The following is a 72,089-nucleotide window of genomic DNA, read 5'->3' on the forward strand; positions in this document are numbered from 1 at the left end:
GCTAAATAGGGCCCGAAGTATTGAAGAAGAAGATAGAAGATTTTTCCTCATTAATTTGCTGACTAGAGGCAACTAGGTACGCACCCAAGACCCTTCATAGATTAGAGACCTCCCTCATTGTAGCCATCCCTATCAAAGTAGTATCATCCACAAATTGCAAGTGAGTTTGTGAAGGTAAGGCTCCACCCCTCTTCCAACCCTGAATAAGACCAAATTCCACATTTTGTTTAATCCATCTCCCCAAGCCTTCAACCAAAAGAATAAACAAATAAGGGGAGAGAGGCTCTCCTTGACGAAGCCCCCTCGAAGCCCCAAAAAGCTCAGAATGATTCCCATTGATAAGCACTGAGAAAGAAACTAAAGTAACACAACTCCAAACCCATTGAATCCAATCTTCCACAAAGCCAAAAGCACTAAGAACCTGTTAGCAATAAGTTTAGAAATAATTTTATAGATAACATTGCATAAAGAGATGGGTCAAAATTGGCTCAACCTATCAACCCTCTCCATCTTGGGGATAAGAGCAAGAAAAGTAGCATTTAGAGCCCTTAACATTTGCTTATTGTGTTGAGACTCATGAACCAAGAGATCAAATTTGACGATATCCCAAAATTCTTGAAAAAATTCAATCAAGAAACCATCCAGACCTGGTGCCTTCCCCTTCTTCATATTAAACACAATCCCTTCAAGCTCTTTAAGCGAGATATCTCTCATGAGCTGCTGATTCATGTCTTCAAAAACACGAGAAGGGATACAAGAAAGAATTTGTGCTTCCTCAAGAGACCCCCCTTGCGAATCCTCTCAAAAGAGAGACTTAAAGTACTGCACTGGCTCACTAGAGATTTTTGGGAAGGAAGAAAGATGGTCTCCCCTATCATTTACCAATCTAGAAATATAATTGTCGTGTTGTCTAGCTTTCATAGAGTTGAAGAAAAAAATAGTATTTTGTCCCCTTCCTAGAACCACTCAATCTAAGCCTTTTTGTTTCCAATACAATTCCTCCCTCAGTTCCCATTCTTCTAGCATTTTCATAGTCCAAGCCTCATCCTGAAGTAATTCAGCTGTGATCCCATCCTCCCTTATTCTCCTTGTAATGCCATCCAGATCTGCCTAGGCCAACACCTTTTCCTGGAAGACATTCCCAAAACATAGACGATTCCATCATTTGAGCTCAAATTTAACATATTTAATAAGTTTAGCAAAGACATACATTGATGTGTTGTAGGGTGGTCTCCCCTTCCTTCACCAATCAGAAACCAAATCATTCAATGATGGGTCCCATAATCACAAGAGTTAGAACCTAAAAGAAGGCTTACAAAGTGCTTGAGTTGACTCCGTAATCAGCTTGATAGGCCAATGGTCTGATCCTCTCCAATCCAAGATCTCAGAGCAAGATGTCCATATCGCTCCAACTGAATAATAAGAAACTAGAAACCGATCTAACCTTTTTGCAATACAAAACTCACCAACCCGATGGTTGTTCCAAGTGAACTGGCCATTGTTTGGTTTGATATCAACAAGATTCAATGTATCGATATTGTCTGTAAGCAGCAATGCAGAGGGCTCCAACCTTCTCGTACCATTGCGCTTCTCAGCCAACTCACAAATAGCATTGAAATCTTCAACCAAAATCCAAGGATAGAAAGGCATCATGCTACGAACCAATCTAATGTGAGACCACAAACCTTGTTTTCCCTGGAAATAAGTAGGAGCATAAATATTGGAAAATAATATTATGTCACCTGTCTCAAGGCTAGTAGCAATCATAGACATAGAGGATTTAGAGGAAATCCACCAAAGAGGTTGGACTCTTCGAGGATTCCATAAACAAGCCAGACCCCCAAAAGCTCCATGAGCTCCAATGTACTAGCTCTCCCCATTTCTCCACAACTTAGGCGTCAAACCTTGCATACTCTCAATAGATAACTTAGTTTCCTATAAAAAGATGATATCAGGACCTTGCCTTCTGATTAACTCATGAACCATTTTTTGTCTAGGGCTACTGTTCAAGCCCCTAACATTCCATGATAGAACAATCATTTCAAGGGGCTTGAAAAAATAGAATCCAAAGGCTTAACTGCCCTTGACTCTACCAAATTCTCTCCAGCTAGTTTAATCTTTTCCATATCCTTTTTTCTGCTAGGTTTAACAAATTTCTCTGCCCCACCCTTCCTAATGTCTTTCTGCAAAATGCCCAATTTGCGTGGAGGCTTAGGCTTCACTGCCAAGTCTAAACCATTGTTCCACCTAATAGACAAAGAATCCACTCCTGCTGTAGTAACAATGGCCAAGGGTTCTTGCATCTTAGAAATTCCCCTTTGTTGATCTATTCCCAAGTGCTGAAAATCATCCCCTTGTGGGTCCATAAAAGCATCAAGAATAGAGTCCTCCTAGACTAAGTCCACAAGCCCGTGATTGAAGTGGATCAAACCCAGGTTCACTTCCTATTGGCTGAGCTCATCCAAAACCTCAAACTTGTTGAATGTACCATCAACATGCTTTTCATTGAAAGGCCTCTTTTGACCCCTATTCTGATTTCAAGTCTTGACCGGTACAAAACCATCAAAAGCCCCTACCTCATCCAAAGAAATACTCTTCGCCTTATCTATTTCAGGAAGATTACTCACAAGCTGTGAAGGTTGGGTCTCCCTAGACTTGTACCTTGGGCATCTTCATTGCAAATGGCCATATTCTCGACAAAGTCAACATTGAAAAGGAAGAGTTTCATAGTACAATTGCTACACCTAAGAATAAGAACCTGCACACATCTCTATTGCATCGGGTAAAGGCATACTTAGATCAATTTCAACACAAATGCATGCAAAAGTCATTACCTTTTTGCCCAAGGTCTACAATGACGTCCCTATAGGGTTACCAAGCACAGAGGCCAAAAGGTGCAACACATCCTCTTGACAGTATTCCATTGGAAGCCGTGGTAAATGAACCCACACTGGGACACGATTTGGAAGCTCCTCTACAGGGTTAAATCCAACATGCCATGGCTTGACAAACAACCCTACCTTATTATGGAAATAAGACCCCCCCTCAAATACCCGATTGTGATCAGCAGTACAATTAAAGGTAACCATGAAATAATTGTTTGCCAGTAACATAATCTCCATTTCCCCTTTTGGCTCCCAAGTCCTCTAGGCCCAAACCTCCAAAAATTGCAAGGAAACCCTAATCCCCAAAAACTTACAGTATAAGGAGTGATGCGAAAAATACTCAACATCTTTAGCAATCATCGCAATTGGAATAACTAGTTTTGGCCTCTCCTTGCACCTCTCGAGACATCCATTAGTCTTCATAATTCTTGAGCTATTAGATGGCCCCAAATTAGCATTCCTGAAATTCAGTGCAAACAAATTGTTATCAAAGGTCTTCATCCCTTGATTCAAAGATTTTGGGCCTGTTGTTGCCTGAAAATCCAAGTGAGTGCTCCTCACTGACGTCTCATCCTTAGAATCTGCCATTATGCCAGGACAAAAGACAAGCTCCAAAAAGATGGAGAGGGAATCCTCCCCTCACCCTTAGTCGAACCCCACCAAATCCCTCACCTTCAATCCTCCCTCCCCACGCAACAGAGAAGACACCAAGGCCGCGGATATACATGCCACTAGTAGCTGAACCAACTATCACCCAATACGCATCAACAAATATAGCACAAGGAGCAGGCCACACCCCGTGCACAACCCAAAAACTCACCCTCTAGCAGCTCAGCCAGAACCCAAGCACAGGAGAACAAGCCGACCCAACACCCATCCCCGTGGACACCAAACTCCCACCAACGTAGTGCCAAGGAGATCAAAGAACAGATGGAGCTAGGGCACAGATGCCCTAGCTTGGGATGTAGAGCTTTGCCATAGTGTTCCAATTGCATACAATTGTTTTTTTATGAATAATCCCTTCCTATTAATAAAATATTAAAGTTACATATTCATTAAAAAAGGGCCAGGGATACAAGATCACCCCTCAACAACTATTCATAAAAACAAACAAACATTAAAACTACCCTTAGGTTGCTGAAGTATTGCAAGCCGAGAGAGGTGGATCATGTCCATCATGAAAACCCATGCATTAGTTTTCAAAGCATAAATTAATTGAAAATAAAACAAGAAAACTATGAATTGCACCTATCAATAGACAAAACTAAAAAGTCAATTTGTAAAAATTACACTAAATGAATGTATTAATTACCTCCTTAGACAAGAACTAATAATTATTATAGAATACTTATATTAAAACAATTCAGTTTAAATAGTTCAAATTCCTATAAAATAACTATTTCCAATGCATGCTAATTTTCTACAAAAATAATTTATTAATTGAGCTAAAACTATTTCGGGCTCTTTGTTGCCTCTCTCATGTAAAGCATCGTTATTAGTCCCTCCCTTATTTATAAGGTAGGGAACTAATGTTCCCATTAGCACCCCCCACCCGCCCGCGCCCACACACCCCCCCCCCCCCCCTCATCAATTTGTATTAATTTATTTAGGAAAAGACCAATGTCATATTGTAAAGTTTCTAAGGTTCAATTTTAAAAAAATAATTATGTTCTCTTAATTCTATTTTTCTATTGGTCCATGGGTATTTTCCTAGGGTTTATTGGTATTTTTGTAAGTAGAAAATACAAAAATTAAAAGTCAGTGCCCTTATTCTTTCAGAGCGAATTTTCCAGAGCATCCTTGATTCCATTTAATACATATCTAGCATCGAAAGAAAGAATAGTGAAGGACATTTAGGCCGAGATCTCATAGTTAGAATTAAACGTTACACACAAAGAGTTTGTGTTTGTTGATAGAAATTCAATGGCGATTGATGTAGATCTTGAATTTGCCTCACATTTCCTTTTAGCCCTCCCTTTTCTTCTTCTTCTTGTTTTTCATATTTGTGTTCCTCAATGAACAAAATGATCCATTTATAGTCGCTCATCTAAAGAATTCCGTCTATAATATGTATGATTTCAGTTGGATGTTGCCAAGGTGGAGGAAAACATATTTCAAATACGGATCTACTGCAAGAAAGGGCCAAGCGTACTTATTTACCTGATGAAAGTTGTTTATCCCTTGATCTAGATTTTCAAAATGCCAATCTCACATCATTTGATGGCTAGATCATTAAAACAACCATCATTAAGGTACTGGAAAAATTGAGGGCTCTTGTATGTTGTTTAATTTGAGGCATTATTTGTGAGTTTCTCACAGATTGGATTTTTTACATTGTGTAGATGAAGAAATTTGGGGTGTAAATGGAAAGCGAATCGCTGTAGCAAATTATGTATTTGAAGTAGTAGTAAATACGGGTTGTTAAAAAGTTCATGGATTCTATTTGATTTAGAGATCGAGAGGGAAAACAATTTGTATTAGATAATAATTTGTAATCAGATAATATTTCAATAGATTTTCATAGGCAATTAGAATTTTCACAGCTTTTGCCCAATTGGGTATTGGTATTGGCAGGCAGGGCCATCTGGACTTGGAAGTGAAAGCCCTCTCTTACAGGCCTGAACTAGCTATGTTTGCAAGAGGGCGTGCAAGATTCCAAGTCCCCTTCATTTTGTAGCCCTACCATGTGTCATTTTTGGAATAAGCGAGGCATAGAATTGTTTGTCCAACTAGGTAAAGTGACCACTTGGCCTAAGGCAGTTGGACATCAAAAGGAATTGTTTACATGCAAGCGAGATTCATGCCCATTGGCTTTGCTCTGTGAATGCCTCAACACAATCTCCCAACATTTGGTAGTTCTTTGCATTATCCCCATTTTGATTCAAAATATTAAAAACCCAATTGCACGACTCTTGTAGTAGTAAATTTTCCCGTTAGCCCCATGAGCATTAGTTCATTTGAAAAAAAACAAATATTACATTCTAGTTGTAATTTTGGAAGTATAAAATTAAAGAAAATAAAGATGCGCTGCTCATAGGGAATTAAGTAGCACCTTTATAGGTTTATTTTTTCTCGAACCTTCTGTCACTACTGTAATTTTTAATAAATAAAATATTTTTTTAACAAATCTCATATGCACAAATACATCTATCTAATATGAAACTTTTACATATTTAGTTTCTAGTCATATTATTATCTTTGTAATTTTTCTTTATCATTTGAACTAACGTAAATTTGTAGTGAGTTTCAATGAAAATATATGTAGGTAAGTGTTTGGCTACGAACATGATGTCTTACTCATGCGATGAATGCTTCTTTCTAAAATTCCATTCATGATAGTGTAAAGAAAGCATGATTGGTAGACCAATATTGCATCATATCTATCCTTAAAGATTCCTCCATTCACTTCCATATCATGTGTTGGAACACGTAAGAAGAACACCAACAAAGATCATCGAGTTTAGCTTTAAACCATGTGCATTTATGTAAGACAATTTGAGGGACTTTCAAAATTTTCATGCAATATTTGCACTCTAGATTTGTCTCTATCATGTTTTGAAACAACTCCATATCCTCATCAACATATTGCTAGGAGCCAGTGCTTCACGAAATAGTCTCACTTTGAAGAATCTCCCCAAAGACCTTTGGAGCATCTTTTAAGACTTTATTTGTAGATATTCTCAAATTTTTGGGACCTACTGCACCTTACATTCTTGCATGCACAAACTAATTAAAATAAAAGCAGAGTATGATGTTTAAATGTAGTACCCATTGAATTTAACTATCAATTTAATAAAATTTGAGTATTAAAGAAAATATGTAGATAATATTTTTTTGATAAAATTATATTTAAATGTTTTATCTGTGGATAACTCCAAAGTAACCGTATAATTAGTTAGTTATTCATTTCTCTTTTGTGAAAAATACACTTGCTTAGATCTTTGTTGCTAACATTTCTAATTATCCTCTTAAGTACTTATTCTTTAATTGAGGTAAAATATATTCCTATTTTTAGAAAAGGCAGGGACTCTAGTTCCACGGAACTGTAAAGTTCTGTTATATGCAGGTAAAATATGTTCTTGTATTTAATTTTATACGCAGGTAAAATATCTGTTATTTTTAGAAAACGCAGGGACTCTAGCTCCCCTTCCATCAGAGCTCATATTGAGTTCTGTATTTAATTTTATAGGATTAAGTTTTATGCTGCATGTACTGAGTTGATCGCTGTTTCCTCTTTAGCGGCTCGGCAGCCATTATTGAGTTCTGGATCTTTGATTTAATTAGGTATGGAAGATGATAGCATAACGGAGGAGCTTAAGGAGGAGCTTAAGTCTGAAAGCAAATTGGAAACGGAAAAAACAGTTCCACAGGCTGAAGTTCACCTTTATGTGAGAGGACAAGGACCACTTCATGTATTGCAATGTCCGCTCGGGGGGTGGGACGAAGACAAGCTCGATCTGTTACAGATAATGGATGACTATGGCCTCAAGGCTCTCTATGCTTTCAATCCCTCATCGGGCAGAGGCTTGCCTATCAGGTACAATCCTAGAAACGGACTCTCCATGTTGTCATACAGAGGAAAGCAGGTCTGCATTGATGGCGAACCTAAGGTATGCACACATTTCAGCTTTCAATTTGCATGATCAGAGCTAAATTGGGTTCTTGCGTCTACCCTACATGTATTATAAAATAATGGACTATGTGGGGTTCTGTATGTCTTTGGGTTCGTGGTTTTTTGTAGTTTGTAGCCAAAAATTAGGTTATGTGGGTTTCATGTTTTCTGATGAATTGGATTTCATAGTTATTTGAAGTGTTAAATTAAGTAAATGGGTCATTTAGGCGCCGATGGATAGAGACAATTCCGGTTTTGACTTTTTTGAAGTATTGATTACAATTTGTTGGGTTTGTGATTGCAGAATATTTAGGTTTTTTGATATTTCAAGTTTCTAATCAATGCGTGGATTAGGTGATTTTTTTTTTCGGTGAACTATAGTTGTATTATACTTAGCGTGCGTGTGCTTGTAGATTAATTGGGTATTTGGAATTTCCATGTATATGGTAATTATGTGGAATTAAAGGTCAGGGCAACTCTTATGAACTGGGTTTCTGGATTTTTTTCTTCGTTGCAGGATTCGTTGATAAAACCCATTACAAAAATGTTTTTGGTGTTTGCACTTGTGTCATTACTGGTAGCTATAGCAATGCGGGAGGAACTTCCAGAGTGGGTCAATAAGTTCAAGTTTTTGGGAGGGAGTTCCTTTACTTGGACTGTCGCCATTGTTGTCTTCGTGTTCTCTCGTTCTCGGAAGAAGTTACAAGATTTATTAAGGAGTTATGGATGGTTGTAATGCGAGCGGAATGGGGGCTTGCATTTTCCTTTTCAAATTCCTCAGGATTTTCAGGCACTTGAAGTATGCAAGAGTTTTCGTCTTGTGGAGCATTTTGAATGTAAGAAATTGTTGTCTTATATTTTGTTTGGACTGTCATAAGCATATGAAGACAGCTAAACATGTTCTGGGAGTTGAGGTGTCTGTCTGTCACAATGAATTTTTTAATTTATTTAACATAAGATTGCCACTTTGCCATCTTCAAAGCAGTCAATCTTTTTTTGAAGTGTTAGTCTAATAAGTACTTTATCATTTTTTCTTCTTCAAATTATCAGGTTATTGTTAGTCTGAGGCCCTCATTCTTATTCTTGCCCAAGTTGTATTCATTTGTTCTCGAGGTCTTTAAAATGCAATGAGTTGCGTTCAAGACATTTCTATTCAATGGACTATTTTTCTATATTGCATGAGTCTTGAGACGGGAAGATGGGTTTTGGGGATGGGGACCAAGGGTTTAGGTTTGGAAAATGATACTAATACATATACTTATTGTACTAAAAAACGTAGTTATAATTTTTTTTACAAGAAATAACATATGATACTTTAAAGTTTAAACTATCCAAATTTGGTATTGCATTGAATGGACAATGAAAACATTGAATACAGTTTACATGACAATGAAAACATTGAATATAGTTTACATGAAATTCTATGGTAGGAAGGTTTTGAGCTTGTTTTGCTTACCTTTGAAATGAGAGGATGCAAATATATAGCAAGAAAATGTATCCTTCTAATATCACATCACTTTCAGCCCTTAAATAAGAGAGTATTTACATGGAATATGCAAATATCTTTATCATTATTTTATACTGATCTCATCTATATCAGTATATACATAAAAGAACCCTTTGAGCCCTTAAATATGAGAGTATTTATGCAGAATATGTAAATATCCCCATCATGAGTATATACTGCTTTCATCTTTATCTTGTAAATCACGAATAAAATAGAGCACCCATGACCACCACACAAGACCTATCGTTGGCGTTAGCATTGCATATATAGAGAATTTTAACATGCAACCTTTGGAATGTACAACCCAAGCTCGCCTGCAGATCAACAAAGCACTGCCTCTTGCAATTGTTATGCAACCACAGTTATTGACAACTCATACTCCCAATTAGAAATTTAGCTTTAAGGTTCCCCAACTAGGACTTTACTTAATTTACCCTAAATTTCTGAACTAGAGCTTGTGCAATGGCCCTTTAGGGAGCTCTAGGAATAGGTTTAACTATTGGATTAAGATCATTATGGAAGTCTATGTCATGCATTGATGGTATACACAAAATCTCACTCGGAAAGACATCTATATATTCTCGACAAATGGGATGATCAAGGATCTTTTCCTTAGGTTCATCATCATCTAGTTCATTCACAGGCACAACAAATACTTGATAACCCCTTCGCATGCTTCGCCTAAGTTGCATTGCAAAGATCATTCAAGAGATATGGGCTGTTGAATACGCACAATCTTAGTGTTCTCACCAACATCGTCTTTGCACTTAAGAATCTATTGTCCTTAATCAATGCTAGCTCTATGAGATCCTAGCCAATCCATTCCTAGGATAATGTCATATGATCCCAAAGGAATCACATAGAGATCAACTGTGGTGATAAATTTTCCCAAGTTCAACTCACACTTATGCACTAGGGAATCAGTTGACACCTTTGCCCCCAAGGCTAACTCCACTCACCTACCTATGTCTTGCTTTATTGCCACTAGCCCACATTTCACTACTATAAAGGAGATATAAAGGAATCCGTAACACTTGGTCAAACAAGACAAAAAGAGAAATTACCTCGAATAGCATTCAAAGTCTCTATAACTGTGCTTGTGCCTTGGTGCTCTACCTAACAATGCTTTATTGCTGCAAATACCTTTGAGATATGTGGGCATCCCTTATTATAAGCTTTGAAGTTGTAGGCCTCTAACTTGAAAATTGTGAAGCACACTGAGGGAAATTTGCTGCAATATGCCCAAATTGACCACATGAGAAGCAATCATCACCTCCACCAAATCCTTTCCTTGAGGGTGGTGCACTAGACTATTGAAAGTTGCCCCTGGTAGTAATTGATTGTGTGCTTTGTGTAGGCTGACTAGGCTGGTTGCGCCTCTTGCACTAGAAGTTTAACTATCGAATTAAGATCATTATGGAAGTCGATGTCACACATTGGTGGCATACACAAAATCTCACTCGGAAAGACATCTATATATTTCCGACGAATGGGATGATCAAGGGTCTTTTCCTTAGGTTCATCATCATCTAGTTCATTCACAGGCACAACAAATACTTGATAACCCCTTCGCATGCTTCGCCTAAGTTGCATTGCAAAGATCATTCGAGAGATATGGGCTGTTGAATACCCACAATCTTAGTGTTCTCGCCAACATCATCTTTGCACTTAAGAATCTTTTGTCCTTAATCAGTGCTAGCTCTATGAGATCCTAGCCAATCCATTCCTAGGACAATGTCATATGATCCCAAAGGCATCACACAAAGATCAATTGTGGTGATAAATTTTCCCAAGTTCAACTCGCACTTATGCACTAGAGAATCAGTTGACACCTTTGCCCTTGAGGCTAACTCCACTCGCCTACCTATGTCTTGCTTTACTGCTACAAGCCCACATTTCACTACTATAAAGGAGATATAAAGGAATCCGTAACACTTAGTCAAACAAGACAAAAAGAGAAATTACCTCAAATAGCATTCAAAGTCTCTATAACTATGCTTGTGCCTTGATGCTCTGCCTAACGATGCTTCACTGCTGCAAATACCCTTTGAGATATGTGGGCATCCCTTATTATAGGCTCTGAAGCTGTAGGCCTCTAACCTGAAAATTATGAAGCACACCAAGGGAAATTTGCTGCAATATGCCCAAATTGACCACATGAGAAGCAATCATCACCTCCACCAAATCCTTTCCTTGAGGGTGGTGCACTAGACTATTGAAAGCTGCCTCTGGTAGTAACTGATTGTGTGCTCTGTGTAGGCTAACTAGGCTGGTTGCGCCTCTTGCACTGGAAGTTGCAAAAGTTCTTGGAATGAGAACCACTACCTTGAGCTGGAGGAAACAACCTTTTCTATACTTACCATTACCAATTAACCGAGTCCCATTGCCTCTAGATCCTAAAGTTGTGTAAGGCCGCTAGTTGGAGCACCCAAGTGTCAACCATGTCCCAAAGCTATATTTGACTCCACCAGTGTAGCTTTAATAGTCGCTTCCTTGAGGGTATTAGAAGCTTGACTCCCCCAATGATGCAATTATTAAGCCCCTGGATAAAATGTTGAATCACCAAAGGTGATCTATCATTGAATCCCACATATCTTGAGCTCAAAGAACTTACACTCGTACTCCTGGACGGTCATAGTTAGCTGCCGCAAATTATGGAACTTGTTTGCCTACTTCTGGTACCACTGAATTGATAAGAAGTGTTCTAGAAAATTCTTGAAAAGCAATTCCCAAGTAGTACTTTGCATACTCAGTCCAAGTTTCTCCTCTTTAACTTTCCACCAATTCGCTACAAAAAGCTTCAATGACAAACCTTTCCTTAAACGTTTGTATTGAACCGTTGTATGGCAAAGGACGAATCCAACACTATGAGCGATTTCTCTGCATCATAACCTATACCCAAACCATTGAAAGAAGGAGGTTTTGTTCTCAGGAGGTCCTTCATTTGTGTGGCCTTGATAACCTTTCGATCACTGTTTGTTATCAGAACCCAAGTTTTTATATTGGCAACTTTGGGAATATTGTGCACCCATTAGATAATTAGTAGATAGACTTACAACAAACTTAGAAAACAAAACTAAGACTCATAATACTTGTATTTACACTCTTGCTTTTATGACTATACATTACGTGTTTATGCTTTTTGATTGGTTTTGAGATATCATTCATTTGCTTGCATGTTATAGGAAAGATGCCTACTGAGACTAGATTTGTTGCTAGGGACCATAGTTCAGGTTGTGGTAAAGGGTAGGAGAAGGGAAAGCTTCATAGCCCTCCTATGACCACTAGAGAGGAAACTGTTCAAGAAGAAAACAAGGAAGAGAATAGTGGTGAGTAACACACAAAATAAGAAGAGGTTCACACTAGATAGTTATTTTAGGCCATCCTAGAACGTTTATTTGTACATGATAGAACTTAGTAGGAAGAGTCACAACATTCTGGGAATGAATAGAGACATAGGTCCAAAAGCCCTAGAAGAAGGAACTCAAATTATGATTGAGAGGTTATCAAGGCTGCACAAATGAAGGACCTCTTGAGAATTAAAACTCCCATTTCTCTTGGGTTCCCTAGCAGAGCTTTACACAGGTCCAATAATTTCTCTTGGGTTCTAAAACCTATTTATCCAACCTCTTAAAATAAACACAATGATTTGAATGAGATCTAGTGTATCCGTCATTCATAAAATTGTCAAATTTAAGATACCATTGCCGAGGTGCTTCATTCAAGCCATATAAACTTTTCTTCAATCTGCAAACTAAATTCTCCTTACCTTTGACCTTAAACCCCTGTGGTTGTGCCATATATATTTCTTCATCCAAATCACCATGAAGAAAAGCTGTTTTAATATTAAGCTGTTCCAAATGCAAATCTTCAGTAGCCACAATACTTGAAATAGTGCGAATAAAAGTCATTTTAACAATAGGAGAAAATATCTCATCAAAATCAATGCCCTTTTTTTGTGCAAATCCTTTTACAACTAACTTGACTTTAAATTATGCTTACTTGCATCCTCTGATTTCAACCTGTAAACCATTTATTCTGTAAAGCCCTTTTACTTGCAGGCAACTTACATAAATCCAAGTCTGATTTATTATTTCTTCTGTCATTGCAGACTCCCACTGAATCCTTGTATCCAGCTGCACAACTTCATCATAACATTCAAGTTCACCATCATTTGTTAATAAAATAAAATACAAAGAGGGAGAAAATCTTTTTGGAGGTCTACTTAGCCTAGTTGCTCGTCTAACATTCACTGGGGTTTGTGGTATTTGTTGTTGTGGAGCATAAAGAACTACTGGAACATCATCTTTTGGAGTATCATCCAATACTACATAATCATTTTCTTTCTTCTCATGCTGCCGCAACAGATCTTTATATAACACTTTCTCATTGAATATAACATCTTGCTTCTTACAATTTTATGATTTTCAAAATCCCAAAGCCTATAGCCAAATTTATCAATGCCATATCCAACAAATACACATTTCTTTGAGTTAGCTTCCATTGTGGTTCTATTTTCAAAATCTATATGTGCAAAAGCTTTACAACCAAAGGTCCTGAGGAAAGAATAACTCACCTTTTTACCTATCCATGCTTCCTTTGGAATCCTATAGTCTAAAGGAGTAGAGGGACCTCTATTGATCAAATATACCATATTATTGACAGCCCCCGCTCACATGTTTAAGAGCATTCTAGCATGCAACTTCCTACTCCTTAGTGTCATGTTTATGCGTTCAACCACTCCATTTTCTTGTGGAGTCCTTGTAACAGTTTTTTGTCTACGAATAACATTAGTGGAACAATAATCTTCAAATTCTTTGCTGCAATACTCACCACCATTATTAGATCTGAGACATTTTAACCTTTTACTAGTCTCATTCTCAACCAAGCATTTCCATTTTTTAAAAGTTATAAATACATTGGATTTCTGTCTAAGGAAATAAATCCATACTTTTCTAGTTGCATCATCAATAAATGTAACATAATAATGAGAGCCACCAAGGGAAGATACTTGAGCTGGTCCCCATACATCTGTATGTACAAGCTCTAATTTCTCATTTTTCTTTTCCTTCCCACTCTTCACAAAACTAACTCTCTTTTGTTTCCATACACACAACTTTCATAGAAATCCATATTGACATATTTCAGACTTGGTAAAACTTTTTTTGAATGAAGAAATTTCATACCTTTCACATTCATGTGTCCAACTTTGTTGTACCATAGTGCTGTTTTAGAGTCTACAAGAATTGTTTTTTCTCCATGCTCAACTATATTAATTGTCTATAAGCATTCATTTTTCTCCGACACAATCAAAGTAGAAGGAACAATATGACCTGTACAAAGATATAAGGTGTCTACTTTTAGACCTTTTGCTACTACAAGGGAACTTTTTGAAACCTTTCAATTTTTATCATAAAAGTAACTGTGTAACCCTCATCAGTTGCCCTGCTGAAATTAAATTCTTACTCAGCCTTGGAACATGTCTAACCTTTTGTAATAGCCAATGATTCCCATTCAGCAACTTAATCATAATTTTGCCCTTTCCAACAATCTAACAGGGTTCATTATCCCCCAAATAAACAAGCCCGAAATCCCCTTGCACATAATTAAGAAAATAACCTCTATGGGGAGTAGCATGAAATGAAACCCTTGAATCTAAAACTCATGAATCATCAACACTTTCTAAAGAAAGAAGCAAATCATCCTCTTCGGATTTATTTCTTACCACATTTGCCTCCTTATTCCCTTCTTGCTTGTCTCCTTCATTGTTCTTTTGAGTCAACAATCTTTCTTCTTATGCCCTAGTTTCCCACAGTGCTAACAATCTCTTGGTCCCTTGGATTGAGACCTCTTTCCCTTTGATTTTCCTTTTGATTTCTCACGATTTTCAGAATTGTTTCCTCTCTCATTCGTTCTGCCTCTGCTTTGTGCATTCAAAATACTTTCTGATGTAGATTCACCTGAGGTTTTCCTACGAGTTCCCTCACTCAGAATAACACCAATCACATCACCAAATTTTAAGGTATTAGATCCAAAAACATAATTACTCACAACCATTGCCAAGCCCTTCCAATTTTCAAGCAAAGAACACAAAATCAAGAGAGCCCTAATTTCTTCATCAAAATTAACATTTACAGAAGATAATTGACTGGTAACTGTATTAAATTCATTTAAATTTTTTGCAACAAATTCACCTTCTGTCATCTTTATATTAAATAAACGCTTCATGAGAAATACCTTGTTTGAAGTTGAGGGCTTTTCATATAACCTTGCTAGGGTTTTCACCAACCCTTCAGTCATCTTCGCTTTTGTAATATTAAATGCCACCGATTGCGCTAGGGATAAATGAATACTTCTAAGTACCTTTGTGTTCAAAATATCCGAGTCCTCATCTATCATAGCTGTTGGTTTCTTGGATTTCCTCTCAATGGCTGCCATAAATCCTTATGATAAAGATAGTCCTCCATTTGCATTTTCCATAACTGAAAGATTTGCCCATTAAATTTCTCAACCTTCAACTTACCCTTGTCTGCCATTGCTCCCACTCAACCGTGAGACCTTCCTGTAGAGGATAACTAAAAACAACCTTGCTCTGATATCACTTGTTAGGATTAATGAGACAGAAATAACAATTACATGCAAATATAACCAATATCAAAAAATAATTAATTGCACATAAGAGAACACAAGACACAAAGCTTTAACGTGGTTCACTCGATCCCTCGACTACGTCCACCAAACAGTGAGTCTAATATTCTTACTATCTAGTGATTACAAATTGATTACAATCCATAATCCCTTATAGCTCAAGACTGCCGCAAGAAGCTACAATCTCATCATACATAATAAAATCCCTAACCTAAGCCTTTCAATACAAGATTTTGCTGCTTACAAAATTAAGGCTAGAATAAGCTGACCAATAGAAAAAATATAACTCTTGGCCCCTTTTACAATATTAAATTCATTTTTGGCCTGGGGCCGCTGACCCTAGGATTCCGCAAATAGCAAGGAGCGTTGCCCCTTGATCCCTAGAGCTTGGGGGCGCTGCCACCAAATCCCGTATAGTAAAATATGGGGGGAAACCGTGCCGAATGAAGTGGGGAAAAATTAACCTCCAAGTCTAATTAGGTCCACATCAGAACATGAAAAAGTCTACAAGCAGGCTAACTGAAGGTTCTTGTCCATTTTGGGGCCTACTCGTCATTCTTCCAAAATCAGTCTGCCTCTTCATACACAACACCAGCCTATTCTTTAACTATATTAGGGAATGATTAAGGAATTGACTTAAGTATATATGTTTAACTAGTACTATACTATGACTAACACACACACGCGCACACACATACACACACACACAGCCTCTCCATACACAACACCAGCCTATCCTTTAACTGTATTTAGGGAATGATTAAGGAATTGGCGAAGTATATATTATTAATTAATACTCTGACTTATATATATATATATATGGATTCGGATTCTTTATCCCTAATAGATTTAAATATTATATTTCTGTAATCTAGTATAGAAAGATACAACATACAAGTCTGCCTCTCCATACACAACACCAGCCTATCCTTTAACTATATTAGGTAATGATTAAGGAATTAGCTAAGTATATATTATTAATTATTACTATATGGATTCGGATTCCTTATCCCTGATAGATTTAAATATTATATTTCTGTAATTTAGTCTAATTAGGTCCACATCAGAACATGAAAAAGTCTACAAGCAGGCTAACCGAAGGTTCTTGTCCATTTTGGGGCCTACTCGTCATTCTTCCAAAATCAGTCTGCCTCTTCATGCACAACACCAGCCTATCCTTTATTATATTTCTGTAATCTAGTATAGAAAGATACAACATATAAGTCTGCCTCTCCATACACAACACCAGCCTATCCTTTAACTATATTAGGTAATGATTAAGGAATTGGCTAAGTATATATTATTAATTAGTACTATATGACTCATATATATATATATATATATATATGGATTCGGATTCCTTATCCCTGATAGATTTAAATATTATATTTCTGTAATTTAGTATAGATAAGATACAGCATATTAGTCTGCCTTTCCGTACACAACACCAACCTATCTTTTAACTATATTAGGGAATGATTAAGGAATTGGCTAAGTATATATTATTAACTAGTACTATATATATATATATATATATATATATATATATATATATATATATATTGATTCCTTATTCCTAATAGATTTAAATATTATATTTCTGTAATTTAGTATAGATAAGATACAGCATATCAGTAAGCTGTCATTCGATACTTGTCAGCCATATGATATAATATATATTCTCCTTTGATGAGAGTAGATGATATGTATTCTTTTCTAAAGACCAAATATATAAATTTATTTCCTTATTGATCCTTGATGTGATCAGTACCAAATATATTTTATAATCTCTTATTCCATGCCTTCCTAGAATGATATTGGTTCCCAACTTATATCTTGTGCAGTGGGTGTAATTGGAGAGACATATCTCTTCAACTTTGTTCCTATTCATAACACAAGTCGATCAGTTTATTCAAATGATTTGTTTATGTCTATAGTCACTGTTGTTGATGAACTTGATCATCCTTTGGTTGACTGCTGTTATTGTGGCCATTTAGTCTTTATCTTATAATCTCTGGCTATCAACAAGTAACTGGTGCTATCCATACATTGCTGTCTCTAAACAATTGCAGATCTAGGGTTGACTGTTTATTTCATGATGTTTTCCTTACGTTGACCAATTACAGAGTTTTGAGAACACAATTTTGCCCAGTTTCTCAGTTTCTCATTTTGATGATATGTAGTAGCTTCTTACTAAATCTAATAATCATGTATTATGGGTTGCTAAAGTTCCTGCTAGATGGAACAATTCTTCACGGAGTCTAATATCAACATAGGATACTGGTGCTCGCTTTATCTCTCCTACGTCTATCAAGTCTTTCCCAATTTTATTTACCAGTTACATTCAATATATGCTTTGTTTTGAGAATATTGATGAGGTTCCATAAGGGTATGCAGTTGGTATTAAACTTTATCAGGATGCATTGATGGTTCTGCAATATCCTGCTTGTAGTTAATTGTCCTCTTTGGTAATCTAATGGCTTGCACTTTTGTCTCTTTTGAGACTTTTCAAAATGAGATACTTAGTTATCTTGTAATCACATTATATTATAATTTATATGTTTATTTATTTATTTTATACTGCTATTTTATTATATTTATTTATTATTAAATTCTTATTTGAAATAGGGGCATTACAATCCACTCTTCCTCCAACAAGCAAGTCTTTCCGTTTGAGTATTTTTTGCTGCATAACTTTGATATCATCTCGATTCTCAACTATGCAACTTTGAATCCATTATCCCAAATTTATGAACTGCAAGGTTTGTAATTTTAAACAAGTTTTCTCTCTTCACTGTGAAAGAAGGAACAAGGTCACTGCATCAAATTGATATGGATTGACCTGATGTTTACACTCTAGTTCATCTGCTTTATAATCTCAAGTATAAATTTGTATCTTTTGATTCAATCTGGTTTATTCTCATATTCTAGATTAACAACAAATATAGGTCCAAACACAAAGCATAAACAATGAAACGACAAAGTATACACACTGAGCACATATTGTTAGATTTATTGTTTATCATAATTGCTGACTATCAGAAAGCAACCGCTGCTATCCTTTATATGTTGCTTTCTTTGAACTATTGCATATTTAGGGTTGACTGTTTATTTCCTCATTGTTTTCCTTATACAAATTAGAGATTTAGGAAGCACATTATGTTGCGGTTTCTCAATTTCTCATTTGGAGGATGCAGAGCAACCTGTCACAAAATCTAATAAAACCTGTATTATGGGTAGCTGAAGTTCTAGCTAGATAGAACAAGTCTTTATGGAGATGAATATCAACATAGGATATTGGTGATCACTCTATATCTCCTGCTGCCTGTCAAGTCTTTCTCAATTGTATTTATTGTTCACAGTCAGATATGCTTTATTTTGACAATGACATTGAGGTTCCATAGTAGTATGCAATTGTTATTATATTAATTAGGATGCATCAATGGTTCCCTAATGTCCTGTTTGTAGTTAATTGTTCTCTGTGATAATCTAATGGCTTGCAGTTTTGTTTCTTTAGAGACATTAAAAAACTGAGATACTTAGTTATCTTGTAATCATATAATAGTATAATTTTTAAAAATATATTTATTTTAAATATTTATTTATTATTATTATTTATTATTAAATTCGTATTTCATAGAGGGGACATTACATCACCAATGAGGGAAATTCCATTGCAGGGATGTGTCACTATGGTGAACATATTGTTAGCTTCGGATATCAAATAGGTAACGATTGCAATATGGATTGACAAGGCATGATACTAAAACCATGATATATATCGTGAGAGAGGGAAGATGCTAACATGATGTTACAAATACAAATAACATTCTGGATTAGAAGTTGTTCATGGTTCTAGCCAATAGGACAGGAACTAGGAATCCAAACTAGGAACCTATTGTGACCTTTTCACACATCACCCCATTGCAAATGGGAACCTGCTCCTTTGCTGAATATGCCAAGTCTTTTTGCAATAAATGTCGTCTCACAACTCTTCAACTACTTGGGTGAAATTGGTTAGGTCTAGGATTGAAATGTTGTCTGCCTTCAACCCCTAGAATGGAAACTTTATGAAAAATAGTGAATTCGGTTGTTAAGTGTGAATGAGAATTGATCTTTCAGAAAGAATGCCTGTTAATTTTTTAGCTTTTTGACATACCTGCTATTTTTAGAAATTTCTATTTTTGGTATGTCTATTTTTAGTAATTTCATCGTGTCCTCAATTGGTCTAATCTAGTGTTTGAACAAATTTGCTATTTATAGTAAGTCTATTTTTGGGATATCAGTTATGATAGTTAATGAACCGTGGCTTAGGAAGAGGAAAAGGGTTTCCTAGTTTTATATTTAGAAATGTTATCAAATGAGGCAGTTGGTCTAAAATGCACTGTGTCTGAGAATGTTCAAAAGTTAAGGACCTGAAAAAGCATGAAAACAGGTCATGTCTGGAAACATTTCTAAGAAGGCATGAAAAAGTGCGAAAAAGCATTTGAGGAAGAGAAAGCATAAAATTTCATTGAGTTTGGAGAATTCTCAAATCATGGTTTCTCAAAATGGAAAGTAAAAGAAAACAAAGGAAAGTGATAAAATGGTTGAGCTACAGAGAAAATCCTTAGCTCACCCTCAAAAAATGCCCTCAAGTGTAGTTTCACTAAAGTCAAGGAATTCCTTAGAAGTTGAAAACCCTCCACATGGGCCAAAATGCACCAAGCCTTGGTTGCCGACAAATTGCACTCCATGCCTGAATTCCTCCATAAGGCTCAACTTGTGCTCGTGAATGCCAATCAAGACATGGATTTGTGCCCAAAACATGTAAATATCCCATCAACTGAAAATTGTACTGTCAAGCATGAGCTACAAACTTAAGAAAAACAGCCAAGGCAATTCAAAATCCTTCGCACCCCTTCAAATGCGCTCAAGTTTGGGAGGGAGTAACTATAAAAAATGGTTAAGTATTGGTCAAAGGGAACTAAAAACACAAAATGATTAAGTATAGCGAGAAATCCTCTACCCCACTCTTATTAACACTCATGGGCGGGGAATCCAGCAAGTCAAGGAATTATGTTCAAATAGAAAAATTCTCAACAAGCTATCATTGGCGCTCTAGAGCACAAATCCAAGAGGATCAAGGATTAACGACCAACACAAAAATTCCTCCACCTAGGCCAAGGAACGCCCTAGAGCACCAATTTCAAAATGGCATGGAATTTTCAAAAGTGCAAAAAAATTCTTCATTACACTGAATGTCTGCTCAAGTGCGCAAAATCTATGTGGCTTAGAAAATTTTGAAGGGGAAAGAAATTTGTGAGAAAGGCTCAATTTGCACTAGTAATCTTGAAGCAGATTGGAAATCAGACAAGATTTTTAGAGAGATCAAATATGGAAAAGTTTTCATGTGATGCATCTTAAATTAAGATTTTTATATTAACTTTTTTTATTTTGTTGAAGGAAGAGTTCTAGTTTTAGACATTCAGGGAAGACCTTTGGGGCCCGTTTGGCTGTTGGAATTTGCAATTCGAGCATTGGTCTGATATACAAAATTTGTCAAAGTCTAAATTTGTTATTCCAGAATTGGGGTTGGGAAATATGATTGGACTTGTTTGGTTCAATTGAAATTATAAAGGGAATATGTTTTTGCTACGTTTGGTTGTACCAGTGTCATCTGATTCAATTTTGGCCGAATACAAGTTCTGCATGTTTCTTGGAACCACTGGTGGAGGATTCGGGCTAGTTGTGTCGCTGTTTCCTATGTGAATTGGGGTCACTAACATGGATCTATGTTTTGTTGTTCCCAAACAATTCTAAGACCCACGTGGGGTTAAGCTTCTATTGAGGGCTAGGGATTCAAACGTGTATGGATGCTTGAACGCCATAGAACTCCACCTTGCACGATCTTCTTGACCATCATTGTTGAAAAGCTTTCTCTCCTGACTAAGCCTTTGCAGATTGCAGGCGAAATCCAAAATGCAGTCGAGATAAGCTGATAAAACTTTGTCCTTGCCTTTGTTGGAGAGTTTCAACACATATTTTCTCTCGATTGCTCTACTTCCCTTGTCTCCCTGATTCTTGTTGACCTTGATTTTCGACGACCACCAAATTTTGGCTCCTTTGAACTCGTCTTTCACTGTGTATTGAGCAGGTAGAGTGAAACCCAATTTGGTGTTTTGACTTGAGATCAGGCTTTAGATACCGACTTGGAGTCAAGTTTGGTAGATTAGATATGTCCAGAAAAAACTTGCATGATTAATCCTTTCACCGGACCCAAAAATAGTATTGGATATGAAAAAGGGAAATAGGAATAGGAATTGCCAATTCCAATTCCACCTTGTGTGGTGGAATATCAAATTCTCATTTTGGGCCCAAAAGGGGAATATGAAATCCAATTCCCAATTCCGGTTTGGTGCATCCAAACTGCGGATTAATTTTTTTCGGAATTAGCTGCCTACCGATTCTGATTGAGTTTCGACAAACGAATGGGCCCTTAAGTCCTTAAATTTCATTATCAGTGTTGAAACCATGTTGAGTTTCAAGCAATCTAGTGCAAGGCACGTAAGGTTTAAAACTTTGGAGATCAAAATTCAAGTGTAAGTATAAAAGGATGAATACAACACTTTGAAGTTCCTCCAAAAATCCAAAGATCCCAGTCAAGAAAGAACAACGACAAATTCTTGCTCCAAATGTTCATGGGAAACGTTCAAGTACCCGAGATTCAATTTAAGTATGAAAGACTTCAACAATGACAAATTGGTAAACAAGAATGATGCTCAATCAGCTTCCAAAATTGACATGTTATATTCTAGGCAGACATCCATTTAATGCTTAATGGAAACCTTTGGCCATTATGGGTCACCTTTGATCACTCTCCCACTAAGTGGACACAACTTTATTTGATTGGTCCATGTGGACCTGCTCATTTATGACACAAATTCTCTCTTACCCTAACCTAAGTTAGGGTTGGGGTGGTGCGTGCAGGAACACCTAGAACGATACAAGGCCACATGAAGGCATCAAGCATGGGAGAAGGGTTGAGGGCATCGATGAAGGTTAATTGGGAAGTCTTGAGGCCCATCATGGCCATTTGTAGTGATCAATTTGATGTAAAGTTTAAAAGTCCTTAAGGTCCTAATAAGGACCTGAGGACCAAAGTGTTTGTAAGGGGGGCCATTAGTGCTTAAATAGAATCTAAATGGGGCTAGGAGGGTCCTAGATAGGAAAATTAGATCCTAGGATGAAATTAGTTGGAAGGTTGATAAGTTAGAAATGAAATAAAGAAATAAAACAAGGTTAGAAATTCAAATTTTGAATTCTGACAGGTAGTTTGGTTTTGGAGGGAAAATGTATTTAAGAGCTTAATTGTGTTTGTAATGCTTTGCAACCGACTTGGATCGATTGATATTGTTTGGAGACACCCTATATAGATTGGTCAAGGCATGGAGCAATCAAGGTTGTACGGTGGAACAACAATTGTACGAACGTGCACTTTGAAATGCAATAAAAACTAACATGTTTTGCAAATACCTTGTTGAAAATAGATTGATCTCACATTTTGTGCATTCCTAATGGTCTAAGGACATCAAACAACCTCTATAAGAACATTTGTGATAATTTAAGTTCATATTGTGTTGATAATTGAGAAGTTGCTATTGACTGTTTGAGGATTTCTTGCATTTTCTTACTAGTTTGAGTTTCTACTTAGGAAAATGATCATTCCATGGATGTTTTGATCTGTTTCCCATGGAATGACCTGTTGGAAATCTAATAGGGAAAGTGAGATACTGAGGAGGTGGGGGGTGAATCAGGATCTATAAAATTCTTTCACACTTCAAACATGAAACATACTTAATGTCTTCACATAAACCCTCATTTGAACATTAACCTCATATCAATCATTTACTTCAATATAACAACTGATCTAACTTCTAACTGTATGAATGGACACTCATAAACACATAACATATTAAAACACAGATTTGGTAATGTAGAAACCCTCCAAGGTGAAGGTAAAACTGCAGTGGGGTTGACACCCACAAAATCTTCACTACTGCAGCAATAAAGTTGTGCCTATTAAGGCCACAATGTTTGATCACTTTTGATGATCTACCCTATGAGGTGTCTGTCGTATCAAAGGCTTACAAGACTGTTAAGTCCTACCTAATTAAAGAATTTTACATCACAGCTAAGTGAGTACTCTATTAGGAGATTTAAAAAAGCGCGTTAAAGTTACTCTGTTAAGAGATTTAAACCCTCAAACACCTGTTAGAATGTTCAGTACCGGATCCTTTGGTTTGCACTACAATGCTGATATCAGATCTCCTCTCTGCAATATATTATCATCTCTCTGTGATTGATCTTGTATGCCTTTGCTCTAAACTGTTCACTGCATTGCTTGGTCGCTTCTACCTGATTCAGCTCTATACTTCGCTTGAAACCAAACTCTTCATCCATACACGCTCACACACGCGAACTAGGTCATAAGCCCTCCTTAAATAGCTGTTTGGGTGAACCTTCTAGATCCCAATCAACAATCTAGATTCATTTCTTTTGCCACTTAGTCCTTGCAATTTCCTAATTGGTGGATTGCCTCACATTGGGATTAATGATCCTCCATTGGACCTTTAGTTAACTCCTTGATTAGCTCCTCGATCATTAAAACATGCTTCGAGCTTGACAAAAACAGTTTACATAGGATTCTGTGCCATTCCAAACAAATATGCAAAATTGTCATGCTCGACACTTATACCATACTGATGCTTGGCATAAACTGTTTCATCCTACTGTCCCTCAACCTTAACTACACTCGGCTTCAATTGTTTTCTCTGAAAAACTCAACAGTCACTGGAGTACTCGGTGACCTCTGGCTTGCTCGGCAGTAACTACTGCTCAACACTTAACTTGAAATATATACAAGTCTTTAATACATAGCTCGGCTTGTATAGGATGGCTTGGTTGCAGTGATGACCGAACAACCCTGCCTTGTGTACGACTAAGTGTTTGACATTAATAGACAACTTGACTTAGGGATCAACAATGATCATGTCTTGACTTGTATAGTATGATGCTAACCCAAAATTGCAGGAAAGTGTTGAAGGTTTGGTGATTAACATAAGGAGAGGTGTTTGAAGGAACACTAAAATTGATGCAAAGGTATAGCAGTAGAGGTTTTAACCATTGGAGGGCTATATTTTATGTTTGAATCAGTTGGAGGGTGCCAAGGAGATGGTGAATGCACTCATGTTTGGCCAGGATTGATTTGGCAAGGGCAAGATTGAGAAAGCCCTAGTTTAGTGAGGGTTTTGTGGAGAGATTTGGGGCCTTTGGGTATAGAGAGCCTGTAAGACAAAATTGACTTGATTGGAACCATAATTACACTCTGTCCAAAGTTGCAGGGTCAGGTGATGAGTCTGTGATAGGGTTGCTTTGTAAAAGTGCCCTATTTTTAGCATAAAACAGTCATAGTTGACTGGTTGATCAGGTTGGTCCAAAACACCATATAGTAAGGTTTGGATATTTTGAAGTACAACCAAATGGGTATTCCTAAAAAGCAATTTGTATTAGGAGTCATTTGGGAAAGTTTGGAGAAAAGAATTAATTTATGTTTCAGAGGCCTAGTAGGACAGCACAATGAGGTCTGCCTAGAGATAGGCATTTGGAAAGTTGATCATTTGGGTTGGATAAATTTGGATTAGATGATTAGAGACCCTTAGAACCCTTTTGGGTCCTTGGGAAGGCTAAGTGGATGGTTTTGTTGAATTAGTTCACTTGGTGCATTTGGAGGCATTGGGAAACAAACCTTCTTTTGAGCATTTGACCAAAAGTTGCAAAGCCCGGATATCTCTCTTCATCATGGGGTGGCAAGATACAGGCTGCACATTTTAATTTGAAAATCTATATAAAAGCCCTGCCTTCTTTGTAATTCAATAGATTAGAGAGATTCGTAGATAGATAGATACATAGCCAGATAGTTAGCCCTTGCTCCTTAGTGAAGTAGGGTAGGAGAAGGGTAAGACATTGTAAAACTTGGGGAAATAAAAACAGTTTTCATTGAAGATATGGTGGATTTATGTTTATTTCAACTCGTTGCACGGTGTTTGTCTAATTTCTCAATTGTCAGATAAATTGCTTTAATTTCAACGGTGAATGTAATGGTGTTTGATGAATTTTGATGGCTCATACTTTTGGTAGTCTGCTCATTATAAGCTGTTCTGTAAAGTTAGCCCAAGCCCCCTTTTTTTAATGGATGCTTAATTTAGCTCTTCCACAGTTGTAGTTGATCTTGGCAAAGCAGAGCTTAGTTATTGGGAGTTTTTCCACTGTAGCACAATCCATTGGTATGGTCCTTAGGAGTAGATTTAGATCCTTCTAACCCTTTCCTCTTTAATCTCAGTTCATTTTAGTTTCGTCTATTCGAATATGAAGGATCATGATACTGCAATCTCCAATGAAGGAGTTTCAGCCAGCAGAGGTGAAGGATTCAAACATAAGGCCCCTTGGATTATCAGCATATCACAAGGACCATTGAACTTATCCATAAATTAATGGAACCCTGGAATCACAGGTAGGATCCTTTGCAATCTTAGCATACAATGGTTTTTGTCCAAGAAAGGATAAGATACCTAGGTATTTTATTCTGTGTTGATGTGTTCATATAATAGTAAGTACACATCAACACAGCCTAACAGGGAATTACTCACTTGAAAGTTGAAACATAATAGCATGATACCAGCAAGCAATGCTAAAATGAAGTAGCGGAGGCAGTTGGTATTCATCTTCGCATTTTTCTGCATTTTTTAACGATTAGCAGAAAAGTTGGATACCTGCAGGTTGGGATAAAATGAAGATTAACCTATTTTCTAAGGTTCTTAGATGATCTTTTCATGATTTGAATATTTGATCTGCATTTTACATTTACCTCAGAATACTCCTGAAGACTATAACCATTTTTTTTCTTTCTTTAAAGATTCTCTCTAGAATAACGTTGGAGGTGCTTTCTGTTATTCTCATTGAAAACACTAACATTTCTGCCAACTATAGAATATTACAAGAAATTTGGGTGGTTCCTCTGTCTGGCTCATTTTGTCCATTCTTGCAGCAGTGCTTGTTTCTCCAACATCATCTTTGTTGCATTTCCATTCGACAAAGTTTCTAAGCCTCTATGCTTTTCTTCAGAATTTCCTAGAACTTATCAACATGGCGTGTCCTGCATTGAGGAAAAATGGTTGGATTGTGTCTCTTAATTGGAGTTTGATTTTCAATCTTATTTCCCCAAAAATAATACCAATATGAACTAATGAAGCTTTCCAGAAGACACTACTAAACTTTCATTCAAACTTTAACATCAAACCAAACAACCATTTCCTCAGACTTATCCTCTACTGCTTACTACCTATGGATTTTCAATATTGAATAAATCATATGGCATACATGAGTCTGGACGCAATATAGCTCATTCACATTAAATATTTAAAACACAAAATGCCGTAGCAGATCGAAAACCTGGTATACTGCGGCTAATCTGAGTTACTGGCTCATGGAGAAATGCTGTTGTAGAAGCTCATGCACCAGTGAGATTGAAGTAGTCATGTCGAACACAAACATGTGGTCTGTTACGTCTTAACTGGAAGACTGACTCTGACTAGTGCTGATGAGCACGTTATTTCCTTGTTGCTGAGATCAATACTACTGCCGCAGTTTTCAGATGTTCTCCGTGCCTCTAGGTAAGTCACCTGCACACCATATTCATTCCACACATAAGCCACCCAAATACTGGACTAGGGCGCTGGCACTTCTTCTTCCTGTCACCCGCAAGACCACTGGAGATATATGACCCGCAGACCCTCTGTATTACAGCTATGTATTCTCCTCCACTTCGGCAGTCTAGTTACTACATCCTGCACTTGCTCTTCCCTTTTCACGTGTCTGATGGTGAATACAGACTTCTCGGCAGGCTAGTAGAATTCAGATTTGACCATCCAGAATTATCTTTCTTTGCAAGGTCGGTTCCAAGAGCAGCTGGGGGCTACGTCCCACTACTCTAATGCCTTAGGGATTTTGTCCTTTGGCAATCCAGTCGCAAGCAACCATTCAGAATTTTTATATTATCATATATTCGTTGTGTCTTTCCCAAGACGGAGTCTCTTATTTAAAAGTGAGGGAAAAGTTTTGAAATAAGAGATGTGGGATAAAACACCAATTTCGTCTTCTAGTCACTTAAGTCACTTTATAAAATGAGTGCCTTAATAAAACATAAAGTAACTTTATTAAAGTACTTTAATACATTAAATGACGAACTTAAGACAAATCTTCCCTTGTGACTGGCAGGCATCCTTACTGGTAATGTCTTTAATCTATCTAGATGTGGAGATAGATTAACCAAGCACCAAAGAACTAGCGCGAAAGAGCGGACGTGACAGTCCTCCCTTCCTGGGATGTTGGATGCTGTAAAATAGACTTACCTTCCCAAGTGGCGTCTTCATATGGTAAATCCTTCCAGCGGACTAGATATTCTCTGACAGATTTGTTTCGCAGCTTCTTTTCCCTGGTCTCAATCACCTTTGCTGGCTCCAATACAAGTCTACCCTCCTCGTGAAGTTGAGGCAAGCCCTCTGATGGTACAACTTGCGGACCAATTGCCTTCTTGAGGCATGAGACGTGAAACATGTTTTGGATTCGACTCTCACCAGGTAAATCCAACAAGTAAGCAACCTCACCAACCCTCTTGGTGATGCAATAAGGTTCGTAAAATCTGGGCTTAGCTTTTCTGACCCACTTTTCTTCAGGGAGCTTTGTGTATATGGCTGGAGATTAAGATAAACCATGTCACCTATCTCGAAGCTCCGCTCAATACGATGTCGATCAGCATATAACTTTTGTTGGTTTTGTGCTTGCTGAATATTATCTCTAAGAGATCTGAGAATATCCTGTTGATCCAGAAACCAATCTTTGGCTAAGGGAGCCCTATTGCCCTGTAAAGCCAAATCAATGAAAGAGAGAGGTTCACAACCATAAAGAGCGCGGAAAGGAGTCATCTGAATGGACATATGATATGTGGAGTTAGAGTAATACTCCCCCAAATACAACCATTTAACCCTAGTTCTTTGCTGACCTACAATGTAGTTTCTGAAATACCCTTACACCCATTTATTCACTATTTCGGTTTGACCATCCGTCTGCGGGTGATAGCTAGTACTGGGTGTCAACTTTGTACCTGCCAATCTAAAAACCTCTTGCCAAAAGGTGCTGAGAAACTTATTGTCTCACTCATGATAGTCCTGGGTAATCCATGAGGATGAAAAACCTCTCGAAAGAACAACTCGGCCACCTGAGAGGCTGACCAATCCGTTGCAATATCAAAGAAGGTGCGAACTTAGTCAATTTGTCTACCATCACAAAAATGCAGTCCCTGCCCTGGACCCTCTGCAACCCACTAATAAAATCCATGGAGATACTCTCCCACCTCTAAGCTGGAATAGGGAGAGGCTAAAGTAAACCTACTGGGAAACCTTGTTTTGCCTTGTTCTGCTGACAAGTCAAGCACTTTCTAACATGCTGCAATACATCGTCTTTAAGCCCCTTCCATGAGAATCTCTCTCTAATCTGCCTGTAGGTTTTAAAAAAGACCTGGGTGACTCGCTAAAGGTGCATCATGTATAGTGCGCATAATATTCATTTTAAGTTTAGAGTCTGGTACTAGGTAGATTCTATCCTTCTAATATATAATATCATTCATTATCTTGTACCGATCATCCTGAAGTAGACCATCCATAATCTGACAAGCGTGAGTATTTTTAGAATACTCAACTAATAGTTAGGACCTCTAATCTGCTGAAATCTCAGAAATGGCATAGCACTCCATCATTGGGGGTCTCCTCAAAAGTGCATCAGCAACTATATTATTTTTACTCTTGACATATTGAATGTCAAAATCATATGCTTGAACCTTGCTGACCCATTTTTGTTGTCTTTCATTCAACTCCTAGTTGTCTTTACTATGAACTTACTCCCTACCAAGTACTGTCTAAACTTGGCTAAAGCGTGCATTATAGCTAGCATTTCCTTATCATAAGTAGAATATAATAGTTCGCTGCCCCTAAGTTTTCTGCACTGAAAAGCTATGGGATGTCGGTCCCGCATCAAAACCACCCCGATTCCGCTCCTTGAAGCATCACACTCCAAAAAAAAGGGTCGAGAAAAATCAGGGAGTGCCAAAACCGAGCATGTGCTCATCACCTGCTTTAGTCTATCAAAGACTGCCTCTAAATCCTTTGTCCATCTAAATGCCCCTTTTTGTGTCAGATCGGTAAGGGGGGCTGCTACCTGGGAAAAACCTTTAGCAAACCGCCTGTAATAAGAACAAAGGCCAAGGAAGCCCCGCAATTCAGATACATCTCGTGGTGGTGGCCAATCAAGGATTCCCTGTATCTTTCCCTGATGTAACTTAACTCCCTTTGCACCAATCATGTGACCCAGATGAGAATCTTAGTTTTTCCAAATTCGCACTTAGACTCCTTTGCAAATAAAGAGTGTTCTTCCATGAGGCTAAGGATCTCATCTAAGTGCTGCAAATGTCCTCCCAAGTCCTGCTAAAGATCAAGATGTCATCAAAGACGACCAACACACTCTTTCGTAGCTGCTTTTTAAAGATGTGGTTCATGCATGATTGAAAAGTAGCTGGTGCGTTAGTGAGCCCAAATGGCATCACCAAAAACTCATAGTGTCCGTAGTGACATCTGAAAGTTGTCTTATGCACATCCACCTCCTGGACTCGTATCTTATGGTATCTCGATCGAAGATCTATCTTCGATAAATAAATAGCTCTATGAAGCTCATCCAGTAACTCATCAATGCTGGGAATCTGATACTTGTTTTTAATGGTCCTCTTATTAAGGGTGCAATAATCAATACACATCCGAAGAGTGCGATCCTTCTTTTTAAGTTTTAACCAACACCACTAAAAAGGCAAAAGGGCTGGAGCTGGGCCTGATATGTCCCTTATCTAGCAGTTCCTTAATCGTCTTCTCTATCTCTTCCTTGTAATGCCTGGGGTGACAATAAGGAGTGGTGATGACGGGTTTGGCGCCCTCCTCTAGCTCAATGATATGCTCAAACCCTCTATCTGGTGGAATACTTGGGGTTAAATCCTCAAATACCCTCCTATGTTTGTTAAGCACCGTCTGGATGTCACAGTGGTACTGTTGTCCTATTTCTTGTGTTTCCTTAGAAGAGATGAAACACTGTGTTGCCCACTCGATATCATTGTGTCTCAAAATGGCTTCCATCCTGTGAGCTGTTATCAATTTGGGCTGCCCTTCTAGCATAGCCTTGAGGACCACCTGTCGGCCATCCTATAAGAACTCCAACTGCATCTTCTCATGGTCAATCGTATATCTGCCTATGGTCTCTAACTATTGTCTCCCCAACATGGCATCTAGTCCATCTTAAATCCACCACATAAAAATCTGCCTCAAGAATGAAATCATCAAAATGAATTGGAAGTCCTGACACCTTCTCTGTGCATCTCAATCTCTCACCTCCTGCCACCCTAACCTCAAACTCACATATGTCGTCAATCTGTAAACTTCTCTTAGTAACCCATCATGAGCTTATGAAGTTATGCAAGGCACCTGTATCCAAGAGACAAATAATACGCTGCCCTCTAACAATTCCTTTCAAACGAAAGGGGTGTCCCGTGGGATCGCTAGAGAGTGATGCTATGATAGGAGGCTGCCCTTGGGTACCTTCGTTCCTCTTCGTCACTGCCATCCACATCGCTGCCCTCCTACTGCTCATCCTCCTCTGAAAATACCTCTACATAATGTATCTTGCCCTTGCCAAGGCATTTATGATCCAGCGTCCATTGCTCTCTGCAAGTGAAGCATAGCTTCTTCCTCCTGAGTTAATTTTGTGTCTCAAAGTTCATCCTGGGAGGTGTAGCCTTATGCTGGTTTTTGTTCTTTTGGAAAGAAGAGGTCCTTTTATATGTCTTCTTAGGAGGCTGTAATATTGAAGAGGGTGACTCTAGATCGTGTGCGATCTTAATAGCATCATCCAGAGTGTTTGGTTTAAGTACCTTAACCAAACCTCTATATCTGTCCTGTAAACGCTCAGTGAACAACATTATCTTACGCTGTTTTGTCATGTCAAGAACCATCACCGAGATCTGCTGAAACTCGTCAATGAAATCATCTAGAGATCCGCCCTGTCGTAGCTGTGCCAAATCCCTGTAATATTTTTCCTGTCAAAGCGAGTAACCAGCTTAGAGCTGAAAGTCTCATATGATGTAATGAGACCATGATCCTGTGTAACCAACCCATGGTGCCACCAATCATATGCCGCTCCCTCTAAGTGCATCGTAGCAAATCTGATGGCTTCTGTCTCTGAGATAGGTTTAAGAGTTAGGTACATGTCTAGCTTGTGAATCCAAGCTCTCGCAGATGTCTTACTGTTGCCATCAAAAGTAGGGAGAAATAATTTGTTCATAGCATGCTTTAGGTCTCTGTTTGGTGCTCTAGGCCTCCTATCCTGTTGCTGTCTATTTGACTCCCTTTTCTGATTTAGATATTGGACAAAGGACATATTCTGTTTAATAGGACCAAGAAACAAATCCTATTCATCATACATTGCCATAACATTGTCCGGTAGTAAATTTGGTGCTGCTGGTGGTGCTACCTCTTCTTCTGCATTAAACACTTACATTAAAGGCCTATCAGTGTTACGTGTGGTAGCCCTAACAGCTTAGGGTGATCCAACTACACTATTACCTCCGTTGTGATGGCTCGGGGCTCTCCTATTAATAGGGGCTAAATGCTGTATATTAATTGCAAGTTGTTGAAGCGCATCAGCTATGTTATTCTGCCCATCTCTAATAGCCTGTAATGTTTCCCTTACTTCCCTGTCCTATTTAGTTTCATTATGTGCCATTTGAATGTTTTTCACCTGTTCTGCTTTTTCAAAATGATCAACATGTTTGGTTTGTTCAGTTTGTTCACTTGTTCCAAAAATCAATTCCTCATCCACTTTGTAGCTATTTTCAATATCAATTTGTTCAGAAGACCCCGCTTATTCTAGTTGGAGGTGACTGAAATTATAAAGTTTTTTCTTCATACCCCACAATCATTTTATTTCCTGTTTAACCCACAAGACGGCAAGACTTGTGGCTCTGATACCACTGTAGTAACTCTGTTGAATTGGGATAAAAAATTGACTTGGGGCTAATAAGAATATCGTCAAACAGTTGCTACATAAACATGTCCTCAAGCAAAATTATTTCTGAATCATCAACAAACTTATTTCCCCAAAAATAATACCAATATGAAATAATGAAGCTTTCCAGAATACAATACTAAACTTTCATTTGAACTTTAACATCAAACCAAACAACCAATTCCTCAGACTTATCCTCTACTGCTTACTACCTATGGATTTTCAATATTGAATAAATCATATGGCATACATGAGTCTGGACGCAATATAGCTCATTCACATTAAATATTTAAAACACACAATGCAGTAGCAGATCAAAAACCTGGTATACCGTGGCTAATCTGAGTTACTGGCTCATGGAGAAGTGCTGTTGTAGAAGCTCACGCACCAGTGAGATCGAAGTAGTCATGTCGAACCCAAACATGTGGTCTGTCACATCTCAACTGGAAGACTGACTAGTGCTGATGAGCACGTTATTTCCTTGTTGCTGAGATGAATACTACTGCCACAGTTTTCAGATGTTCTCCATGTCTCTAGGTAAGTCACCTGCACACCATATTCATTCCACACATAAGCCACCCAAATACTGGACTAGGGCGCTGGCACTTCTTCTTCCTGTTACCCGCAAGATCACTGGAGATATATGACCCGCAGACCCTCTGTATTACGGCTATGTATTCTCCTCCACTTCGGCAGTCTAGTTACTACGTCCTGCACTTGCTCTTCCCTTTTCACGTGTCTGATGGTGAATACAGACTTGTCGGCAGGCTAGTAGAATTCGGATTTGCCAATCCAGAATTATCTTTCTTTGCAAGGTCGGTTCCAAGAGCAGCTGGGGGCTACGTCCCACTACTTTAATGCCTTAGGGATTTCATCCTTTGGCAATCCAGTCGCAAGCAACCATTTAGGATTTTTATATTATCATATATTCGTTGTCTTTCCCAAGATGGAGTCTCTTATTTAAAACCTCAAAGTGAGGGAAAAATGTTGGAATAAGAGATGTGGGATAAAACACCAATTTCGTCTTCTAGTCACTTAAGTCACTTTATAAAGCGAGTGCCTTAATAAAACATATAGTAACTTTATTAAAGTACTTTAATACATTAAATGACAAACATAAGACAAATCTTCCCTTGTGACTGGCAGATATCCTTACTGGTAATGCCATTAATCTATTCGTATGTGGAGATAGATTAACTAGATTAACCAGGCGCCAAATAACTAGCACGAAAGAGGGGACATGACATTCTCTTAATTGGAGTTTGATTTTCAATCTTATTTGAAAGTGTTTTAACTCTGTTATCAACTCAAACATGGGTTTTATTTGAAATCTCTCATTTTTTCTATAGAAGCTCCTTCAATAATGTGCTTAGCAAGTGGTTTGCCTGACTCACGGTTACAAGTTGAATGGTTAAAAGTTACTTTTAATGCTCCTTCCTTGATCCTTGGTTATGTACTGAATTGTCCCGAGGTTGATCTACAAAATGTAAATTACTCAGTCAGCTCAAATGATGCACTTTCAACTGGAAAGGGTTTTCTCTTGACTTAGCTCAGAAATAACAATTAATATGAGGAATCTGCATTAGTGTTCGAAATAATTCTGATTTTTTATTTGGTCAACAATATTTAGAGTATACATAACTTTCTTTATATCAGAATGAAGTACGTACTTGTTACAATAATGAGATTGGAACTAGCTGGCTGTCCAGTTGCTATGGGGATCTATCACCCAAACTGACATCTGTTTTGTGCTGCAAATGATACCTCTGTTGTACTCACATATGAATGATTAGGAGTTATTTAATGTTGTCCTGTCAGATATGAGATCTGAGATTCAAGTGGATAGAGCAACACCTTTGAAATTCTGTCTTTAAACTTTCAGAGACCTGGATTTATGCGCTGAGAGAAGATTCTTCAAATGCAACCACAGCCAGGCATTTGAAACTGGACACCTGAATGCAAGGCGTTGTTTGGATCTTTTACATGAGATCTGGAGCTGAGTTATGCCCAGTGAATTTACTCTAGATTTGGAGTGTGGTTACTCTGGGCATGATGATTCTTGTAGCTGGTAACTGCTGGACTTGCTAAACTGGTCTGATAAATGATGTAGTTTGCCTCTCCTGTGGGCTCTAATTCTGTCCTATGCTGATGCATAGAGATCTGCTACTAAAAATATGTCAAGCTACTTCCGCAAGAAACACCCAACAGAGGTGAATGACAAGCTTTTCAAATACTATGAATGGCGATCTGACCTGGTATGAAATATTTTTCAAAGTTAAACAGGGAATTCAGATTAGATTGAGATTGCGGAAGTACAGATCCAGGTTAGATTTTTTGTTCCAGCCAACACCCTTAGGAAAATAATTCCAGATTCATACTGCTTTTCCAGATGTCTTCCGTACCAGTAAAATTCTAAAACACACTAAACTGGGTAGGTGCCAATGTCCCAAATTTGGGTGCCCAAAATCCAAATTTTATGGTTCCAGTTCAAGCGACTACAATGATACTAACATATCCTGTTGGAAATCCGGTGATGCCTAGTCAATTCATTCCAATGAATCCAATCTCGCTACAATAGGCACCAACTATACTGGTTCCAACCATAACCCATCTAGTATATGAACCTCCAAAAGTTGCTTTCTTTGAGCAAAAGGCAACAACCTCTGCTGAACCAAAAAACAACGTTGCATATGAGGTTGGTCAAATGGAGAAAACTATGTCTTAGATTACCAACGAATTAACCCGTTTGAGGTTGTTGCAAGGGCATAACAAAATTTTTTAGAGAACAAATGCAACCCCTTACAACAACAACTATGGTCAAAACTATAAGAAGAATTTCAATAGAAATAACAATGCGGGAAATAACAATGCAAGGAACAATTACAATCCCCTAGTTTGCAACAATGGCTTCCAAAGGCATAATCAACAATGGAATACTCATTGAAACAATGGAAGCATCCCTACTGATAATAAAAACAATGCTCAGTTTGTGGACATCAACCAGTATGACAATAATCAAAATCTACCTAACGATGGTGGCTCACATTTCAATGGAAATCAAGAAGTGAACCATAATTCATAAGAAAATAATGGTGAGTCTTCTATGCAGTACAACACTATGATGTTAGTATCTTATGATTCTCCAAAAAATCCTAAAATGTATCAACCAGCTACTGAAGAATTCACTTTTTTGCTCAGTCAAGAATCAAATCCTCAACCAAAAGAGATGCTAGCTTTTCAAAATGACAATCAAAATACTTACAATTTATGTAATCGAAGGGAACCTATGATAGATGGGATTTCTCCTGCCTTGCATCCAACATCGCTTGATCCAAGAGCTAATAACAATCCAATATCTACCAGAGCACCCTACATTGGGAAACAAAATCAAAATCAAGGGAACGTGCCTAGAATCATGAAGAATCCTATATGGGCAACTGAAAAGTACAATGCAGTTGAAGATCTAAAGAGAACCAAGGCTAATATGTCCATGTTTGATATGCTACAAAGTAGTCCTGATCAAAGGGAAGCAATATTTTGGACTCTTGATCATGCAAAGGCAATGCCTAATGCAAACACAGTCCCTCAAAAGACAACATCACAACAAGTCAATACTTTTGAGGCAATGCCTACCATGTATAAAGACAAGGTTGAAGTGCCTCTTTTTTGCCCAATCTTAATTTTTTTGGAAAGAACCTACACAATTGTCTTATAGATTTAGGAGCTTCTTACAACGTCATGTCACCTTCAATAGCTCAAAGGTTGGCGATCACTCCTCAATGCTCAAATCAAATAGTGATACAACTCGACAAGACAAAAGTAAAAGTTATTGGGGTATTGAAAGATGTTAGAATACAACTAACTGTTGAACCCGAAATTCAAGACATTATAGACATACATGTGGTTGAAATCCCTAAAGCATACAAATTATTGCTAAGTAGAGAATGGAAAAAGTGCTTAAGAAGATGGTCCTCGATTGATTTTACTTAATTATGGCTACCTTGGAAGGGATTCAATAACTAGATCAAGATTTATGCTGAGCCGAAGCTGAAGACATTGATCACATAATACAATGCACCAAAGGATGTAGCATTTTTTCAAGCTGAGTTAGGATCCTAAAAAGTGATTTCACTTGACATAACTTCAGTCAAGAGATCCAACCATCTTGATAAAGAATTTGGGATCCCTACCCCAAAAGAAGAACTCGTCAGTCAGTTTGTAGGCAATATTGTTGCAAACTTACAATGCTTAGGCAAGGAAGCATAGACAAATATTTTGCTTCTTCCAGGATTTTACAGGTTACATAAAGTCAATCATTCAGAATTTGAATGCTCACATTGTTAGGAAGCCGTTGCTAGGGTACTCACTCAGATAATGTAATCAAAAAATGGTTAAATTCCAAATGAGATACAAAAGGAAAGTTCAAGTTCTATGTGCACATCTCAAACTATGGGGATTGATGAAGAAGAAGAAAAAGATTCTAATGTGTCATATAGTGACACTTCTTCAGATGGTGGTGGTTTATCTAATCCTCCACCTGGGATGATCAAAGTCTTGAGGATAAGACATTTTGTAAAAGGAAAAGGTTGGACCTCGGTTGTTGTTCATCCAAAACCCCAATTGATAAGATCACCAAATTAATTGGGGATATTCAAAGTTAACAAGAGAAACAAATGACCCCTGTATCAAAGATAAACTAGGGCAACTCACCGAGTCCACCACATAAAAGATTGCAATGGGTCCTATTACCTAGGGTTTTGGAACCCTAAATATTTCCCCTCTTAACTACAACATGAGAGATTAGAAACCTATAAATCTTACAAATTATTTTGCATTTATATTATTTAATTATTTAATGAACTAAATTTTTTAAATGCAAAGTCATTAAATATTAAACCATTACTCTAATTTCTCATATGATTAATTCTATAACGAATTAATTATTATTATATTATGAGGGTGAAAGGAAAAGAGTTAATTGGGTAAGTTGATGGAGCAAATTATATTTGGAAAAGAATGTTAAAATAATTAATTCTTTTTAAAGAATTAATTTTTATTATTGTAATTTGCATTAGTTAGGGTAAATTGGAAAGTTCAAAATAATTAATTCTTTAAGAGAATTAATTATCACTGTAGTGAGAAAATGGGTTCGACAAGAAGAAGTTGGGGTAGTTGAATGTCTTTAGAAATTTGTTTAATGGTTGAAAAAGGATAGGAATTGGTTCTTGTTCTTCTTCTTCTCGAGGAGAGATGTCTGTACATTTTTTTAAGAAAGGGGGAGGGCATTTTCAGTTGGAGTATTTGTATCAGTGAAGGGAAGGAGAAATTGATTTTATTTTGCAAACTTGTTTATGATGCAAGAATAAAATGATCCTATGATTGTTTTGTTTACATATTTGGAATAAAGAAATTTAATTTTAGATCCTATGGTTTGAATTTACATTTCTTTGGTTGGAAATGATCTTGTGGTTACTCCATCCATGTTCAGAATATTATCTTGTTCATTTATCAAGATTTCTTGCGTGTCATGGAATCCTAAGGTTTTATGCACTGTACATGTAGTGAATATCAAATTTCCCCTTTGTTTCTCTGTAAGCGAGAAGATTGATTAGATAGCCTCTGTGCTATGCATTTGATTTCCTTTCAAAATTATTTAAATTAAGGTTCTCATGCATATCATGTTGATGAATAAATGTTAGTGTCCCTGCTTTGCCTTCTAGTTAAAGGCATATCAAAAAATTATTAATTTTGAATAAAAAAGAGGGAGCTGTACCTCTATTTCAAAATTAAGAGAGCACTTGACAAGATAATTGCAAGTGACTCTATTGTTGGTTTTAGGGTTTGTCTTTCTTTTTGGGTATTTAAGAGTCATTTGTGAAGGTGTTTTTGGAGAGGACAAACCTGTTTACTAACAGGTCCCAAAGAAACAATCTTTTAAAACTCAAGTGAAGGAAAAGATATGCACAAATAAACACAAGTCTAGAAAGCCCAAAGAACAACCAAGTTGGAGACTTAGGTTTGACGACTCTAAATGCAAATTAGGAGGTGGCGCATGTATTGAATTAATTAATCCCAAAGGTAGGTCTTTTTATTCAACATAACGGTTACAATTTAGATGTACTAAAAATGTTGTAGAGTATAAAGCCTTGATTCACAAACTTCTCTTTGCATTGGAGAAAGATGTCAAAGCTCTCATAATTGAAGGAGACTCTCAGTTGGTCATCAGACAGGTGAAATCAATCTAGTCTTGTAATGATAGGAGATTACTTGTGTACCAGAAAAGAGTTCGGGACTTGTTGGAAGAATTTGAGGCCTTGAACATAAGGTCCATCCCAAGGAAGAAGAACATGGTATCCGATGCCCTTTCCATTTCAGCAAGTGCATTGCAACCCATCAAAAGAACAAAGCTAAAGAGATTTTCAGTTGAATTAGTTGCTGCCCATTCTATTCCAAATAACATTACGAACTTCCAAGTATTCGAAGATGACCAACATATTCTTGAGTTTATTATGTGCAATGGCCTTTTCAAGGGACAAGAGATTGATGACACTCTCGATGAAAGCCCTGAAGAAGATGAGCTAGAGGATGAAGATGGGATTATAAATTTGAAAATCAATACTATTCCTAAGGGGATGGTGGAGTTGGAATGCATCTTTGATCAAGATGAATCAACATATAGTAAAAGAAATGTTGAAGAAAAAGGGATTGAAGAATGTGATTCATATAATCAAGGCACAAAAGAAGATCCAAAGATGCTGAGAATTGGAAAGGTGTGTAACCCTCAAGAACGAGAAAGTATGTTTCAATTGTTTACAAAATACAAAGATGTGATAGCATGGAGTTATGAAGAACTCAAGACATACGATCTCGAGATCATCATGCACGACATTCCATTGAAGCCTGATGCCAAGCCCTTTCCTCAAAGACAAAGATCAGTGAATCCCATAATTGAACCTTTGATAATGAAACAAGTGCAAAAGTTACTTGATGGTAAAATTATCTTCCCAATCCGACATTCTACATGGGTTACTAACTTGGTCCCAGTAAGGAAAAAGACTAGAGAAATTCACCTTTGTGTGGATTTTTGAAATTTGAACTTGGCTTTCGAGAAGGATAATTACCTGCCCTTGCTTGATGAAGTGTTACAAATTGTGAATGAGTCTAAAATGCTGTCTTTTCTAGATGGATATTCTGGATATAACCAAGTATGATAGATGAAGAAGACATGTTGAAGACTACATTTACAACAAAATGGGGAACCTTTGTATACCAAAGGATGCCTTTTGGATTGATCATTGCGAGAGCCACATTGCAAAGAGAAATGGATGAAGCATTCAAAGGTTTGATAAACAAGTGCATAGTGATTTACATAGATGACCTCATTGTCTTTTCTAAAGATATGAGTACTCATATTTCAAACTTGAAACAAGTGTTCAACCAACGTCGAAGGTATGGCATATCACTGAATCCCAAAAAGTATTCATTCAGAGCTACAAAAGGAAAACTTCTTGGTCATATTATTTCTAAAGTTGGGATATCCATTGATCTTGAAAGGATAGAAGCCATTCTTAATTTGTCAGCTCCTCATAGTGGTAAAGAGCTGAAATCTTTCTTTGGCAAAATCAATTTTGTACATAAATTCATTAGTGGATTTTTTGAGATATTGTCCTCTTAATGACATACTAAAGAATGGAGCAAAGACTGAATGGGTTCCTAAAATAAAGAAATCTTTTGAAGAAATCAAAGTAGCAATCTCTATGGCTCCAATTCTTATGAGTCCAGATTATGATTTACCCTTCAAAATCAATTTATTTTCTTTAGAACATTGATGCACCGGGATTTTTAATCAAAAGAAAGATAAAGAGGATGAGAGACCTATAAGATTCATGAGTTTCTCGCTAAAGAATGTTGAGTTGAACTATTCTAATCTTGACAAATAGTCCCTCACATTGATAAAGGTACTTAAGAAATTTTGGCATTATATACTCAGGAGCAAGGTATGTGCAATTGTGCTTGATCTTGCAGGTAAAATATTGCTGATGTTAAATGAATTAGGCGAGAGATGAGGAAAATGGATGGCTATATTGCAAGAGTTCTATTTGGAGATTCAACCAATGAAGTTGGTAAGAGGACAAGGATTGACCAAGATGATAGCTAATAATGAGATTGGTAATGATGATGAAATTAGCACTGATAATCAACAAAAGATCATAGTGTCTCAAGTGGTTATTGATCAAGGAATAATCACTAATGTTTGGTATCAAGATATTGTTTACTATCTTTTGTAGAATCAATACCCCAACTGGATGAATAGTTCCCAATGCAAATGACTCAAGATGAAATGTGAATCCTATATGCTGCAAGATAAAAAACTTTACAAAAGAAACTACCGGGGAATTTATTTGAAATGCTTGGGACGTGAAGAAGTGAAAGAGGTTTTGGAACTATTTCATGATAGGTATGGAACAAAAAATGGATCAAAAGAAGCTATGACTCACATGATTTTAAGATCGGGTTATTTTTGGCCTACCATCTTTAGGGATACATTTGAACATGTATGTTCTTGTCACATTTTTTAGACAAGTGCTGATGGAGAAAGACATCCAGCTATGCCACTACAACTAGTGTTCGAGGTACACCCTTTTGTTAAGTGGGGGCTAGACTCTATTGGTCTAGTAAATTCACCATCATCTATAGGACATATGTTCATCCTCACAGCTATAGACTATTGCACATGCTAGACAAAAGTTGAAACTTTTTGAAATTACATAGCAAAAGTGGTTACATATTTCTTGGAAGAACACATTGTCACAAGGTTTGGTATGCCATTCTTTCTTGTATGAGATAATGGGTCATATTTTTCGTCAATCTTCCTTATTCAATGGGCATTAGACAATCATGTTATAATCAAGTTCTTCTCTAATCACTATCCCCAAGCGAATGGTGTAGCTGAGCCCACCAATAAGAACTTGATTACAGTGATAAAGAAATTCCTATAGGAAAATTCAAAAGATTGGCACACTTAACTGGAATTTGCATTATGGATGGACAAAGTCAGGATAAAAAGTGCTTTGGGGACATCTCCCATTTACTCACCTACGAACAAGAACTAGTGTTCACATTTAACCTCAACATTTGAATATTGAATTATATGAAGGGATACGCTGAGGACATCGATAAAGTTCAAATTAGATTAATGAATCTCTTAGTTAGAACAGGATGAGAAAAGAACAACATATTTGAAGAATATGGAAAAACATCAGGCTATCATCAAACGGTGGTTTGACAAGTGGGCCACAATTAAATCCTTCAAAATATCTGACCTTGTTATCCTATGGGACAAGGTGAAAGAAAAACCTAACAATCACACTATGTTTCAACGCTTGTGGATTGGCCCTTATCAAGTTGTAGAGATTTTGGGAGAAAATACTTTTAGGCTGAGTTCCTTACAAGGGGAGGCCAGTTCCTAAAACATTACTTTGAGCCCTAAAAGAGGAAAACATAAAAAAAAAAACAAAAAACAAGAAAATTCTTTTTGTGTGTGTGTTTTACTTTCTTGTAGGTGTGTTTACTTTCAGTTGTGTGTTTTCTTTAAAAGTTGTGTATGCCTTTTTTTTTTCTAGTCTGGGGGTTAGGTGCAATCAAGACTCTTTCTTGATGCATTTCATAGACCACTCCTTCTAGTTTCAACTTTTGGGAAGAGGTATTTTTTTATCAAAGCATTCGGATGATTTTGTTTCTTGTACTAATTGAAGAACAAACGTTACTTGTAGTTGTAAAAGACTTTAAGTCTTGAAATTAGAATTGCAGATCGATAGTTCTCAACACTTTACAAATTTATAGATTGACTATCTTAGTGTTTTCAAATCAAGTTTAATTGTGGTAAATGGTGGTCCAAAACTTTCCAATTAAGAAAAAAGTGCTTTTCAAAGAATTGCTAAGGTCACTGTTCAGTGTAAGATTTTCCAAAGGTTCATAAAAGAGGAATGGAGAGGTTATCAAACTAAACAAATGACTATCCACTATCTATAAAAATTGCTTCATGGAAGAATCAAATGGAAACATGCGAGCTCTGTGAAGTAGAATCGAAAGAGATGACTAAGGACCTAAAATGCAGAATTGATAACATGTTGAGAGCCATCAGAACATATTCTCTCATCTGTTCAAACAATGATTGAAAGAAAAAAAAAAAAGGTAAGGTGGTTTTATAGTCCGCGACACTATGCCATAGTTTTTGGGTTTACATATGGTGACAGTGATATGGGACTACCTCGTACTCTTTTTCGAGAGGCGCTTGGCACTAAAAACGAGGCGTACATACCCTACCCCCCAATAGGATTTGAACTTGTGACCTCTCTTTCAAGAGTACAAGTTCTCCACCACTAGGCCAACTTGATACACTGGTTATGCGAGGATTCCTGATGAATGGACCAGTGGAGTGAAAGATTGTCTCCAAGTTGCTAGAGGCTTATCATAGATTGCACTTTGAAATGGTCAAAGGAAGTGAATACACTATGCACACATTGAGCTTGAAGATTCGAGATTCTGAAGTTTTGACTCTCAAAGAAACTTGAAAGCTGTTTGAAGTTTTTAGGATTTAGTTGTCATTGGATACATGTTAGAAGAATGCTTGCTGATGAAGAATTGCTTTTGTCATTTCTTCCTTTTTGTTGAGGCTATTTGTTGTGGTTTCACAATGCACACCCCATTTCTCCTAGAAATGGGGACCCTGTAGGAAATTTTTGTCTCCTAGACCCCTAGTCTGGGGCTTGGGTCATTTTTGGACTCCCCTAGGAGTCTGATGCAAGCCTTAGTCTCTGACTGGGAGAGTCCAGAGTGTCAAAATTGGAGAGAAAGTGAAACTTTTGGGTTTTTAGTGCAAAAGTGCACACTAGCGCACCTTATAGAGGTGCGTAGGTGCACTCAATGCGCATTCATCTCCCTTTGGAGATGCACACTTGTGCATGTGCGCACCTCCGAAGGGTGCGCACCCGGGGTCTAGGTCTATAAAAACCCAAGACCCGCCCTCCTCCACTCCATTATCTTCTGCACTCTTCTGGTAATCACACCTCCACACCCTTGCCACTGGGCTCCTGACCTCCACTCCTGCATCACAACACAAACACCAAGGTTAGGCACCAAGAAGGTGCACACATGGACAACTCCTAAAGGTGTGCATGTGCACACCTTCTTCCACCTTAACAAATAATAAAGAAAAGACAAACCTAACAACTAACCTAAGACCTAAGTTACATGAAGGTGCACACATGTACACCTCCTCAAGGTGTGCATGTGTGCACCTTCTTTGTTAAAACTAAACAACACCCAAGGCAAAAGGTGCGCATGGGCGCACCTTCTCAAGGTGCGCACATGCACATCTTTTTTTGTGCTTTTAAAGCCTTAGGGCATATTAGGGTGCACACATGTGCACCCCATCAAGGTGTGCAAGTGCACACCCTTATGCACAATATAGTAAACATTCAAAAACTCAGATCCCCCCCCCCCAATGAGCACTTGCATTTCTGTGCACATGTGCACCTCACCAAGGTGCACAACTGTGCACACATGGTCATTTAGGAACCATTTAGCACACCAAGCACACTTGTAAGGGCGTGTTAGTTGTGCTAATCTACATAACAAGGCTTTTTGAGGGGCGGAATAGACTATTTTTGACTATTTAGGGTGGATCTGGACTACGTTTTTGATCTGTTAGGGCTTGAGTTTACCTTTCTAGAGTAATGGCTCTTCTCTTGTGTAGATAAAATGGCGATGTCATCCTCCTCAATGGTAGAAAACATAGCTCCTAAACTAGTTGGTTTTAAGTACCAAGGTGTGTCAAGAAAATTTCATTTTCAAAATGGACATTCCAAAATCAAAGATACTGAGCTTGGTCACACTGACTAGAAAACCTTCCTCACCATTTGCAATAAGCCAAAAGAATGATCCACAATGGTATCAACGCTAATAAGATCATGGCTAGTAAATATGACATCACACCCTACTTCTGTACAATCTTTTGAACTCATCACGTCTCTCACATAAAACTATGTGACAGAAGAAAAGGTTGTCAAGAGTGTTATAGGGTAGATAGTCTTGGACCTCCGACCTTGAAACATCAAGAAGGTGTTTCACCTTACCAGCGATGATCAATACTTATAGATATCTTATGAAGGAGCAAAAAGATGGTACTAGGAAAATGAGAAGGAAGCCTGAGATAAGATAAGATAAATTTTTTAATGTCCAACAAGAGACCAATGAGGGTCTAAGGGACTGGAAACATTACAAAGGGGCAGAGGATAGCAGAGGGAGCACTGAATGGTGTCGACATAAAGAACATGAAATCAAAACAACAAAATAACCAAGAAAAGGGAATAACAACAGATAAGAACTCCTCACAGGCAAGAAGTAGTCCATAATGGAAAGGTGGACATTAGGGCAATCAGGTACTTTGGAAGGTCGCCTCTGAAGTCTACTAGAGGGACGTTGCCGAGTGTAATCTCTGCAAGGTTTCACAGATCTGGTGTGAACTAAGATAGTGTAGAGAGGCTACTTCAATCCTCAGGTATGAACTGTAGGAATTAAGAAAGAGGTGATAAGCTGCATAGGGGTCGATGTCGAGCAAAGCTGGTGCTGTATAGTGTGCTCACAAAGTTGCATGGTCTGCTGAAGATAGAGTGCAAGACAATGCTAGTCAATATATTTGAAGAATGAGGGAAGAGACCAACACTCTTTGAACAAACAATAGAATCTCCCTCGGACCTCATAGTAAATGGGACAATGAAAAATAAAGTGAGACTTAGTCTTGACCTCCCCAATGTGACAAAGCCGACAGATCCTGTCCTCCCTACCAATTTGGTGATCGGTCTGAATATGTAGTGAGTGAGAACCCACCTTGAAAGATCCCAAGGAGATGCGAAGAGCATGAGTCCAATGATGGGTGAGGTGCTAGGGACATAAGATGATCCCATCTTGGATCTCAAGAAAGTGCTCAACATAGAAGGCCATGTGTGGACGGAGCTCACCTGGGGGAATCCTCCAGGTCGTGATAACATACTGTCTGTAGATGTCAAGTCTAACATGCTCATTCAACTCTTGCTGAGGTGGAAGAAGATGAGCTGGAGTGTCTAGAGAAAACTAGAAGGGGGAAAGACGATCCAAACTAATACCAATCGAGCCCAAGAGAGCAGAGACTTGGGTGTACCAACAACAAGATCTGTGACTAGAGTCAGAACTGGCCACCTTCATAGAGAAGCAATAAGCCAAATAGGAATGTTTGTGACAATCGTTAGAGGAATCAACGAAGCTTTGGAGCCAGTGGAGTAGCCAAACTAAATCAAAGATGGTACCCAACCTGAAAGGGGAGCACCAAACTCAGCCAAAACGATGCTGTGTGGTGTGAACTGGTGACATCTGATAATGTGCTGAAGGAAATAGTTTGGACTCTCTCAGCAAAGGCCTAGTCAGACTCCAAGAGAGAGGGGCTCCAACTAGTAGAACCATAGAGGATAGTAAGCTTGACCAAGGAGTCAAGAAGAGACATCTTAGTCGTGGTGTCCTGGAAGTGGTGTCAAAAGCACTGTCGCTCAAGAAGAGCAACGGAGCCGAGCCCCTTGTTGACTCTGGGCTGCATGGCTGGTCTCAAGCTAAATTGAGGTCTAGAAAAATTAACCCCCAAGTAAGTGTATGAAGATGTAATCTCGATCTTTGTACCTTGGAAGTAAAAATGGAGATGGGATGTCTTTAAATAATTGAAGACCATAACCCAAGTCTTGCCCAGATTTACAACTAGCTCACATGAGTCACAGAGAGAGGCCAAGCCATCAAGGAGCTGCTGAAGACTATCAAGAGAAGATGCTAGGAGAATCACATCATCAACAAATAGGAGAATAGAGATCAATACCTGATGTAGATAACAACCATTGCCAGGGAGTGAACAATCACAGAGAAAAGCCTCAGGTTGATATATGTAAATGCCAAAGAGAGTGGGGGAGAGAGGACAACCCTGTTTCACCCCGATAGTGCTCTGGATAGGATCAGAAAGCCTCGTGGAGTCTTGAATTTTCCCACAATGCACTCGTATAATCTCATAATAGCTGTAAGAAGAATCTTTGAGATCCTGATGTCTCTAAGACATTGAAAGAGAGTCGCCCGAGGAACAAAGTCGAAAGCTTTGCAAAAGTCAACAAAACAACAATAAACTTTGGCCAAGCGGTGGCGAGCCTCCTCAATGATGGCTCGTAAAGTCAAAATGTGATCAGTGGTTTGAAAATCTGAATGAAACCCAACCTGACCTCTAGCCCAACAATGTCGTTGATCGAGCTCACTGCATAGGATACCGTTCAACACAATCGCATAGAGTTTGGCGAAGATATGCCCAACCATGATGGTCTTGTAGTTTTCGGGATTAGAGGCTGGTCTAGATTTATGGATAAGATAGATAATATGTCATGACCAAGAGTTGGGGAAGTTGACACAAACCATTCGATTAAAGAACACTATAAGAAAGGGACCTAGGACAAAGATACCCAACTTGAAGAATTCAGCTTGAAATCCTTCATCATCTGGAGTTTTGCTATTGTTCATAACTCTAACTGCCTTACTAATGTGGGAGAAGGAGAAGAGGTGACAATGGGTGGGGGGGGGGGGGGAGGATCAGATGGAGAGGGGGTTGGCCAAGAATATCATAGAGTGTGGAGACGTGGGAGGTAAGGGAGTGAAAGTCTAGAGTAGAGGGAGGAGGGGCGTGGCAAGGAAACATGGTGCGCCAGAAGAGCTTTGGGGATTGGAATAACATGGCACAAAGAGGCTTACACTGCATTAAAGTGAACTTTTGTTCATCCTTCTTGATTGATAGAACACGAGTGGGCTTGTTAGTGAACAAATTGTCCTCCAAAGAAAAACATACAAATTAACCTCAAAAAGCCTAGATAGGAAGACTGAATATGCACTAACAGTTGGGTCACTTCACTATTGAAAAGCATAAGTGTCCTCTAGATTTATTTGGGTACAGCTCCCCATATATGATTTACAACGAATCAATTACACTATGATTTGATAATGCTTTTAATCTGAAAGCAAGAAAGATTTACAAACATCGATTTGTAAACACGATATAGATGTGGAAAAACTAAGTAACTAAAGGAAATAGAAAATAAATGACATAAAGTCCATTTATTCAAGTATTACATTACAAAAATAACGTAGAGAAAAGACAAACTATTCATTCCAAATACACGAAAAACCATAGCACCAAGTCCAAAGGATAATCGTGATGATGATCACATACAACAGATGCACATTTAGAGAAAATCAATACCACTCCAAGGTGAATATTTATCAGAAAACATGCCTTTAAACTCAAAGTTTTAATATATTGTTGTTTATCGCCTCTAAACACAAGAAAATAACCTATATTCTACTGTTTCTGTACAATAATTGCTATCTGGAAATAAGAATTCCCTTCCCCTGCATTACAACAGCATAGAAAAGAACAAAAAAACTCCCCCTCTCAGATGCCCAAAGTATGCAGAAAAAAGGCAGTCTTCCCTGACTGAAACTGGAACCCCTTTCTCTTCTTTCTCAAAGGTTATATAATTTCCTTCAATCCTGATGAGGTTAATCAATTATGATAACTACTTCTTGGAGATTCTTTCCCCCTAAAATCTCTTTCAACTTTTCATAACTCTCTCTTGTTGACGAATATCTATCTATAAAGTTTGTGAAGTTTATATTAAACCATCATAAAGATGTGTATATAATGCAATGTATTGTTCCTTTAAATCAAACATTATTTAGAATTCTTGGGACCCCATGCATGGATTATTTCTTTGATATAATCCACTGCCAAAGAATTCTGTTAGACAATTCACAACCTTTCCCTTCAAATAACCTATTGTCTAGTGCATTAAATGCAAGTTGATTTCAACGAAGGTGTGCATTCTTGATTCACCACTTCTGACTCACCATTTTCATAGGATTCCCATTCTGTAGCTTTGGCTCTCCCATCATGCATATGCCAAATGTATCTACAAAGTGCAGGATCGGTGATCTTGTAGGACCTCATAAATAAACTTACAAGCGCACAAGGGTGTCTTCGGGGTGATATGTCGAGACAACATCTCTCATCAACATTGTGGGTTGATCATCATTGGGTCTGTGTTTCTACTGCTACTGCTAGTAGATGGTGAATGGTTGGAGTCATGGGTGCATAGAGATGGTGATGCCACCTTCTTCCTTTGCTGACGCTACATTATCAACCGCAACTTTCCTTTGGTTCCAGAATCATCAAAGTAGCCTGCACTGAAGGTAGACATCTATCCACACATTCTGTCAAACACATTGTATACATGTTCGTGTCTCCACAAATGAGAATCAACAAAATTTGATCCCCTTGTTCCTTCACCAAAGTTCGATGTCTTTCATCGAAAGGAAAGTCAACGTGTCACCTTCAACCTCATTGATGATAGGAGGCACTGAGTTTGGAGGAATTCAAGGCTCTCCTTTCCCATGGCCAAATCATTATTGCCTCAACAATCAACATTTTTATAAGATTGTTTATGGTCACCTTGAATACACATATGCTAATAACTCAATATCCATCATGTATGATTCAAAAATCAGGGGAATGGTCTGTGTCTTATCAAAGACATTTTGTCAACCAAATGGCCTACATCCTTACTTCATCGACATTGTGGATGAATTATTATTTGAAACTCACGATGACCAGCAAGGACATAGCAATCATGATTCTGCACATGGTCAGGTATGAATTTGATCGATTGTTTATAAAGGGGTCATATTCCTGATCCATGTCCCTTGGTGTAAACCCCTTTGACATTGACATTGTGTGAGAGAACTCATGCATTGTTGGTTTCTTCAAGTTTGCTAGAGGGAATAAAATAGATGAGAACATCAACTTTCGTCCAATCGGGTTTTAAATGACTCTTTGATCATATAGAAACTATAGACTTGCGGCCCTTCTCATATTACTTTATCTCAACCCACGCTTGGGTAATCAGATGGAGATTGCCAATGTCATTAGACCAGTACCGTGGCTTCAAACATGTTCTTATTGCAGTGTTTGGCATTTGGATATTTTCATTTATTGTCCCTTGGGTTATGAAAACAATCTTCATGATTTCCATCTCATCAGATGGTTAGTGCACTATTTTCATTTTGACATTGCGATTTGCAGAGCTTTCCACTTGAGGGTTATGGTTTTCATTTAGGAGACCATTCACAACTATTACTTTTCATCATCCTTTAAGATGGGGCATTTCAAAAGCTTTATCAAAATGGATGTTTTAATTTAAGCCCCATATTTTGAAATGGAATCTCATCAACATCTAAACCATTCAATTTGATCTGGCAAATTTACCACAAACTAGATAAATGATCAAGAACCAATTTGGACTAATCTGAACTTTAGCTTCAAACTTCCGAACTTCTATACTGACTCAATGAGCATGTATCTCTAAACTTTTGAATTTGTTTCTCTGAAAATGGGGTTGTACTTTTGAATTAGCAAACTTATTCCTTGAATAAGACTAAACCTATGAGAACTATGATTAACTTCAATATAGATATCCAAACGAATATGAACTTAGGGGAAGTTTATTGAGCCATTCCGAACCCAATCTGAAATGTTCCTTTGAAATAACAAATTTTGACTTTAATTCTAAATTGTTGAAGCAAGATGAAGCAAAATAAGCCTTTGAACCTGCATGGGAAAAATTGAGCCATTTCGAACCACTTCAAACTACTTTGAACCTTAGATCAAAGAGGTTCAAGACTCTACACTGAAAGTTTAATGACTGGGCCTATATGGGTACCAATAGGGCTGCAGAGTCAACAAAGTAGACATAACCTGAGGATATATGAAAGATGGCGTGGGATACACCATTGTGCTTTTGAGTAGGGTTATAGGACTACTGGTGACAAGACACCAACAAACTTGGATGGTCCATTTTATAGAAACCATTAGGACGACAAAGATACCAATTGATTGGGCTACGATTCTGAGTGATAACCTGGATGAGCAATTGGTAGCTGTGAAGGCCAACCCAAAATTCTATATGACATTATTTTTGGTGTACTTATTGGTGGCCTGAATGACAGACTACTCAGGACTTTACAAGAAGGGAATCATGTAAGATTCTAATGCCTAGCCCTATGTGGTGTACCCTCAATTAGTAAAGAAGAAAATCTCAGAGTAGAGCATAGAGTATAGGGTGGTGAATGACAGTTTTATATTTGTAATCATCTGATTCATAGAGGGTGATTATGCTAAAAGGATGTCAGTAGAGGCAACAACCAGGATCACAGAGATCAACATGTACTATATCCAATTTAAAACATTCACCTACCTAAGGGTAGTTGGTACTTTGGAGAATCCCAAGAAGCTCCCGAGATGTCCATTAAATAGGCTCATTTTGTTGGAGACCATCAGACAACTCACGTCTGCATATGACAGAGTGAGGAAGCAACGCAAAAAGGCATTGGTGTGGCCAATCACCATTGGTGCTTTCGAGGTCAAACAGAAGCAAGATATCATGACCTTCGATTCAGAATGGGGTCAATATCCCCTAGAAGAGTACAACTCTCCTCGCCCTTATTTTGAAAACATAGGGATGGTCCAACATCTGGTACGAAAACAGTTCGTACACAAAGATGTATTGGAGGACCACTAGATGAATGTGATAGATGACTATGATATTTGAATTAGGGATTATTATAGGATGACTCTTTATCTGGCAGAGAAAGTGCTAAAAATAAAGATCTCATTAAAGGCTATTGAGAAGGATACTAAGGATGTATTGGATCCATTATACAATTGGGACAAAATCTATGACAGTCCAATCATGAATGCAGAGATTGGAAGGGATGAAAACTCAGATATCAATCACCGTGCTTGCCACATAGTCCAGTTAACAAAGGAATGGATCAAGAAACCTTTCAAACTTGCTCCAATTCCTCAGGCTATTCTTCTTTAAGACACAATACAACCTACCAAAGGTAAAGGTGCAAAAGTTATAGTATGAACCTTCGTGGCTCAATCCCTAGTGACGCCAAAAATGGTGCCCCAACATGAGTGGGAGGTTGAGTACTTTGAAGCTGATAGGGGAGTTAAGAGGAAGAGAGCTCCGACAAAGGGGAAGAAACAAATGATTCACACTCAATTTCCTTAACAACAAGTAAATCCTGAACAAGTAGAGCTTCAAGTTGAGCTGACAACTCAAGACCAAGAGATTGAGCAAGTGCCTCCACAAGAACAAGAACAAGAAGAGGAAGAACATAGGGTACCACCAGTAGGTACAAAGGAAGAAGCTTCCCCTCAGCTCCTAAAAAGGCTAGGATTGAGACCACTCTTGCTAGGACACGAAGGAGAAGATTGAAGAAGAAAAACACTCCACCCCCATAGGTGCTTGAGACAATCCCCAAAGCTGAGGTGGAAGAAGAAGAAAGGGAGGAGATGAATATGTCCCTTTGAGTCAATGGACTTGTGTTGCTAGGGCTATAGAAGAAGAAAGGAGAAGAAGCTCAACCTTCACCCCTCCTATTCCAAAAGAACCTATTTAGGCCTCTACATAAAAGGATGAGCAACAATAGTGGATAACAAACATGGAGGGTTAAGAAAAACATGTCTTTAACCTCTCTAATTTTGACTTCATGTTGGTAGGCACTGAGATGGTAGGTGAAAAGAAAAGAGATACTTCCAAGAATGTATCCTTAGGAGAGGATTGGAGTCAATTGCCACCTTTACCTCAAGGACCTCTAGGCATCCCACAATCACCATCTCAAGACCTATCTTTCTTAGAAAAAGGCTCAACAACACCACTTCCTCGCTACAGAAATATAAGAACAAGCAGTAGAGGAAACAAAGCTCGAGCAACTGGAAGCTGATGAAGTATCAAAGGAGGGGCAAATACTTGAAGGGCCTCAACAAACTCCTCACAATACAGAGGCCAGACCTTAGCCCAAGAAGATACAAAGAGTCCAACTATTGATCCCTCTCAAAAGGAGAAGACTCCAGAGAGGACTGATAAGGGGAAGGGGCTTGTAGTAGAAACCACCCCTTTAACAAGTACATGTCTCCAATGGGCACCACACCGGCATGGCTGAAGAGGGAGGTTATGTTTTGGAAAAGAAACACTTGGATCTAACTGTCGATGAGGGAATAAGAGAGCTAATTAAAGCCATCAAGAAACCTAAGCCATCTAAGGGTGATACATGGGCACTTGCCTTCATTATGAAGAACCAAGATTGGGACTTGCTTGTGCATATAGCTATTCCTCCTCCACACATTGACACTAAAGAACTAACTCCTAAGGATTATTGAATCAAGAAGGTTATGTTAGGAAGGCCCACGATAGATATTGCAAAGGTAATGATCACTATGGGCATGAAGGAGGTGTTTAGGCATACAGACTGAGATGAGTCTGAGCTGATTATGTTGAGGAAATATAATGAGCTTCTAAGAGGATATTTGCATGGAGTTGTGGGCCCAATAGACCTAGATCATCTAGAGATCACTCTTGCTACGACACTAGAGAGAAAAGATAAGGGGAATGTACTGTTGGACCCATTTTTGGATGCATGCCAGCAATGATGTGATGATTTTGAGGAGAAAGGTGTATAGATAATATAGGGCAATTTGAACCTATTACAACATATTCAGTCGAGTTCGAAAATTTTTTTTACTATAGAGAACCAAGATTTTGGATTGATGGATGAGGTACATACCTGGGAAAAAGACTTACAAGCCTTGATATCAATAAAAGGTCAAAGGTATCATACGCTCATGAAAGTTTCTATAGCGGAGGGGCTGGATAAGCTCAATGATTGGATAGAGAAAATATCTGTTGCTAATAGTCATGGAGGGATTGCATGAAGATATTCAGAGATAAGGGATCAAACTCAAGAGCAAAATTTGGAAGTAGAAAGTTACTACAATGGTGCTTGCCATGAGATTTTTGAAGATGAGTAAAAAACAAAGCTCAATACAGTGCAATTAGTAGTCCAACAATTCTGAGGAACCTTTGAGGATGCTTTGTCCGATAAAGATATCTAGTAAGCATTCAAGATTGAAGATGCATTGTTGGAACTGGACACTAAACTTGAGGATTTTGTAGCAACCTAAATAGAAGTTAGCAATTACTAGCAGGCTGTGAAGGATAAATATGGAGCTTTGGATTTTCTTGAAGCTACCCAAGTAATGAAGATAATCGTGAAGTTCATGGGAAAACATTTAGACATCATTTTGGTGTAAAGGGGAAGAAAACCCAAATGTTGGAAATTTATTTTTGACACTTGGAGAAAATTTTGCATTTTTTGGAATCTGCTATTGACTTGTGTAGGTGCGCTATTCTTAGAGGTGCATTGACAATTTTGAAGAAGCAGTAGTGCGCTAATAGTTAACTGTCAATTGCTATTTTAAGAGCATTCCATGCACTAGAAATGCATTTTGACGACAGTTCAACTCCTAGAAATATTCAAAGAAAGTCAAGCTTTCATTTTTACAGGTTCTAGTGACTCTCAGATCCTCTTGCAACTTCCTTCTTCTTATCTACTTCTTTCATTGTTTTAAGTCATGTAAACGCTGATGCACCTATTAATTGATATAAACAAGGGTTGAGACCTACTTAGCACCATTTAGAGAGTCAGTTTGTATATAATTAGATTTGTTTTATTAGTTTTTAACATGAGTTGCATTTTAAGAACTCTCTCTCCTAGCACAAAGGGAGGAGATGATTTATTATAAATACATGGATGTAATATGTACTCCAGGCCATTATTTTGATGCAATAGTATATGCTATTGGTGCTTTCTAACTAAGTGTAGTTATTCTTGCTGAATTGTGTTATTTTTGTGGATGCATGTTCATGAATAATAATGGAGCCAATGGTTTTATTGTGTTGTTATGATTGTGCAACCTTTTCATTTTGGTGTTTGCCTCGTGTTAATGAACTTTGCTGACATATTGAGTTTGAGATTAGATCACCTCTTGTCCCTGCATAGGTTCTTGTCTTGCATGAGCGCACTTTCTGTGGCCTTGTGATTTGATGAAAAGTGAAACATCTTTTAATTATTATTGAGTTCCCATCCATGATTGGATCAATGGAATTGAGGAAGTGCTGCTTCTATTTTCATTGGTTTCCTACCTAATCTTTTTGATGATTTAACTTATAGACATGTTGTTACCATGGTTAATATTCGTTAGGAATTTTCTTTCAAGTTACTTGCTTTAATATCTTGTTACCTTATATTTTTTATTTTCTTTGCTAACACTTGGTTAAAATAGGAATTCATATAGTTGCATCAATAAATTACTTCATCATAAAACATAAAATATTAAAAATATATGTCTTTTGTGGTTACTTTTCAAAACAGTAGATCAAACATCTTATCTAAAATTGGTTGGAACCAACAAAGGCCTCCTCGTGAACATACACATTTATCTTCAATTGAGTGGATTCTAGTAGGTCACAAGTTCACTCAAAACCTTGGAGTTGATCCTAGATTAGCTTTTTCAAGAGAGGAGTTTGAAAGGATTCTTGCCATTAAGCATCGTGCAAAACAACAACTCAACAATAATCAATTAAAATGTCTGTACTAATCACCTAAAACTTCCATTCTGAATTGAGTGAGGATAAAGTAGACCTACAAGGTGATGATGTTAGCTCACTCTTTGACATTCAAGAAAATTGTCAACAAATTTAGCTGCATCACTCTTACTGGCCTTACAAAAGTACAAAGGCCTAACTTTTACTAAGAGTTTGATAATAGTAGGGAGCAAAATGGATTTCTTTCCAAATCGGGTCCTAAATTTTGTTGAGTCTAGAACATACATTTTGATGTCATGTACATATATTCATTACCCTTTTTATTGGTGGAGGTTCCCTTTTGTTTTTTTTCCCATGATTGTGTTGCCTGTTTGTATTGTATTCTTGTCCCCTTTGGATGTGGTCTCATCTTTGTCTATTTTCCTTTTAAAAGATTGAGAAGTTTGTGGTCACTTCCCTTTCTCTCCCGCCATGATTAGTCATCTTTCTTAAGTTTTAGTTCTTGGTGAACAACCTTCTCATAGGCTTCGACTGTGGTGGTTGGAGAAAGTACATCAATTGGTCCCCCTATGCTATTGTTTAATCCCATAATGTAGTTCCTAAGATGGTAAGTCTCATTATCTTGGAGCCCAAGGATGTAGTTTAACAATTGGTGGAATTCCTTTATATGCTATTTCACTAATAAGTCTACTTGTCCAAGTTCTTGAAATTTGAATAATTTTCGTTCATAAAAGAGTTGAGGCAACCATCTTCACGTAAAAAGTTCTACAAACTTTGTCCAAAGAACATTGGTTTGCTTAAGTTTCATGTCAAGTTTCTTGATCTCCCACTAGTCGACAACCTCTCCTATCAATTGATAGGAGCTCTTCATGGTTTTTTGTGTTACATTTAATTCCTAATCTCAAAGTGCCTTTCCATTCTAGTGAGCCATATTTTAGGGACATCACAAGTAAAAACCCATCGTACTATTTTGGATTAATTTTCTTCACATCCTTAAATATGATGTTGACAACAAGATTGTACTCTAAACTATGTGTCTCATTACATGATTGTTCTTCCCTTACATAAGCTAAATGAAAAGATGTGCAATCTCTTGATTTAGGTTGTGATCTTATTTCCCTTTGTTCAATTTCTTCCATACTTTTCTTTTTCTATTATAAATTTCCAATCTTGCATTGTGTTTCCCTCATCATTTTTAACAATTGGTCTAATTTCCCTATTGGAGATCTAGACTCTTCTAGTGGATCTCTATATCTAGTATGGACCATCTCGAGTTATCTAGAAATAAAGTTTAATTTATTGCTTAACTACTTTTGAAAGACTAAAAGTAATAAACTATTAACTGCAAGGAAGTATGACACAAATGAAATTGCTTTATTTTCATTGATCTTGTGAAAATTGATTATACAAGCTTTTCTTTACATATTCAACGCAAAATTTATATTTACTTAATTACATAAGTGCCCCATTTAAGGACTATCCTCACATTCCTTGTTACAAGATCTCCCCTTCAAGCACAATAGAAGAATAATTTTCTAATGTGCAAGATTAATCAACAAGCCTTCATGTTCATAATCTCCTTCTCATAACCTGGGTGCCTTACAAAGGTATCTTACCCCCATTTTATACATGATATTATCCATAATTAGGCTAAAACAAATAATTACAAAAATAACCCCCTCTAATAAACTTCATCTTCGTAATAATCTATTTTTCATTTTATGAATTTGGCCTTGTTTGAATTCTAGAGGTTAGTTTTAACCCATATCCCTATTTACTAAGGATAGGTGGAATGCAACAAGTTTAAATAAAGAGTTAGCCCGCTCATGTCACAAAACCAATTTCCTGTTACTTGGTTTGCTAGTTGCACACATTACATATGCTTTTATATACTTAGTGACAATTTCTTGTATATGAGACCAGTAATAATATTTCTAAAATAGAGCCAATGTCTTACTTACCCTAAGATGTCTTGCAATCAAAGAGGTATGTGCTTCTTGAATTACATGTGCCTATTCATCTTTAGGAAGGCATAGTTTTCCCAAGTGGTACAACAAGTTATCTTGCACATTGTAAAGTTTCTCCTCTACATGTTTAACCTGGATTAAAGCTGCATAGATATCCTTAAAGTTCTCATCATTATCATATTGTTCCTAAAAGCTTTCATGAACCATAGAACTATTTTGAAAGATTATCAAAGCATTCTTAATAGGAGGTCTAGAGAGAATATCTGCTACTTTGTTATGGATACCTTTGTTATACTTAATTACCAAATGAAACTATTGTAGAAAAATCATCCACCTATAGTGCCTAATTTGTTGCAATTTAGATTATGAGTGCAAATATTGAAGTGGCTGGTGATCAATGTGGATTATAGTTTCTTTTCTAATAAAGCAATGTTTCCATTTCTTAAAAGTTTGAAGTAAAGCATAAAGTTCCTTATCATAAGTGAGATAGTTACTTATTGCTCCTAAAAAGGTTTTAGAGTGGTAGTAGACTGGTTTACCTCCTTGCATTAGTACAACTCCCATGGAAAATTTGCTTGCATTTGTCTCAATATCGAATAGTCGATGGAAATTTGGTAGAGCCAGAGTTGGTGGATTGCTCAACTTTTCCTTCAAAGTGTCGAAAGCCTTCTACTATGGACCTCCCCATTGAAAAGTTGCATTTGTACTAGTTAATGCATGCAATGGTGATACAATGTAAGAGAAGTTTGCAATGAACTTCTTCCAGTATTGAACTACAACTAAGAAGCTCCGGACTTTTGTAACTATACTTGGCTTAGGCCATTTTACAATACATTTAACCTTTACAAGGTCTACTTTCAATTGACCTTCCCTTATGACATATCCTAAGTACATTAATGATGTCTTAACGAATTCACATAAAGTTGTTCTTTTCTCAATACATCCAAGACTCTTTTTACATGAATTACATGATCATCCCAAGACTTACTGAATACAAGGATATAATTTGAATAGACTATGAAAAAATCATCAATAAAGGGACGAAAGACATCATTCATGACTCTCATAAATGTAGGTGGTGCATTACAAAGCCCAAAGGGCATGACCAACCACTCAAATAGTCCTTATTTTGTCTTAAAAGTAGTTTTCCAAATATCATTATCTGTAGTTCGAATTTGACGATATCCACTACGAAAGTTCAACTTAGTGAAATAAATTGCATGTTTCAACTGATCAAGTAAATCATCTATTCTAGGAAGAGGATACCTGTTCTTTATTGTTATCTTGTTCAAAGCCTTGTAGTCAATGCACATTATCCAAGTCCCATCTTTCTTTGGAGCTGACATAGTAGGAGAACCGTAAGGAGAAGTACTAGGATAGATAACTCCTTTCTCAACCAGCTCCTGAACCTGCTTCTTAGTTTCTTCATTCTGCATAACTAATAAATGATACATGCCAATATTAGGAAGTGGCACATCTTCTTGTAATTGAATTTCATGTTGTATCTCTCTTAGGATGCAATCCTTTCAATTCCTAAAAGAAGTCATCATAAGTGGAAACAACCTTGACCATTTTAGACTTATGTTTAGGATTACACCCCTTGAATGCATCAGATGTTTCATCTTCTTTGACTTTACAAGCATTAATACAAAGTTCTTACTAGAATTCACTAACCTCTTCATCTGACCAACATTAACTAGTGCAAGATTAGTCTTTATCTTATGTGCTCGTATAATGTATTCACCTTGTCTTTAAAAAGATGATACTTGTTCTCCCCCCTAAAAAAGATAGCTTGTCGATCATACAAGTACAAACTCCAAAGAAAAGACAACAAATATCTAAAGGGACTACATCAACTTCTACCTCATCTACAAAGTTTGTAGTGATAGAAAATCTCAATTTACATTTCTTAGTTACTTTTAACTGTGCAACATTGCAAACCCATCCAAGAGGATATGGTTTTGGATGAGGTATTGTAGTCGAGTTAAGATTTTTAATAACTTCTTTAGATGTCAAATTAACCTTAGAACTTGTATGAAGCAAAGTATACCTTAGTATGTTTGATAACAACCCAAATATGGAATAATTCATTCCTTTGCTTATCATTCTTAGGAGAAGATTATTTACTTGTACTGGCAGTTCTATTTGAAGAACTTGTAGTTGAAGAAAGAGATAAACCTTTACCTTTACCTTGGATCCCGGTAGCAATGATCCTTGTCTCATCTTCAGAGTCAGATGCAAGATCCCATTGAATTACAACAATACTCTTTTGTTTCCTTTTTTTCCACCATATCACTTTGGCCTTTTTTTTATGGGTGCAACTTCCATCACTTAGAATCATCATGGCCTTCTTTCTTGCAATGTGAGCATGTGGATTTTTCATCCTCTTTCTTCACTTAGTTGTCCTTTTCCCTTACTTTTGTGTTTAGATTTACCTTAAAACTTAGATGGCTTCTTATCAACTCTATCAATGAAAGTACCCTTACCCCTTGTCTCTAAGTGCATCACTTGTACACATACTTCATCCAAATTACATAGATTCAAAACCAAAATAGAATATCTAAGGTAAAATGAAGACCACCTATGTACTTGAGTAAAGTATCCTAGTTGTATAATGGGACATTTAGTGAAATAACCTTTTTGAGGAATTAATGGGTGTATTCTTGGACATGTTGACCGTTCCCTTGCCTAAAATGTTGCCAATTCATCATTAATTGTTGCATATGGCCTTGTGGATAGAATTCTTCTTGAGCATTAACAAATTCTGACCAAGACAAATTGAACCTACCATGTTGTGAAGTCTCATCCCAAATCCTACTCTCCCACTAGGTTAGAGCTGTACCTCCTAATTGAAGAGTGGTTAGCTAAATTTTATCAACATCATCTACAAGGTTTTGAACTCTTCAGTAGACTTCAACTTGTTAAATGAAATCATCTAATATATCAACATTAAATTCCCCACAATACATTGGAAGGTCAAACTTTACATCCAACTTGATTAGAGGTTTATGTCCACCCTTAAAAATATTAGAAGACTCAGAATGGGTAGAAGTAGGAGAAGGAAGAGAAGAGGGAGGTGTATTTTGAGGATCACAATCACGTCCTTTATTTTTCCCTTTTTCTTTATGAGTTGCACATCTTTGCATCTTTTCTTCTTTTCCTTGTACTATAAATTCTTCCATTGTCTGCAAATTCTGAAGTGTCTTGTAGATAGTCTTGTCTTCAAAAGCTTGTCCACCCCCTTTGTCTTCCTTTTGTGACGATGGATTAGTTCTTCATTTCCTGATCTTAGGATTGTATTCCTCAAGCTTTCCTTTGCCTTGATGAATCTCAGACCTTATTAGCATTCAAATATGCAATACTTGTCATACAAGAGCTCTAATATCAAACCTGATATGAAAGAAGAAAAGGTACGTAGTGCTGCCAGAATATGTTTTGTTGATGGAAAAAAGTTTCTCAAAGGTATGAAGTGTGAGCATATGTATTTTTCTATAATTCCAAAAGATAGTCTAGAAGAAGTAAAGGAGGTACCTGTAGAAGTTGTAGATATGTTGGGAGAGTTTTTTGATATTGTATAAGATAATTTACCTGATAGATTGCCCCCAATGAGGAAGATCAATCACTATAGTTTGCCAAACAAGGTAGTGTACAAAATGACACTAACAAAAGGTGAAGAGTTGAACATACAAGTTCACGAGTTGTTGGAGAAGGGGTTGATTTGAGAGAGTCAAAGTTCTTGTGCTGTACTAGCTGTATTATCACCAAAGAAGAATGAAGAATGGAGGATGTGCATAGATTCTCGCTCTATCAACAAGATCACAATCATGTATAGATTTCCATTGCTAAGGATGGATGATATCATTAAGTGTTTGAGTGGAGCCGAGTATTTCACAAAGATAGATCTAAAGAGTGGATACCATCAGATTCGTATAAGAGAAGATGATGAGTGGAAGACTGCTTTCAAGACAAAAGAAGGACTGTACGAGTGGTTAGTCATGCCTTTTGGGCTAACCAATGCACCGAGCACTTTCATGAGGCTTATGAATGAGGTCTGAAGGAGTTTCTAGGTAAGTTTGTCATTGTTTACCTAGATGATATTTTGATCTTTAATAAGACATTGGAGGAGCATTTGATCCATATTTGCAAGGTGTTTAATAAATTGAGAGAAGAAAAGTTGTTGATAATGCAGTTTTGTCAAGAAGGAGTTGGTGTACTTGGGATTTGTAGTCTCAATAGAAGGTCTAAAAATGGACCCAGAGAAAGTAAAGGCTATCCTTGAATGGCCTACTCCAAGGAGTGTGACAAAGGTAATATCTTTTCATGGGCTGACTAGTTTTTACATAAAGTTCTTAAGAGGTTTTAGTAGTATTTGTGGACCCTTGACTGAAACAATGAGAGGGGATAGGAAAGAATTTAAGTGGACTATAGGAGCATATAAGAGTTTTAATCTATTGAAATAGAAAGTTACAAAGCAACTTGTTTTAGTATTTCTTGATTTTAACAAGGTGTTTCATGTAGACTGTGATGGTAGTGGTACCACAATAGGAGTTGTTATGAGCCAAGAAGGTAGACTTGTTGCCTATTTTAGTGAGAAGTTGAATGATGCAAAAGGAAAATATTCTATTTATGATCAAGAATTTTATGCTATAATTCAGGCATTGAAGAAGTGGAGACACTATCTTCTTCCTATGGAATTTGTTTTGTATACTGATCATCAAGCTTTGCAATATTTGAATAGTCAAGGAAAATTAAACTAAAGGCATTTGAATTGGGTTGAGTTTTTGCAGAGTTATAGATTTGTTTTGAAACATAGGAATGGGAAGTCTAACAAAATTGTAGATGCTCTTAGTAGAAGATAACTCTTCCTAATAGAAATGCAGATAGAGGTGGTTGGGTTCAAGGAACTCAATATTTTGTATCCAAATGATCTTGATTTTGGTGAAGCATGGAAGGCTTGTATAGAACCTGTTACACTTGACATGACAAAGTGTTTTAATTTCATGTTCCAGGATAGTATGTTGTTCAAGTATGCCAATCGTGCATTCCAAGAAGTTTAATGAGAGAGAATCTCATCAAGGAGAAGCATAGTGGAGGATTGGTTGGACATTTTGGTAGAGATAAAACGATAGCTGTGGTTGCTAAGAATTATTACTGGCCATAGTTGTAGCAAGATGTGAAGAAGTTTATATAGAGTTGCAGAGTATGTCAGATGGCAAAAGAAGTGAAGTAGAATATAGGATTGCATCAACCATTACCTATACTAGAGAAGCCATGAGAGGATGTTAGCATGGATATTTTTCTTGGATTACCAAGGACACAACGTGGACATGATTCTATTTTTGTGGTCGTTGAAAGGTTTTCAAAGATGACACATTTTATTCCTTGCAAGAAGACTAGTGATGTTGTTCATGTTGCAGAGTTATTTTTCGGAGAAGTGGTGAGAGTACATAGTTTGCCAAAGAGTATAGTTTTAGATTGAGATACCAAATTTGTTGGGTATTTCTAACATACATTGTGGAAGAAATTAAAGATAGAGTTGAAGTTCAGTTCGTCACGTCATCCACAGACTGATGGATAGACAAAAGTTGTGAATCATAGTTTGAGAAACTTGTTGTGATGTTTGGTTGGAGACAAACCAAAAGGATGGGATATGATTTTACCCCAACATATAATAATTCTGTCAATAGGAGTACTGGTAAATCACCATTCCAGATTGCATATGGGAATAGTCCCATAAATGCTTCTGAATTGAGATAGTTGGATAAAGGAGAGATAAGTAGTGTTGAAGCTGAAGAATTTGTTGAACATTTGAAGAACATTCATGAAAAGGTGAGGAAGTAGATCATAAAGATGAATACATAGTATACAGCTAAGGAAAATGTGAAAATGAGGTATAAGGAATTTTAGATTGGAGATGAAGTCATGGTTCATTTGAGAAAGGAGCATTTTCTAGTGGGTACATATGATAAGTTGAAGATGAAAAAGTTTGGACCATGCACAACAGTGAAAAGACATTATTCTGAAAATGCTTATGAAGTGGAGTTGCCTATTGAATTGAGTATTTCACCAATATTTAATATTTTAGATTTGACAGAGTATTATGAAGGAGGTCATGGAGATGAAGTTGTAGAAGCATAGTGGAGTATTCCAATAACTAGTTCAACTACAAAGGAGATTGAGGAGATACTGGACAATCATGTTGGAAAAAGTACAAGGAATAGAACTTATTAGGAATACTTGGTCAAATGGAATGGGAGGCTAGTAGAGGACTCATCATGGCTAGCAAGGGAGCAGGTTAACCTTCTTGGTTTTCCTTTGAACACTTGAGACATGATGGAGTCACGTCTCAAATTACCCCGAGTGTTTGATATAGGAGCATCTTGGGTGTAAGAGCAATCTTGCATCACCCAAAAATACTTTCTGTTCAGTCTTTTCTATTTTAATAAGGAATGGTAGACAAGGTGGTTATTATTATTGGGAACTTTCTATTTTTAGTAAGTTTGTCATATGAGCTCCAAATGTTCTCATTTTCTATATGAAGGTTAATTTTAGAGTTATAAGCCTACCATAAAAATCTCATTGCTCCAGCTTAAGTATCAAAGAAGTTATTGCCAATTTTTGGTGGCAATATTTGCAAAAAAATCTCCAGGCTCACAATTAGAGGTCCTAGAGTGCTTGGATGTGGTCTGAAAACTTGATGGAAGGGTGCTTGCACAGTTCCAAGCATGTAGATCGAAAACTAACGTTTTCGAAATGTGGTTATAATATCCAATTGGAGCAAAGGTTCAAGAGTTATGGCCTGCCAAAGTTGGGCTACCCAAAATATCTAAAATAATTGTCAAAGATGTATTTGGTTGACTCTATATGTATTTTTAGGGTCTGTTGGCCCTAGGTGTTAAGTTTCATTATCTAGAACCTTCCTAGGCGGCATGAAATTGCCTTTTTAAGAAAGACCTGAACATTTTCTAAGACAACTCTAGGTGTAGTTCGCAACATTATCTTGTATATTTCTGTAATGAAGGTGCTGATGTGGGTTAGCATATTGTACTTGTGAATTCTATAATTCCACATTTGCGGAAATAATAAGAAGTCCATATTTTGTTCTTACATTTGTTGTCATTTTTTTTGTTTTTGTTATGAGTTTATGGTATTGTGGGGAGCACCCTTCATCATAATTACACAAAGTTAATGCAAGTCTTTAAATAAGAGAATTAACGTAATTAGAATGCTTAAATGAATAAAGCATAATAAGGTAATGATATGAAAGAAATAGAATAAAGAGATAGAAGATAAAACACAATTGATAACAGAGTTTGTCTGCAGGTAGACTATGTCTCTGGGTCCTGCTCCAATAGGGGGACCAATCTAATTAGCTCCAAAATCAATTACAAGTGTTACAATATATTCCCTTCAAGCACAATAGAAGAATAATTTTTTAATGTGCATAAATAATCAACTAGCCATCAAGTTCATAATCTCCTTCTTATCACCTAGGTGCTTTACAAAGGCCTATTACCCCTGTTTTATACATAAAATTAGCCATAATTAGGCTAAACAAATCATGACAAAATTAATGCCCTCTAACCAACTTCATCTTTGTAATATTCTATTTTTCATTCTATGAATCAAGGACCCTCTCAACTTGATGTTTGGCTTGAATAGCTACATTGATCTCTTTCACATCTTTATCCATCTCTGAACTTCTCTCCCTTGTTATATCAAGATATTTATACTGGACTAAGTCTTGTAGATTGAATATGGGGGAAATAGAGAACTCCTTGGGAAGGTCTATCTTATAAGCATTCTATCCATACTTAGCAAGGACTTTTCATGGTCCTATTCTCCTCATCTGTAGCTTGCTCGGGATGCTTTTTTGTAGCCTAGCTTTGTTGAGATGCACTATTACCAAATCTCCTACTTCAAACTAAAAATCCTTCCTTCTCTCATCCACCTTAGTCTTCAAGTTTTTGTTTGCCTTTATCAAAGTCTTCTTTACCTGTTCATGGACTTCCTTCATTGAGTGCGAAAAGTCATCAACATGCTCACTAGTTTCTCCATGATTCTTCAATTCTCTGAGTTCACAAACTCCTCTTGGATGAAGGCCATAAACTACTTGAAATGGACTCTTACTTGTTAATATGCTTGTACTGTCATTGTAAGAAAATTGAACTCGGGGAAGTACTTGATCCCACAGTTGACCATACTCCTTTGTTAAGGATCTTAGTAGGTTTTCAAGTACCCTATTGATCACCTTTGTTTGACCATCTATTTGAGGATGGTATGATGATCCAAATTCCAAGTTTGTGCCTAGTCTTTTCCACAATGTCTTCCACAAATTCCCCATAAATTTGACATCTCTATCAAAGATTATGCTTATTAGCAAACCATGATTCCTCACCAATTCCTTGAAAAAGAGATGAGCGATGTAGCTAGGATCATGAGTTGTTTTACAAGGTATGAAGTGACTCATTTTGCTAAATTTTTCTACTACCTCAAACACATTATCATAACTAGTATTTGTCCTTGGTAAACCCACTATAAAGTCCATACTAAGACACTCCCATGGTCTATTGGGAGTTGGAAAAGGTTTCTATAATCCCGCATTGGATGATGTTCCTTTTTTGTTTTTGGCAAATCACACATACCTTTCTACATTTTTGGCCAGTAATACAACCTTTGTACTAGATACAATGTCTTGTTTAAGCCAAAATGGCCACTTAAAATTCCGTTGTGTTTTCTTGGAATGAGGTTTTCCCTCAAAGACCCTTTAGGTACACATAACTGATTACCCTTAAACAACAATCCATTTTGTAAAGTATAATAAACAAAATTGCTATGAAAATGATTATTGAAATCAAGGAATACCTTGTAGGCTTTTGAGAAGTATTCATCTCTTTCATATAGGTCTTTGAAACCTTCAACTCCTATAGTTTGCAACCGAATCTCTTGGACAGTCAACAATCTCATGCTAAGTGCATTTTCGACATTGTTGTTCTGCCCTTTCTTATGCTTAATAGTGAATGTGTAGGCTTGAAGAAACTCCATCCACTTGATATGTATGAGACTCAACTTCTCTTGAGTGTTTATAAAGCTTAAAGCTTGATTATATTTGTAAACAACAAACTTCTTGAGCAAGAGATAGTGTCTCCACTTCCTAAAGGCTTGGCCTAATGCATAGAGGTTTAGGTCATAAGATGGTTACCTAGACTTAGCTTCATTCACCTCTCACCAAAAAATGTTAATGGTCTTCCCTCTTGACTTAGGAATACTCGCACAACTATATTTGTTACATCACATTCCACAATGAATAACTTGTCAAAGCTAGGAAACACTAGAATAGGTTGTGTAGCCACTTCTTCTTTCAAAATTTCAAACCCTTTATTAGCCTCTTTTGTCCACTTAAACTTTGTTTTGACTCCTTCATTGATAGTATCTAATATGGGTGCACATATTTCACTGAACCTTCTCACAAACTTCCTATAAAACTAAGCCAATCCATGAAAACTTCTTAGTTCAATCCCTTTTTTTGGAGTAGGCCAGTTAAGGATAACTTCTACCTTGGTTGGGTTCATCTTTAATTCACTCTGGTAGATTGAAAACCCCAAATACACAAGTTCTTGTTTCAAGAACTCACTTTTCTCTATGTTGATGGTTAACTTCCCTTGATGTAATTAAGCATCGCTTGATGTAACCTCCTTAGTATAATGTCCAGGTGTTTCATGTATTCTTCGCTTGTCTTACTAAAGATGACGATATCGTAAAGGTAAACTACTACAAATCTACCTAGATAGTCTTTCAAACTTCATTCATTACTCTCATAAATGTAGTAGGTGCATTTGTGAGACCAAATGATATTACTAGCCACTCATAAAGACCCTCTATAGTCTTAAAAGCTATTCTACACTCATCTCCCTCTTTCATCCTAATTTGATGATATCCACTTTTAAGTTCTATTTCAGGAAAGTATTTAGTATCTCCAAGACAATCCATTAAATCTTCTATTCTAAGAAAAGGAAACCTATAAATGTTTGTTATCCTATTTATATCCCTAGATACAGTACATGTTGTCCACTTTCCTCCTTTCTTTGGTGCCAAAACAACTAGAACAACACATGGACTAATACTCTTTTTGATTAGGGTTTGATCAAGAAGTTCTTAGACTTGTCTTGCAATCTCCTTGTTTTGATTTGGTGTCATCTTGTATGCAACCTTGTTAGGAAATGATGCCACAGGTACACAATAAATTTGATGGCTAATTGCTCTTTGAGGAGGTAGTGTTGTTGGTGTCCCATCACCAATAATGTCTTTAAACTAACCCAACATCTATTTTACCTCTACAGGTAGTGGTGCTTGTTTTGAGCTTTCTTCCTCTTTAGGCTTCACAACTATAGCAAAGTGAATTCTATATTCTTCTTTAAGGCCATGTAAGAATTCATTCCTACTCATTAGAAGCACACTTGGATCCACTAATGTATCCTCTCCTTCTAAAATATATTAAATTTTGTCGGTAATTCCATCTTTCTTAAAGATGTACATATTCTTCTTTCCATGATGTATTACATCTCTATCATATTGCCACGATCTACCTAATAGTAGACAGAAATCATCCATGGGTAAAAAATCACAAATGATTCTATCTTGGTATCCTCCTATTGGTATCCTCCTATAACAAACTCAACCCACACTTTCTCATTGATAAGAACATTCTGCCCTTTGTTCAACCAACATTATAGGGGTGTGTATGAGGTAACTTGGTGAGCTTTAACTTTTGAACTGCCTCCTGTGATATGATATTATTAGTTAAACCCAAGTCTATGATGACTCTATATACTTTACTAAGTATCTTGCATTTTACCCTAAAGATTGCCCTTCTTTGTTTAGGTTCTTTGCTAGGTTCGGTGAGTAAAACCCTTCAAATAATCATATTTTCCCCATTGAATCAAGATTTACTTATGGAGTTCTTGTGCTATTGACCTCTTCCTGAACATATGCAACCTTCTTGTCACATTTTGAAGATGATGCTTTATTAGGAAATCTATAGGGAGGGTGGCCTAATTGACCACAATCGTAACACTTCATTTTTTCAAATTGTGAACCTCTTCCAAAACTTTCCAATCTACCTCTATTAAATCCTCTACCTCTACCAAAGCTACCTCTACCACCTAATTCATTACTCTATTCAGTAAAATTTGTCTCACCTTGATTCTTATTATCATTACTTCTTCCACCAAATCCACTTCCATGGTCTCCTCCAGAGTCTCTTCCTCTTCCTCTACCCCTTGAAACAGTGTCTTTCTTTTTCTTGCTCTTCTCCTCAACCTTAAGTGTTACTTGATAACACTTATGGATAGTGGTAGGGGTAAGAAGACTAATTTATTATTGTATGCTCCATCTAAGACCATTCAAATACCTTTCCACTTTAGTAGTTTCTTCTTCTTTAACCTTGGACCTCAGACATTATTTTTTGAATTCCTCCATCTAAGAAGCCATATCCCAAGGTTAAAGAAGAAGAAACTACTAAAGTGGAAATATCCCATAGCTTTCCAACTGACTATTGGCTTCTTTCCTAACTTTTCTCGTTGTTCTTGAAGAAATTTCCACCAAGTCAAGGCTTGTCCCCTCAATCTTCACTTGGATACCTTTACTTTCTGGGCTGTGAAACCCCTTCACACTCAAATTGATTTTCCATGCCTTCTATCCACTTCATTACTAACCCAAGATCCATCTTCCCACTAAACAATGGTATCCCTTCTAGAGATTTTCCACCTAATGCCTAGATGGCCTTGAAGAATAGTTCCTCTAGTAATGGAGAGTTAGGTTCAGGAATCACATCCTCTTCTTCCAGTGCCTTACCCTTAGCTGTATTATCTTTTAGCTTTTCCTTGACTTTATCAGTTGTCTCTTCCACATCATCCAACTTATTTCTCATAGCCTCTAGGGATTCCTTGAGGAGTCTATTCTCCTCCTTTTTCTCTATCATTTCCTTAGAAAAATATTCATGGTTTACCATGATTATCTCACCCACTGACTCACCACAAAACTCTAACATGTACTTGCCCGAATCTTGTTAGGCTTTGATACTAATTTGATAGGGAGATTCCTTCTTACTTCTCCTCATCTCTTCTAGGAATTTTCAAGGCTCTTCTCATGGTCTTTCTATGGTTCACTTCAAGACCCTACATTGGGATAATCCCTTCCACAACTCCCCTCTACTCAAGGATCTCTCTACCAATGGATTTCTTACACTACCTTCACTTTGTATCTAGGACTTAACGTACTAAATACTCGTCTAACACATCATTGTCCTAGCCAATTTGAAATTGAAGAAGGGAGTTCCAAACAAGAAATTTCAGCTAGATTTAGGGTCTTCTCACTTACTATGCTCATGGTTTTGTTAACGATTTCTTCAAATCTTTATTTAGAAACAATAGTCCACCAAGATAACTTGGGCGGGGGGGGCGAGTGGGTGGGGGGCTGAATTTGTTATCCAACAATTAAAACATTTATTTTCTTTAAAAAAACTTCAACATTCAACCAAGGTAAACAACAATCATAATAAGATGCACAGAGACAATTACACCAAATATGTTAACTATGGAAACCCTTGATAAGAGGGAAAACCCTTATGAAAATGATGCCCACAAGATGATGTACTAATATAAATATTCCTTGTTAGAGGATAGACCCTGTTAGGAGTCTATTACAACATTTAGTACATAGAGTCCCTATTAGGAGACTTTGAATCCCTGTTAGGAGATTCCAACCCTGTTAGGAGTTGTAGTACAATGTATGCAATAAAAGCCCACTGCGTAAACATGTAATTTCAACTACAAGAAGAGCTCACGGCTCAAACGTGCAATTTACTATTATTTTCTTCTTTCCTTTGTTCATTCAAATGAACCAAACACTGTTAGACCTTGTAGACTAGGTCGCAAACCTTGAATCCAAATATCAAACATCAGGTCACTTAGCAAAACCTTGACAATGAGGCCTCCTTCACTTCCACTTTGTTATGCTCAACTTCGCATTCTGCTCTCTTTGCTTCTTACAATCACCTCTTTTTCTTATCCACACATATGTCATGATAAAGGATAATTTCCTTCCTTTAGATCGAGTCCATAAAACAATTCCCTGAGTTGGTTGTTAGACCTTCTCAATTAATCATTGTAGGACCACATTAAGAACACGTTACATATAGTGATAACATTAGGACACAATATTATGACGAGCGACCTTAGCCACATCATCACCAACATGTCTTCAACATATCCTCAACCTCGATTCTTAGGATAACAAATTTGCTAAGAGATATAACAAGTTTAGTAGAACATGCCCCTCTAAACTCTATCTCAAAACATGCATCACCAAACCTTACATAAATTCTTCCATATTTATCATTTCTTCATCCAACGTTAATTGCATATACTAGATACTTAAACGTATCTCTCATAACCTCAGATAGTGATAATACTCAATTAGCCTTCCATACCAACTTGGTCTTTCTGCTGTTCTTCTGTCCGATACCACAAAACACTGCTATGTTGACATCAATAACAAACTCAGTCATGAATGTAACATATTATCATAGTAAAATATCTACAATACTCCCCCATAGGAATATCGTTAACATTCATGCTTCAACAATCTCTCAACACTTTCGCAATATGGCCAATTAGGCCTCCTAATAGGGGTTTCAATCTTTATCTCCATAGCTTCCTTAACAAGCCCCCAAACTAAGGTGCATTCAACATAACCTTTTTAGAAAATTTTTTTTTTTTTCAAGGTCTTAAGTACTCAACTAGTGCGTACACATTGTTCCTAGAATTAAGCCTATTTATAAGAATTTTAGGCTTGTTTGTGTTGTTTGACCTTAAATGGATTCAAATGGTAATTAAAAGAACTCAACTTCTTCCCATCTCTTGATAAATGATCCTATAGACCTTACTCTACATCTCTATGGTCTTGATTTACACATACCAATCTGTTTACCCCTCCTTTACTGCTCTGCAACTATCAAGACACCTAGTCGAGCAGCACTAGACTTGCCTAGGCTTGATGGAAAAAATAGAAAACCTACATTCTATCACTCAAAATTCTATATTTATAGAGTATTTACAATACCCTAACATATTCCAAGTGACCATGATGGCCCAACTAGTGGATTTCAAGTTAGAGCCATATTATGACCACCTACTTTGTATATTCTAATGAATTGGTCAGAGAATAAAGAGTTATTTTTACCTATAAAAAAAAAACCCCAAAAAACTCACACAGAGAAATTATTTCCAAAGGCCTATCTAATCATGTTTGACATACACCCAAGTCAATCCATTAAGGTAGTATAATGCATCTGTGACCATAATTGCAAGCTAAACATTTTAGTTCATTTATCAAAATATGTAGAAATGGAACTCCAACCCTTAACTTTGATTGGAAATGAGATAAATATAGATCTTTGGCATTTTCTCCAACTATTTATTCTGACCAACAATGGATAATGTTGTCATGACAACATTGCAAAGTTGCAACGTTGTCATTGACAAGTTTTTGCATTTTGAACATTTGGACAAGTTTAGGACCCATGAACACCTCAATTGGGACTAGAATGCCTACCTTAGCATGTTAAAAGTCTTGTAACAAAATTTCATCTATTTGTACACCATCTTTGACCATTATTGACAACCTTTTTTTCATATGACAACTTTTGACATT

General features: G+C 37.2%; 1 protein-coding gene across 5 annotated transcripts; it reads left to right on the forward strand.

Moving 5' to 3' along the window:
* Window positions 1–6,818: 6,818 nt before the first annotated feature.
* On the forward strand, window positions 6,819–35,165 carry LOC149563523 (WD repeat protein). 5 transcript variants are annotated; one of them, XM_089826753.1, is made up of 4 exons: window positions 6,950–6,986; window positions 7,170–7,495; window positions 7,802–7,851; window positions 8,015–8,196. In XM_089826753.1, the coding sequence occupies exons 1-3, from the start codon at window positions 6,959–6,961 to the stop codon at window positions 7,808–7,810; spliced, it is 363 nt and encodes a 120-aa protein (XP_089682879.1). In that variant the 5' UTR covers window positions 6,950–6,958; the 3' UTR covers window positions 7,811–7,851; window positions 8,015–8,196. The 5 variants fall into 5 exon arrangements, with proteins under 5 accessions (XP_089682876.1, XP_089682877.1, XP_089682878.1 ...); XM_089826750.1 differs by lacking the exon at window positions 7,802–7,851 and having other exon boundaries at window positions 6,819–6,951; window positions 7,125–7,495; window positions 8,015–8,470; XM_089826751.1 differs by lacking the exon at window positions 7,802–7,851 and having other exon boundaries at window positions 6,824–6,951; window positions 8,015–8,470.
* The last annotated feature ends 36,924 nt before the right edge of the window (window positions 35,166–72,089 follow it).

Source organism: Cupressus sempervirens, chromosome 4 (assembly GCF_028749045.1).
Source record: "Cupressus sempervirens isolate cs-2001-9-10 chromosome 4, ASM2874904v1, whole genome shotgun sequence".
NCBI lineage: Eukaryota > Viridiplantae > Streptophyta > Pinopsida > Cupressales > Cupressaceae > Cupressus > Cupressus sempervirens.

Coding starts and splice junctions, on each gene's coding strand:
- LOC149563523 (XM_089826750.1), top strand. CDS start 7,172: ATGGAAGATGATAGCATAACGGAGGAGCTTAAGGAGGAGCTTAAGTCT. Junction 7,496..8,014: donor GCATTGATGGCGAACCTAAG/GTATGCACACAT, acceptor TCTTCGTTGCAG/GATTCGTTGATAAAACCCAT.